Source organism: Nicotiana tomentosiformis, chromosome 5, assembly GCF_000390325.3.
Source record: "Nicotiana tomentosiformis chromosome 5, ASM39032v3, whole genome shotgun sequence".
Lineage (NCBI taxonomy): Eukaryota > Viridiplantae > Streptophyta > Magnoliopsida > Solanales > Solanaceae > Nicotiana > Nicotiana tomentosiformis.
The window spans coordinates 79858050-79927756 of record NC_090816.1 but is presented as its reverse complement, the minus strand read 5'-3'; the positions used below and the strand labels follow the sequence as shown (position 1 = coordinate 79927756).

Below are 69707 nucleotides of genomic sequence, written 5' to 3'. Positions count from 1 at the left end.
ATTCTCCACCTCTAAAAGAAACGTTCTTTCTGGAACAGACATAGAAATATACCTGGACTGGTTAAAAGGTGGGGGTATCTACTCCTCATATCGGACTCGGACTCCTACGTAGCATCCTTAATCAGCTGACCTCTCCATTGCACTTTCATAGAAGGAAAACTCTTAGACCTCAGCTTTCGAACCTGTAGGTCTAGAATAGCCACTGGCTCTTCCTTATAGGTCATATTCCCATCAAGTTGCACCGTGTTGAAGTCTAAAACATGTGACCTATCTTCATGGTACTTCTGAAGCATGAAAATGTGAAATACCATATGTACCCATGCTAGGCTAGGAGGGAAATCAAGCCTATAAGCAACCTTCCTGAGTCTCTCCAAAATCTCAAACGAGCCAATAAACCTCGGGCTCAACTTGCCTTTCTTCCCAAACCGCATCACTCCCTTCATAGGCGAAACTCAGAGAAGAACCATCTCACCCTCCATGTATGCCACATCTCGAACCTTCTGGTCCGCATAACTAATTTTCCTGGACTAAGCTGTACAAAGTCGCTCTTGAATCACCTTAACATTTTCCAAAGCATCACTGACCAAATTAGTGCCTAATAATCTAGCCTCACCAGGCTCAAACCAACCGGCTGGCGAGCGACATCGCCTCCCATATAAGGCCTTGGACGGAGCCATTTGGATGCCTCCAATATCTGAATAGGAGCTCGGACTGTCCGTACATCTCAAGATAAAACATGGTACTCAACTCGAACCACGTGCCCAACATACACTACCCGGCTCTCCAAAAATGTGATGTGAACTGCGTGCCCCTATTAGAAATAATGGAAATGTGCATGCCATGCAGGTGGATAATCTCCCGAATGTAAATCTGAGCCAACCGCTCTAAAGAATAGGAATTCACCGGAATGAAGTGTGCAGTATTAGTCAACCAGCCCACAATAACCCAATTTGCGTCATATTTCCACAAGGTCCATGGTAAGCCTACCACAAAATCCATAGTGACGCGCTCCCACTTCCACTCTGGTATCTATAATTTCTAAGTCAACCACCTAATTTTTGATGCTCGTACCTCACTTGTTAACAATTCAAACATCGAGAGACACAATCAATTATATCTTTTTTCATTCTCCGCCTCCAATAGTGTTGTTTCAAGTCACAACACATCTTTGTGACACATGGGTGAATAGAATAGCGCAAACTTTGAGCTTCCTCAAGGATCAGCTCTCTCAACCCATCAATATTTGGAACACAAATTCATCCTTGAGGCCGCATAACACCATCATCTCCAATCACAACCTCCTTGGCACCACCCCGCTGCACCATGTCCTTCAACACCAACAAGTGAGGATCATCAACAACGATGATTGTTCCACAATACAAGCTAGAACCCGGCTAGGATCCGAAACATCCAACCTCACGAACCGATTGGACAAAGCCTGAACATGCATTGATAATGGCCTCTCCACTGCTGGTAAATATGCCAAACTGCCCATGTTCTATGCCTTCATACCCAATGCATCGGCCACTATATTGGCCTTCCCCAAATAATATAATATGGTGATATGATAGTATTTCAACAACTCTAATCATCTCCGCCGCCGCAAATTAAGGTCCTTCTGCTTGAACGAGTACTAGAGGCTCTGATGGTCGATATAGACCTTGCATGGAACGCTGTATAGATAGTGCCTCCAAATATTCAGCGCGTGAACAATGGTTGCCAACTCTAAATCATACACGGGGTAATTCTTCTCATGAACCTTCTACTATCGAGATGCATAGTCAATCATCCTACCATCCTAAATCAATACCGCGCCAAGCCCAATATGTGATGCATCACAATACACAGTGTAAGATCCTGAGCCTGTAGGCAACACCAACATTGGGGTTGTAGTCAATGCAGTCTTGAGCTTCTGAAAGCTCGCCTCACACTCGTTGGACCATCTTAAAAGAGCACCCTTCTGGGTCAACATGGTCAATGGGGCTGAGATAAATGATAACCCCTCCACGAACTGACGATAATAACCCGCCAAACCCAAGAAGCTCCGAATCTCTGTAGTGAAGTAGGTCTAGGCTAGTTAAGAACTGCCTCAATCTTCTTTAGATCAACCTTGATACCCTCGAAAGATACAACATGCCCCCAAAAGGAAACCAAGCCTAACTAGAACTCACATTTCAATTGGCATATAATGACAATCCATCATAGTCTAAAGTATGATCCGTAGGTGCTGCTCATGCTTCTCTCGACTGCGGGAGTAAACCAAAATATTATCAATGAAGACGATCACGAAGGAATCCAGATAAGGCTTGAACATCCATATATCAAATCCATAAGGGTTGCTGGTGTATTAGTCAAGCCAAATGACATCACCAAGAACTCGTAATGACCATAACGAGTCTGAAAAACTGTCTTAAGGGACATCCGATGCTCTACGCTTCACCTGATGGAAGCCCAACCTCAAATCAATCTTGGAAAACACCTTGGAACCCTGAAGCTGGTCAAATAAGTCATCAATCCTTGGAAATAGATACTTGTTCTTGATAATGACCTTGTTCAACTGCCGATAATCTATGCACATCCTCATCGATCTATCCTTTTTCTTCACAAACAACACCGGTGCACCCCAGATGAGATACTAGGTCTAATAAATCCCTTGTCAAGCAAATCCTGTAATTGATCCTTTAATTCTTTTAACTCAACTGGGGCTTTACGATATGGTGGAATAGAAATGGGTTGAGTTCCCAAAACCAAGTCAATGCAAAAGTCATTATCCTTGTCGGATGGCATACCCGACAAATCTATAGGAAACACCTCTGGGACCTCATGCATAACTGGAACCGAATCCATGGAAGGAACCTTCGCACTAAAATCACGAATATAATCCAAATACGCCAAACACCCCTTCTCAATCATACGCCGAGCCTTCACATATGAAATGACCCTGCTAGTGGAGTGACCAAGAGTCCCTCTCCACTCTACCCTAGGCAACCCCGACATGGCTAATGTCATAGCCTTAGCGTGATAATACAAGATAGAATGATACGGGGACATCCAATCCATACCAAGAATAACCTCAAAATCCACCATATCCAACAATAAAAGATCAACCACGGTATCTTAGCCCCCAATCGTGACCAAATAAGAGCGATAAACATGGCCCACCATAATGGAATCCTCAATGGGCGTAGACATATAAATAAGAGAACTCAAAGAATCACAAGACATATCCAAATATGAAGCAAAATAGGATGTCACATACGAATAAGTTGAACCCGGATCAAATAAAACTGATGCATCTCTATGGCAAATTAAAACAATACCTGTGATGAATGCGTCAGACGACTCTACCTCAGGTCTAGCCGGAAATGCATAGCAACGGGGCTGAGCCCCACCAATCTGACCTCTACCTCAGACGGCCTCTCACCGATTGACTTCCACCTCTAACTATCTGACCTTCACCTCGGGCTACATGTCCCCTACCTCTAACTGGATAAGCAGGTAGTGGAGCAACTGGTGCTGGAATCATGGCACGAGTACCCGATTGTGGCTTGCAACTCCTCAATCTAGGACAGTACCTCCTGATATGACTTGCGTCACCATACTCGAAATAACCCCTCGGTTGGTGTAACTGGTGGGTCTAAGACTATCCCTGATGACTCGAATGACCACTGTAGTAACTTTGTAGTGGTGGTGCACTAATAGGAGTTGAAAGAGCACTGAATACTGGCTGCTCGGAACGAGATACATACATATCATTACCACTTGAAGGACCATGAGACACCTGAAGTGCTGACTGAACTAGCTTGATAGGATGGACTCTGCCAAATGAACCCCTTTCTCCAAACTAGGCACCACTAAAACCACCAAAATCACAAGGCCTCTTCTCAGATGTTGCCTCTCTACCCTATCCACGAATCTTCTTGATCCGCATAGCAATCTCCAAACCCCAAGTATAAGAAATATCATCCTCGGTTTCTCTTACCATCTATAGCCTGATGCCGTACGTAAGGCCATCTACAAACATCTGCACCCTCTCTCTGTAGGAATCAAGATAGCTGCATGGAAGGATAAATCTACGAATCTGGTCTCATATTAAGTAAATGTCATGCTGCCCTACTGAAGGCGCTCAAACTGACTGCGGAGGTCCTCTCTCTAAGTGAAGGGGATGAACTTTTCTAAGAACAACTGTGAGAACTGGGCCCAAGTGAGAGGAGGTGAACCTGCTGGCCTGCCCCAAACATACTCCTGCTACCACCTCTTGGCAGAGCCAATCATCCGAACACTGAGATATTAACTCTATTGGTCTCCACCATACCCATGTTGTGTAATATATCATGTCAATGGTCTAAGAAATTCTAGGGTCCTCAGAAGGAGAACCACTAAACTGAGGGGGAACAACTTGGTAAACTTGTCCAACCTATGCAGCCCCTTAATTGACATCGATGGCCTCTCCCCAAGCTGTGTAGCAACAGCAGGCTGAGCTTCCCCAACTGGTAGAACTGCTGGGGTTTAATACCCATGAGCCATCTACTCTAGAGTGTGAGTAGCAGGAGTCTGGGATCCTCCCCCAGATTGAGAGACGGCTGGTTCCATAGGGAACACACCGGCCTGGGCCACACTCTCCATAAGACCAACCAAGCGGACTGGGCATCCTGAAGTACGGGGGTAGCAATGAACCCCTCTAGGACATGAGCTAGTACAATTGGCGCAGTCGGGATAGGGATATCCTCATCCTACTCGATCTGAGGCTCGACAATAAGTGCTGCTGTATGTGCTCTAGGCTGAGCTCTGCCTCTCCCTCGGCTCCGGCCCCTACCCCTGGTAGTGGCTGCAACTTGGGGCTTCAACTCGTGCTTATCGGTGGATGTCGTACGTGTTCTCACCATCTGCGAGACATTATGAGAAGAATGATTCAAACTTCAGTGATAGACTAAAGCCGCACGATAGAGAAAGAAAGTGAAATTTCCTAAAGCCTTATAGCCTCTAAAAGTTAACTACAGACGTTTCCGTACCGATCCTCAAGACTTTACTAAGCTTCCTCACGTCTCGTAAGACCTAGGCAACCTAGTACTTTATTACCAACTTGTCACAGCCCGAAATCCCAACCATGAGGCCGTGATGGCGCCCAACATCCGCATGCTAGGCAAGCTAACACTAGCCAAAGAATTAACAATTTTAACAATTTCAAAGCAAGTTATTAAGAATGAAAGACTAAAATACTCTGAATACATATAACAAATCCATAAGTGACGATGTCTATGCTAATCCGAGAAATCCAGAGTTATAAGTATATGAGCGACTAGAATACTACAGATATAGTTTGAAATAAAATACATCTATTCGAAATAAGATAAACTGTACAAAAAGATAGGAAGGGTACTTCAGGGACCGCGAACGCCGTGCAACTCTACCTCAAGTCTCCTGGATAGATCTGATCCGAGCAATTTCCTCTATGCGCCGCTAGGACCAACACCGGGATCTGCACAAGAAGTGCAGAAGTGTAGTATGAGTAAAATGACCCCATGTACTCCGTAAGTAACGACCTTAACCTCGATGAAGTAGTGACGAGGCTATGACAAGATACTCATTATAAACCTGTATGAATAATAAATAAAATACAAAAGAAACATAGAGAAAAATGGATATACTCATAAGAACGGAATTAGAAGGTCAACTAACAGAGGGCCCCGGAATAGCATTATCTCAAAATTTCAAATCACATCACAGAAAATGGAACACCACAACTATAACAGTTACAACACATCATTTCCCTTTGCAGCGCACAAACCAATCCCAATATCATATCAATATATGTTGCGGCATGCAACCCGATCCCAATATCATATCAATATCTGTTGCAACGAGCAACCAATTTCCAATATTATTTCATTTTCATTCTGTTGTGGTGCGCAACCTAGTCCCAATATTATTTCATTATCATCAATAACTCAATACAAGAAATTCTGAAATCTCAATATAAAAAAGAAGCCAAAGCGTATAAAACAACAAGGAACCACGAGTACAAACAAAGAACGACCAACAACTCAATTCATGATATATCCTCACATCGTAAGCCAATACGAACATCGACAAGTCATTCACACAAGAATAGCCAAGGGCTCACATAATCGTAGGTAACTAAATAAAGTGCAATAAGTAAGACATAAGATAGATGTTAAATTAATACAGGTGAGAGCATATAGCAGGTAAGCAAATATTGATCAAGGAATGAATAAGCAGAAACATGTAACAAATAAGATAGATAACAAGTAAGGCATAAATAACACGTAATGACATATAGCAATCAAAACATAATACAATATGGAATAAATGATGACATAAAGATAAATAGCCCACCCCGTATGATTTAAACCATGACAGTGCATATGCACCCTTGACCTTGTATATACACCGTCCCACACATAATTCACATAGCAAATAGACCAAACAAGTCCTAGTTCCCTCAAGTCAAAGTTAGCCACAACACTTACTTCTTTCCAGAATCAAATCAACAATCAACCATAGCTTTTCCTTCAGAACAAGCCTCCAAATCAACCGAATCTAGCCAAATATAATTCAAACAATCCAAAACAAGTTTTAGAAACTACCCACGAATGAAAAACGTTCAATCTTTAACTAAATTAAAAAAGTCAATAAAAGTAAAGCCCGAGCCCACATGGTCAAAATCCGAGATTCTGACTAAATCCTGATTACCCATTCACCCAAGAGCCCGATTATGTGATTTGTTTTGAAATTCGATCTCAATTCGGGGTTTAAATCTCAATTTTATAAAATTCCTAAATTTTACCCAAAACCCCTAATTCTACTTTAAAATTCATCGATTTGATGTTAAAATTCATGGAAAAGTAGTTGAAATTTATTGAAAACTAGTTAAAGTTTCTTACCAATGAATTTGGGAAGAAAATCCTCTTCAAAAATTGCCCCTAGAAAGTTTAGGGTTGAAAAATGGTGTAAAATGAGCTAAGTCCATTTTTTTCTAACTTTTACACAACTGCAGGTGTCGCAATTGTGATGCCCACAAATGCAAATAACTCTCCGCGAATGCGAAAAGTTTCACAATCCTATAGAAGTCGCAAATGCGACATATTCCTTGCATTTGTGAAGTCCCCAGCCATCACAAATGCGGTGCAAGCTTCACATTTGTGAAGCTGTCCAAAAATTTGCGTCATCGCATAAGCGACAAAATGGTCGCAAATGCAGACTTTACCCAGATCGCTAATGCGATGAATTCTTCACAAAAGTGAAGACCAACCCCCAGCTCCCACTTCCCATTTGCGAGCATGAAATCACAGATGCCAGGCTCGCAATTGTGATCAGGTCTTCGCAAATGCGAGACCTGCTACTCACACCAACAACAAACTTGTATCAACAGTTCTAAAATCAACCAAAATTCATTCGAATCTCACCCGAGCCCCTTGGACTTTAATCCGAACATGCACACAAGTGTAATAACATCCTATAAACTCGCTCGCTCACTAAAATAATCAAAACAATATCAAATATCAAAAATCGATCATCAAAACTCAAGGATTATAAGTTTAAAACCTAATTTCCCAATCTTTCACATAATGCGCCGAATTGCCCTCGGGTCGCTCGGGACCCTACCCAAACATGCGTACAAGTCTAAAAGTGTCATACGAACCTACTTGAATCATCAATATATCGATCCAAGGTCGTTTACAAAAAATGTTGACCGTGGTCAACTTAATCACTTCATTTTTAGTCAAAAATCACATTTTTTAAAAAAATTTCACGTATAAACTTTCCAGAAAATTACACGGACCACATACGCAAATCATAAATAATCAAGTAAGGATATGGGAGGTATTAGAACATAGAAAAAGGAGCTAGTGCTCAAAATGACGTATTGAGTCGTCATAAAAAACAAAAAGTCCAATATCTCACAAGGTCTAGGGAGGGTAGTTTATATGCAGACCTTACCCCTACCTTGAGAAGGTAGAGAGGCTGTTTTTGATAGACCTTTGGCTCAAGAAAAGATTAAAAAAATTATAGCAATAAGTAGTAACAACAACAAGATAATAAAAATTGAAGTGAAAGAAACATCAGGTAGTAATAAAAATCTACGTGTAAGAAAATACAAGACTAATACTAATGCTACTGATACTTAAAAGAAAAGCGCTCAACTACCTATAGAGTTTCTATCCTAATTCTCGACCTTCATACCCTTCTATCAAGGGTCATGTCTTGGTAAGCTGAAGTACCATCATGCATTGCCTAATCAACTCTCCTCAATACTTGTTTGGCCTACCTCTACCCTTTCTCGGACCTACCAAGGCTAACCTCACACACCTCCTTGCTAGTGCATCTATGTCTCTCCGCTTCACATGTCCGAACCATCTAAGCCTTGCTTCCCACATCTTGTCCTCCACGGAGGCCACTCCTACCTTGTCCTAAATATCTTCGTTCCTAATCTTATCTATTATGGCATGCCTGTATATCTATCTTAGCATCCTCATTTCTACTACTTTTATCTTTTGGATATGGGAGTTCGTGATTGACCAATACTCCATCTCATACAATATAGTCGGTCTAACCACCACTTTGTATAACTTACTTTTAAGTTTTGGTGGGATATTTTTATCACACAAAATACGAATGCAAGCCTCTATTTCATCCACCACGCTTCAACATGATGTGTGACATCCTTTCCAATCTCTCCATTTCCTTATACGACTAACCCAAGATACTTGAGACTTTCTCTCGTAAGGATGACTTGTGTATCAAGCCTCCCGTCTACGTTTACTTCATGGGTCACATCACTGAACTTTCACTCCAAGAATTTTGTCTTGATACTGCTCAACTTGAAACCTTTAGACTCTAGGGTTTGTCTCCAAACCTCCCCCCTTGCATTGACACCCCCTCGCATCTCGTTAATTAGTATTATATTGTCTACAAATAACATGTACCATGGAACCTCCCCTTAGATGTGGCGTTTTAGTGTGTCTATCACCAAGGCAAATAAAAATAGGCTAAGAGATGATCCCGGCATAACCACATCACAACTGAAAAGTGTTTCAAGTCTCCCCTTACTTTCCTCACATGGGTTTTAGCTCCATTATACATATTCTTAATCACATGAGTGTAAGCTACAAGAATACCTCTAGCCTATAAATATCTCCATAGACCTCCCTTTGGAATTTATTGTATGCTTTTTCTAGATCAATAAACACCATATTCAAGTCCCCTTTCCTCTCCCTATACTACTCTACCAATCTCCTTATAAGGCGAATAGCTTCCGTATTCGGGCATCCCAATATGAATCCAAACTGATTCTCAGGATAAACACACTCCTCCTAATCCTTACTTCCACCACCCTCTCCCAAACTTTCATAGTATGGCTTAGCAGCTTGTTCTAGGAACATGACCAAACAAAAAGAAAATTTTCTCTCAATGATAACCTATCAAGGAAGGAGTTTGTGATTCAGTAATGGTATGAAACAAGATATTATTAGTATAGGTAATATTGGTAAGTCCCACTCTCATGCAATAAAAATGTGTACTATTTTAAAGGCCTTAAATATAACTTGCCAGTTATGTCTCAAATGTATGATAAAAGGAACAAGGTAAAATTTACTTCCGGTGCATGTACTGTTATAAATCTCTATTCTGGCAACCTGGTTCTTAAGAGAAAAAGCACAAGAATATTTACATAGCTGATATTATGTCTTTTCCTGAAATTGAACTAACATGTCTTGGTGCACTTGATAATTATTTATTGTTGTGGTACAAAAAGCTAGGATATATAAGCTTTTCATTATTGAATAAGCTAGTTCTAAAGGACCTGGTTGTTGGTCTTCCCAAATCTAAGTTCAAGGAAGATAAAATTTGTGATCCTTGTGAAAAGGTAAACATTTCAAGTCTTTCTTCAAGTCAAAGAAGGTTGTAAGTACCTCACGTCCTTTGGAACTACTACATATGGGTTTATGCGGACCTATGAGGGTTCAAAGTAGAGGAGGAAAGAGGTATATTTTTGGGATTGTTGATAACTATTCTAGGTTCACTTAGACCTTGTTTCTTGCATCTAAAGGTAAAACATATGATCTATTTATTCCATTCATTAAGAAACTACAAAGATAAAGTAAATTAGCGAGCATTAGATCTGATCATGGTACTGAATTTGAGAATGGTAAGTTTCTTGAATATTCAGTGAGTCATGGCATTAATCATAACTTTTCTGAGTTGAGGTTGTAACATTTCTTACTACATAATCAATAGGTACATGGTTAGACATTTTCTTGAGAAGACCCCCTACGAGTTACTTAAGGGTCTAAACCTAATATAACCCACCTAATAGCATTTGATAGTAAATATTTTGTGCATAATAATAGAAAATATGCTCTAGGAAAAAATGATGCAAAGAGTCATGAGGGTGCGTTCCTTGGTTATTCTTCATATAATAAGGCTTATAAAGTGTATAACAAAAGTAACTTAGTGTGTCGAAGAAAGTGTGCATGTGATTTTGATGAAACTAATCACTTGGCTGAGAAAAGCTCGCAGGATGATGATCATGACGATAAGATTGGGCTTACATAAGCATACGATGATAGACCAGATCAAGGTATTCCGAAGAATACTTTTGTACAAGAAAAATAACACAAGCACTTGATTCTCTAGAAACTGAGCATGATGTACAACAAATATGAAAAACTGAATAGGTTGATACTAGAACTATTGGTAACAGTGAACCTGGTTCCTCTGATGATTAGGAAGCAAATAGTGCTACTGAAAGCTTATGAGTAAGAAATTGGAAGCATAAAAGTTTTCATCCAATTGAGAATGTTCTCACCCCTGTGGATTTTGGGATGATAAGGAGATCTTAAGTGAGGAATATGTATGCCTTATCTGCCTACCTCTCCATGATTGAGACTAACAACATTGAAGAAGATCATAAAGATGCTGACTAGATTGTTGCTATGCAAGAAGATCTTTATCCGTTTGAGAGAAACAAAGTATGGCATTTGGAACCTTGATCGAAGGACAGAACAATCACAGGAACCAGGTGGGTTTTCAGAAATAAACTGGATGATCAAGGTATCATCACTAGGCATAAGTCAAGGTTGGTGGTACTACAATCAGGAAAAAGGCATAAACTATAATAAGACTTTTACACCAATTACTAGAATGAAGGCTATTCACATGCTCAATGTCTTTGCATCTTACATGGGATTCAAATGATATAAACTGGATGTTAAAAGTGCATTCCTAAATGGGTATATGAAGGAAGAAGTATTTCTATGTCAATGTCACGACCCAAAATCCCTTCAATATCGCGATGGCACCTAACCGCACGCTAGGTAAGCCAAACCATATAAGTTACTACTAAACTGAGAAAAACATCAATATATTAATAAAACAGTAACGTAATTCAATATACAACTACTCTAAGGACTGGTAGTACAAGTCATGAGCCACTATGATTTTGATTTACAAAGTTGGTGAAATGAATAAAATACAACATTTGTTTGGAAATTACTTAAACAGAAATGAAATCCTAAGCTACCATTGACAAAAGGTAGCATAAATCCAGTATGTTGGTACGCCTCCAATAAAGCTCCGTCTTCATAGCTACTCAACTCCATAATCTGCACGCAAGGTGTAGAAGTGTAGTATGAGTACAACCGGCCGCATGTACTCAGGAAGTATCTTGACTAACCTCAGAGAAGTAGTGACGAGGTTTTAAGTCAAAAGATACTCACTTGTCAAATAACCTATGCGATATATATAAAACTAGCAACAAGATGTATAGCAGAATTATAGTAACAAAAAATCCCGTTAGAACAAGAGGTAACAATTCAAATACAAGTAAAGGGCTCAGTTTCAATAACAAGTTATCAAATAAAGCCGCACACATATGGCACCTCGTGACCACTTATCAACCACTCTCTCGTCGGCAAGGACATCGTGCCATAAAATAATTCACACCCATACGGCAAGTACCTTGTGCCACAATATGAATCACACTTGCACGACAAAGACCTCGCACCACATAATAATCTGATTCCATATCATTTACCAAATAAATCAATTAAAGTAATACATGATAAATATTTCCTAATCTCATCAATCCGATATGCTACCAACAACTCAAAGAATATGAGATAACACTCTATGTAGGTAAAATACATCTTGGCAACCAAATCATCAAGTAGTAACAGAAGTATAGATGAGCATGTTAGAAACAACACAATAAATCATTTAAAAATGCATGATATATATAAATAAGTCATAAACACAACAAAAATGCCCCTTGTACCACCACACACGCAAAATTAATAAAAATTGCCCCCAAGCTTTCACATAACATCCCCACAATGCCACCCTTATTTTGCTGCATGAGCATCATAACAAATATTTCCCCTTATATTTCTACACACGCATAAGACACCTTTATCTCGCCGCGTGCGAATCAATAAACACCACCCTTATGCCGCCACACGCATATCTAGCCACCCTTATCTCGCCGCATGCGCATCACAAATGAAATGCCTCCCTTATGTTGCCGCATGCGCATCTACAATCAATCCGCACAACATGATCACATGTGACACAACAACACAACAATTCAAAATAACAAATTATCATCAAGAGGAACATTCTCATAACTCATCAATAAAGCGCACAAGGACATGATAACATAAAAAGTGCGGATAAAGCATAATCATGGTTACATCAAGTATATCAACTAAGTCCAAGTAGTCGTTCAAATAATAACATATGTATCATAGAGTGTACACATTCCAATCAAGGTACATTACAAGATCGAATCTGGATGTGTATTTATTATAGTTTACGTGTATCTATCCCCAAGGCAAATATAGCATAAGTCTCAATATTTGTTCACCATGTTCACGCAAGGTACCAATAGCCTCAACATTCCTGTAGCATGGTTTATAGTACTCATGAATTCGATTAATTTAATAACACATTGAATCAAGAAAGACACACAACCAAATAAGGCATAGAATAACCTAGAATCTTTCCCGAGCATGAATGTAACGACCCGACCGATCATTTTGAGTATTAGCATCCAGTTTGGTGGTTTGAGGGTATGTGTAGCTCCGTATGATGTATTATGACTTGTGTATATTGTTGGTTTTTGTTTTTGGGTGATTCAGAATTGATTTGGAGGAATGATTCTCATTGTAGAAGCTTTAAGTTGGGAGAGTTGACCAAGTTTGACTTTTGTGTAATTGACCTCAGAACGGAGTTTGATGGCAGGCGCAAGTTATGAATGGCGTTCGCGGTTTTGGAGTTGCGTTAGCGATGCTTGGGGGGCCTGATGGCCTTCGTTGTCGCAGGTTTTCAATCATGTTCGCGATGAGATTTTGAGGCAGGGTAGCTATTTCTTCGCGATCACGAAATTACTACCGCGATCACGTAGAGTACCACTGGGCAGTGCATATAAGTACTCTATTTCGGACACTTGAGTTATTTTATCACATTTTGAGTTGGGGAGCTCGAATTTGGCGATTGTTGAGAGGAGTTTCACTACATGGATTGAGGTAAGTATTCTCTACTCGGTTTTGATTATATTTCATGAATCCATCTTCAATTTTGGCATTTGATTGATGATTTTAAAAGAGAAATTGGGGGGTTTTGTCTAAACATTCCTAAAGTGAATATTTGAGATTTGAACATCGATTCAGAGTCGGATTTGAGTGAAATTAGTATGGTTGAACTCGTAAGAATGGGTTATCAGAATTTATGAGTTTTGTTGTGTTCTGAGGTGCAAGTCCGGGGTTGACTTTTATTATTTGATTAAAGATTCGACCTTTATCGATTGGGTTTATTTCGTATGGCATTATTTGATATTTTTGAGTTGCTTTTGGCTAGTTCCGTGCCGTTCGGATGTTGATTTGCACAGGATGACTTTTCTAGAGTATCGGGTGGCTTGCTCGATATTTGATTTGGCTTGCTTGAGGTTAGTATTTATCTAAAGTCTAAACTTGGATTTGAGGGTAAATATCGCTGAGAACTATGATAATTAAGATGGGTTGGGGTAACGCACGTGCTAGGTGACGGGTGCGGGTGCGTGCATCGAGGTATTCATCATACAAGTAGTTGTTGGGATATTATATGCCTTAGTTTGCTACCATGCTTCTTTGATATCATGTTTTATCCACTTATGTGATTACGTGGGATATTATTCATGCTAGAAATCATGCCTAGGCTATCTGTTCAATTGTTTGAGCCATGATAAGGCTAATTTTGCCATGTTGAACTATTTGCCTTAGCCGTAGTCATATTGTATAGTCAAAATAGTTACATCCGCATGTTATACCTCAGTCTATGTGCACTTTAGATATGCTATCTCACATGTTATTGGTGTCCTTGTATGTGGCACGATTTTGAACTGCATTTAAGACATATTGTGATATTCCATATTATATAACTGGATTGTGTTTCAATGAGATGTCTGCACATTGAGACCTGAGCGGATTGTTGACTGATATGGGCCATAGAGCCGTATTGATATGAATATTTGAATCGGGTTGCACGCCGCAATGGTTATATTAATATTGAGGTGATGCGTATGTCAGGCCCCATATTGGGCTAAGCTATACTGATTTGAGGCTACGCGTGCACCAGACACCACTATTTGGGCTAAGTGATTATAATTAGCGCTGGGTAGGATCCGCCCCTCCGGAGTTTGACATGCTAATAGTGGGAGCAGGCACAATGCTATATACACGTGCTCGATGTTGGACAGTTATGCCAGAAACCCGAACAGTGCTAAGTGTAATTATTTTGATGGATCCACGGTGATATTGTTTGGGGCATTTGAGCCAGGCACCTGGAGTGTGCTAAGATTGTGTGTACTTAATGAGTTCATTGTGAAACTGAGTTCTTGACATGTGTATCTGACATGTAGGCATAGAGATGTACCTTCCTCACGCTAGATAGTGACATGACATGCATATGATTACTTGACATGAATATTTGACATGCATGCATAAAAATGCATTTTTCCTCATGGTAACAGGTAAATAAAAGTCTTATTTGATGTTGTAAATTGGGAAAACACAGTTGTTTTGATAAACTCATGTTTAATTGATTTCAGTGATAAGATTTAGACTGGGACTATTATACTTGAAAAGCATGTCTACTTTTCCGTATCTGTAACGAACTGGGCATTACATTTCCTGAGTTCTATATCTTTACTGTCTTCACTATACTGTTATGAACTGTTATTGGCTATTGATGTTGGACATCGATTATCTTCCCAACTCATCATTGCATTAAACATAAGGTTAGGTTTGTTACTTATTGAGTACATGTGGTCGGTTGTACTCATACTACACTTCTACACTTTGCGTGCAGATCATGGATCTGATGTCGCTGTGTATGGCGGGAGCTGGCATTGGAGATGTACCTGTGTTCCAGTTATAGCTGCTACTTGTCCTTGGTAGCTCTATACTTTCAAATCTGTTTATGTATATTTCGGACATATGATACCTGCTTTGTAAATTTTAAGTCTTAGAAGCTCATGATTTGTATTACCAATCCTCGAGATTTTGTATAGAAGTTCAGTTATTTTATTTATTGACTCCTATGTTTCTTATTTAGATATGTTGACTGTTAATTGGCTTATCTAGCGGGTTGGGTTAGGTGCCACGACTAGATTGATTTTGGGTCGTGACAATGAATACCCATGGCATATATATATATATGCTCGTCACCTCATATATACATGACCCCTGCATGTAGCAAATAATATCAAATAGTAGTAAAAATTCCCTCAACCTTAGGCAAGACACTTACCTCAAACAAGCCAAATCAATACTCTAAAAGCGCTATCCTGCACGATTAGACCTCCAAATGGCTCAAACTATCCAAAGCAACTTAAAAACATCAAATAATGCCATAGGAATCAAACCCAAACGATAAAGGTCGAATCTTTAATCAAATACTCAAAGTAAACCGAAACGTCAACCAGGCCCGCATCCCGAAAACCGACAAAACTCACAAATTCTGGCAACTCATTCAAATACAAGTCCAATCATGCGATTTTCACTTAAATCCAACTCCGAATCGATATTCAAAAAAGTTTTGACAAAATCCCCCTATTTCTCTTTTGGATTCATCAATCAAATAACAAAATCAAAGATGGAATCATGTAGAATAATCAATTCCGAGTCAAAAATACTTATCCAGTCCATATAGTGAAAATCCCTTTAAAAATCGCCCAAATCTAAGATCCCAATCTCAAAATGTGATAAAATGACTCAAACCCTCAAAATAGAGTACTTAAAATATCTTCCCAGTGATACTCATCACGATTCCAGAATATCCACCGCGATCGCGAAGAACGAATTAGCACAACCAAAATATTTCCTACACAATCGCGTCTGAGCCCCACGATCATGAAAGGCAATGAACCAAAGAAGCACAACGCGAGCTTCTACCGTAAACGCGGAGGTCAACCAACCACTGCCTCCAGCAACACTCCGCGATCGCGAAAATCCAAGCACGAACGCGAAAGCCAGCTCCACCACCTTACGCGATCGCGAGACCTCTCCGCATACGTGAAGAACAAATCAGCCATCTTCCCCACAACCTTCTACGCGATCGCAAATCTCCTCCTACAATCACGATACACAACAGATGCACAAGATACTAGCAACACATAAAACCATCCGAATTGATCTGAAACCATCCTAAATCACACCCGAGGTCCCCAGGACCCCGTCCAATCATACCAAAAAAGTACATAAATATCATATAAACTCGCTCGCACGCTCGAATTATTAAAATAACATGAAAAACCATGAATCAAACACCAAAATGCATCAAAATTACAATGAAACTAAAAAACTTCTAACAATCACAACCAAGCATCTGATTCCCATCAAACCAACTCGGAATGAGACTTAACTTTGCACACAAGTTTTAAATTATATAACGAACCTATTCCAACTTTCAAAACAACAATGCAAATCCGATAACATTAAAGTCAACTCCCGGTCAAACCTATGAACTTTTCAATCCTTCAAGTTGCCAATTTTTGCCAATTCAAGCCAAAACATTCTAGAAACATCCAAATACAAATCCGGGCATACACCCAAGTCCAAAATTACCATCTGAACCTAACATAACCATCAAAACTTTGATCCAAGATCAAATACACAAAAGTCAAACTTGGTCAACTCTTCAACTTTAAGCCTTTAAATTGAAATTTCTCTTCCAAATCAATCCCGAACCTCTTGAACACCGAAACCAAAAATATACGCAAGTCATAATACATCATATGAATCTAGTTATGACCTCAAACCATAAGACTAAATTCAAATGCTCAAAACGACTGGTCGGGCTGTTACAGTCAACCTCTACGTTTTGAGAGCCATGAGTTTCTTGATCATGTTTACAAATTTGACAAGGCAGTGTATGAATTAAAGCAAGCACCTAGGGCATAGTATGAGAGGTTTTCAAAATTCCTTCTAGAGAATGGGTTCATAAGAGGTAAAAATAAAAATACTCTATTTTTGATGAAGACAGGTAAAAAATTGCTAATTATCCAAATATATGTTGATGATATCATTTTTGGTGCTACTAATGAATCTTTGTGTAAAGAGTTTGCAAAGTTAATGAGAAGTGAGTTTGAGATAAGCCTAATGGGAGAGATAAACTTCTTCCTTGGGTTACAAGTTATAAAAACTGAGAATGGGACATCAACAAAAGTACGTCAAAAAACTTCTCAAAAGGTCTGAGATGGACTATGCAAAGATAATTGATACTCCTATAGCCACTTCTACTAGATTGGATATGGATGAAACTGGTTCTTCGATTGATTAAAAATTGTATAGAGATATAATTGAATCTTTGTTTTATCTAACTACAAGTAGACCAAATATTGTATTCAGTGTTGGGCTTTGTGCTAGATTTCAATCAAATCCCAAAGAGTCACATTTGAAAGGTATGAAGATAATATTGAGGTATCTAAAAGGAACTCAAGACCTAGTTCTTTGGTATCAATCTGGTACTTTTGACTTGTTGGGATATGCAGATGATGATTATGATGGATACCTGGTTGATAAGAAGCACATATCTAGGATGGGTCACTTCTTAGGTTTATGTTTGATCTTTTAAGCTTCAAGTAAGTAAAATTATGTGATTTCATCAACTGCAGAGGATGAATTTGTTATTGCGGTATTGTGTCGCGCTCAGATATTATGGATCAAACATTAGTTAGAAGATTAAAGTGTGATGATTGAACGTGTTCACTATTATTTGACAATATAAATATAGTAAATATGATAAAGAACCCAATTCATCATAAGAGGCCAAAATATATTGATGTTAGGCATCACTTTTTAAGATATAATATAGAGAAATGATACATCTCTATAGAGTTTTGTAAGATCAAAGAGCAAATTCTGGATATCATCACCAAAATTTGAGCAGAGATTACTATGAAAAGAACCGCTTGGAGTTTGGTTTAATCAAGTTGAACTAAGTACATTTTTTATTTTCCCCCTGATTGGATGTTTAAATTAAAGTGTCTAGTGTGTCTAAGTGGTGAAAAATATCTAACTCGGTCTTATGTTGTAACAAGTATGCACGCCTGGCATGGTCAAGTAGCTTAGACGAGGTCTGATGATATTATCCTTATTCTTAGAGGAAACTCAGCCACATAGAGAAAATAAATCAAAGAAACTGGTTCTTTGCTATCATGTATGTACCTCCTCTCCAATATATAGTTGCATTAACATATTAAACTTGCCACGTCATGAAAACCTATTTTTTGTGTCAAATCTTGATCATATTCGTGTCATAAAAGAGTCATCGTGACTGCTGTCATTTTGCATGAGAAAGAAAATATGTTCCTAGAGTCTTTAACCATATGTCTCTGCTGCCTAAACTAAAGCCAGCTAGGATCACCAATTTTCAAAATTTTGAATCCCTGATTGATTTGGTTTGAAGCTGTCCAATCATGTCTCTCCTGTTTAAATCCCTTTCTCATGCCTAATCCTTCAAAATTTTCTCTCAAATCGTCTCAGGTTTGTGCTTAAACTATAAAAGTAACAAAATCTCCAAATTTTAAAAACCTTTAAACTCCCAAGAACCCAACAATGTCTAACACCCAAAATACTTCCCAATCTATTTTCCGAAATTGAGCATACCAAACTCATTGGTGATGCTTATCCTGTTAACCCCCAAACTGAGATCAAGCTAAATTTGAATCCTATTCAAGAATAATAAACCTATTTAGTCATCGGAGAAGAAACAATGAGAAAACTGTGGTGGTTGAAGAAGAAGGAGAAACAAAGAAGGAGGGTGGAGAGGCAATAAGTAAGGGGGATGGGCAAGAATGTTAGTGTTTCCCCAAAAGTCCCTGACCCACAACCAGGTTCTTTTGGTGCTGATAAAGGTATGGAGAAAGTACAAAAAAGCGAGGGAGAACACGAGGAAGGTGCTGAGGTAACTGGCACTAAAGGTGTTGGTAATTATGTGATGGTAGAAGAGGCTACCAAAAAACCTAGTTCATTGGGTGTCTGTCTGGCTGAGACTGAGGGGAAAAGTAGTAAAAAGGAAATACAGATGACAAACTGCCTCTGATTAAGAGGTTGAACATTGAGAAGAAAAGGCTACAGAAAAAGGGTGTTAAGTTCACTAGGAGGAGAACAAAAATAATTTTTAAGAAAGAACAACCACTCAAGAAAAAGAATCCTACCACTAAGAGCAAAAGAAAAGCACTTCTTGAGAAGGCTGTTGCGGCGAGTAAGGAAAATATAAAAGAGATAAAAGAACAAAGAGAGTTTGAATTTAGAGATGAGACTTTCAATGTTGAGGCTATGAATATTGATAATAAGGAAGAGTTCGAAGAGCATATTCCTCTAAAAAGAAAAGGAAAAGAAATGCCGGCTCGTCCAAAACCACCTCTGAGAAGAAGAAGAAGAAAACTTCAAGAATGTGAGTGAATCCGATCCTGAGAAGGTGGGGACCAGCTCCAAAAGGAGAAGAAAAATTGAAGAAAAAATTGCCAGTTTGAGCAAAGAGACTTGGTTCAGTGATCTGAACGTATTTAAGGGGAAATTGATTGTACCCAAGGTTATTGGTGAAGTGGTAAAAGAGTTGAAGGAGAAGCTAAATTTCCAGCAGTGGACCCATCTATTTCTCTGTCTACTTCCAGTAGTGCATGAGAAGGAAGTGTGTGAGTTCTACTCTAACCTCCAAACAAGTGAGTGATGAAACTGTGAGCACTGCTGTGAAGGCTGACTAGGTGACCTTCGATGCTGATCACTTGGGATAGATTCTTAGGATCCCAACTAATAGGTTTGACACCTATGTCAATTAGAAGTGGATTAAGGTTCACGAGGATTAATTAGAGAGATATTTAACTGAGAAGTTCTCCCAGGGAAGAAAGACTAGAGAAAAAAGTGTATAAAGGAGAAATGAAACATGTTCACAAGTTCCAATATGAGTTGGTAAACAAGTGTGTGTTGATAAGGGATTAAAGAAGGAATGAGGCTACTGCATTAGACATGGCAGTGATGAAGGTGATTGACAAAGATATGTTGTTGAACCTTCCAACAATGGTGATTAAGCACATGGCTAGGACAACCACTGTAACGACCTAATAGATTATTTTGAGTTCTAGCTTCTCATTTCAGGATTTGAGACCTTATCTTGCTTTAACTGATAATTTATGACTTGCGTGCATGGTCTGTTTTGATTTTCAAAAAGTTTAAATGTGTTTTTTTTTTAAAGAAAAACTTGATTTTTGAACTTGAAATGGTGGGAGTTGACCACAGTCAATATTGTTGATAAAGGACCTTGAATTGGTGTTTGGACAATTTCGGTAGGTTCGTATGATGATTTTGGACTTGTACGCATGTTTTATTAGGGTCCTAGATGACCAAAGGCCGTTTCAGTGCTTATTGTGAAAACTTGAATATTTGAACTTAAGAACTTTGAAATCTTTGAGTTTTGATGTGTGATTCTTGGTTCTTGATATTAAATTGATGTTTTTAGCTTACAACTGTGTTTGTGTGAGTTTTATATCATTGTGTGGAGGCTTGGAGCGGGCCCAGGGGACTTGGGTGAGTTTCAAATTATTTTTGGCCTTGTTGAGTAAGTTGATCGGCTGGTGTTTCACAGTGCTTCGCGATCGCAGAGCTTTCACCGTGCTCGCGTAGGAGGATTGGGGCTGTTGCAAGGTTGTTCTTCGCGATTGCGTAGTACCACGATCACGTAGTGACTTATTGCGCTAGGAGAAATGCTCTCTGCAATTGCTATGGTGATCTAGCGATCGCGTAGAAGGAGTTGGGCTAGGGGACATTTGTTCTTCGCGAATGCTTTGGTAGGATCGTGAACGCGAATTCTTTTAGGCCTTCTGGGGTAGTGAGGTTTTCCCTTCGCAAACGCGTGGGTGCACCACAAACGCGGATTGGCTGGGAGTTACCTTAAAGGAACGCGAGCTAGGCTTTGCAAACGTGGTGGTCACTGACCACTAGTCTCCGAAAACGCGAATGTCCCTTCGCGAACGCGAAATAGAAAGTTCACCCAGGTATAAATAATGCCAAAAATCAGGATTTAGCCACTTTTCACTATAGTCAGACCTCTCTATAACAACATTCCCATATAACAACACTTCACTATAAAAGCCAAGTTTTTTCGGAACCAATATTTATGTTATGTTATAATATATGTTCTCTATAACAGCACTTCGCTATAACATCCAAAAATATTGGGAACAAACGAGACTGTTATAGAGAGGTTTGACTGTATTTCTGAGACTTAGACCACGGATTTGGGAGATTTTTGAGAGGACTTTCATCCCAACTTTTAAGGTTAGTAAGTTTTACCTAGTTTTGATTTATTTTCATGAATTTCCATAGGTTTTTATCCCTAATAAATTGGGGTTTTGGAGAAAAACTTATGAGGGCTAATTTTGGGGATTTGGACCTTGATTTGAGGTTCAATCTTGATACAAATCACATATTTAGACTCGAGGGTGAATATGTAATCGAAATTTGATTGTGATTTCAGATTTCGACCAAGTGGGCCCAAGTTGAATTTTTGTTGACTTTTCCAAATATGATAAATATTGAACCTTTTTGACACTAGATTAGTTTCTAAAGTTTGATTTGACTTGTTTGAATATTATTTGACTAGATTTGAGTTGTTTTGAAGCTTGTGCTAAAGGCAAGGGAGTGTTAGATTGTGATTGTGTTCCGAAAAAAAGTAAGTATCGTGGTTAACCTTGATTTGAGAGAAGTAGGATGTGATTGGTTTTTTTGCTATGTGTTCTATGTGTTAGGGACGACGTATATGCATGATGACAAGTGTATATGAGCTGTGATGGGTTAAAGCATGTGTGTGGAACTACCTTAGCATGTCTTACTTATTTCATGCCTTTACTTGTTACGTGCATTTACTTGTCATATGCCTTTACTTGTTATATGTCTTAGTTGCTATATGTCTTTACTTGATACATGTCTTTACAAGCTACATGCTTTTACTTGTCTTATGCCGTTACTTGCTTCATGTCTTACTTGTTTCGTACCTTATTCTCTTATACTATGTGGTCTTGTGGGGTCATTTGGTTGTCCATGTGTTAAGTACTTGTTGGGTCCTTGTTAAGGTATCTGGGTGAGACTATCTCTTGGATTAGAGTTGCCTATAATTACTTGTTCGTATGCATTTTTCCTTGGTAGATTTCGCGTATTTGTTTCCTCTTACGTTATGTTATGAATTTTTTCGTGCTTGGTTATTGTTGGGTGATTTCATATTATTGATATTGTGATCGGGTTATACGCTGCAACGGTATTTATTATTGATATTGGGATTAGATTGCACGCCACAACGGTATTTATTATTGATATTGGGATTGGGTTGTATGCAGCAATAATATTTATTATTGACATTGGGATCGGTTGCACGCCACAACAATATTTATTATTGATATTAGGATCGGGTTGCGGGCCGCAACAGTAGTGATTATTGTTGGTATTGATAATGAGATCGGGTTGTATGCCGTAACAAATATGATGTCTTATCCTTATTTCTTAGTTGTTGATTCCGTGGACCTTGTTACTTTATTTCCTCATTTAAATCATATATTTTTATTCCTCTCGCTCAATCTTGATATTGCTTTTTTGCTTATTACTTCCACAGATATATAAGTAAGTATCTTGTTATAGCCTCATCACTATTTCGTCGAGGTTAGATGCGATACTTATTGAATACATGAGATCGGTTATACCCATACTATACTTCTTGTGCAAATCCCGATGTTAGTCTTGGTGTCACTTATAGAGGTGATTAGCTCGGACTATTCAGGAGACTTCAGGTATTGTTGCATGCCATTCACAAACCCTCGAGTCCCCTACCTATCCCTATTTACTGTTTATTATACCAAATGGTATTATATTTTCTTGCAGACTCTGTATTTAGTACTCTTAATGGCTCATGTACTTGTGACACCAAATCGTGGGAAGATGATTTGACAATGTTGTCTTTAGCCTTATGATATATCTATGAGTTTGCTTTCTTTTTTTTCTTTATTATAATGATGTTAACTATTAAACTTGCTTTATTTAATGTTGCTAAGTATTGGCTTGCCTAGCAAGCAGTGTTAGGCGCTATCACGACCCTTGGTTGGGTTTTTGAGTCATGACAAGTTGGTATCAGAGCTCTAGGTTGCATAGGTCTTATGAGTCATGACTAACGCATATAAGTGCAAGGCGAAAACTTTTAGACACAATTATGTAACCAAAATATCTACCCCGTCTCAACACAATCATAACATCAAGAAGGACACCCCGAAATATCACATAAAATCATTAACAATGCCACCCTTATTCCGTCGCATGTACACATAATAATGAAATGCCTCCCTTATTTCGCCACATGCGCATATAGCCACCCTTATTTCGCCGCGTGGGTAGCCTGAGATAACGCCACCCTTTTTTCGCCCCACGCGTACAATAATAGACACAATCGCATGACAAAGACCTCGTGCTAACACCTCCAAATAAATCCTCTCAACATTTCCACAAGTGCCATAATACCACAAAACAATGATACCAAGTGCCACAACATCATAAAAAATGATACCAAAGTTTCACCAAGATATAAGCTCGCAACTATCAACAATAGTGCACAAGAACGTAACAATAATCATAAAAGCGGAGAGGTGTTCAACAATAAAGCATCACTATGGCTAAGTCAATGTAATGATCAAGATCAAGTAATCATAAAGTGGCCTCAACATGTTTCATATAATTTTCATTATCAAATTAAGGCATATTAATCGCCTACGGTCTAATCCGGTCAAAACCACACATTGCACCCGCATACATGCTCGTCACCTCATGTACACGTCACCTTTCACATCACATAAATAAACAAATTATGTCTTGAACATAAGGGATTTCTTCTCGCACAAGGTTAGGCAAGATACTTACCTCAAACAAGCCAAATCAGTACTATAAGTATCCCTTCCGGTGTGAATCAACTTCCCGTTGGCTTGAATCTAGATAAAATAACTTAATAATATCAATAGAAGCTATAGAATACAACCTCAAACAATAAACCTTCGATCTTGAACAAAAATACAAAAAGTCAACTCCATACTCGCACCTCGGAACTCGACAAAATTCACAAATTCCGAACACCCATTCCGATACGAGTCCAAATATATGTGTTTCATCCAAATCCAACCTCAATTCGACCCTCGAATCATCAACTTTTTCTTTATAAATATTTTTACTAAAATATCCAATTTCTTTACTTAGATTTATCAATCACTAAAATCAAGGTTGAAATCATAAATAATAAATAAATTCGACTAAAAAATACTTACCCCAATACAAATCGTGAAAATTCCCTCCAAAATCGCCCAAATCCGAGCCCCCAATCTCAAAATGTGATAAATGAATTTAAACCCTCGTTCAAGATATATTCTGCCCAGCGTTTCCGCTTTTGCGTCTCTCAGTCGCATCTGCGACACTGCATCTGTGGAAAAACCATCGCATATGCGGAAACAACTTAAATCCCAAAGATCCGTTTTGCGGGCCAACTTACATACCTGCGGAGCCGCTTCTGCTGACAAAACATGTACTTGCGATCGCATTTCTACGCAAACTTTGTTGCATCTTAGGAAAATTTTGAGCTCAGCCAACTCTGCATCTGTGGTCCTAGGTCCTCTTTTGCGGACTCACATCTGTAGCCCATCCTTCACAGGTGCAAAAGCACCAAACTCAGAACTTCAACAATGCCTACAATATCCAAAATGATTTGAAATCAATCCGAAACACACCCGAGGCCCCCCAGACCCTATCCAAATATAACAACCAATCCCAAAACATAACACGGACCTACTCGAGGCCTCAAACCACACAAAACAACATCAAAACGACGAATTGCACCTCAATTCAAGCTTAAGGAACTAATCAAATAAATTCAAAACTTACGTCGAACATGCCTAAACAACTCGGAAAGACCTGAAATTTTGCATGCAAGTCATAAATCACCATACGAACCTATTCCAAGGCTCAAAATCATAAACAAACATCGATAACCACAAAGTCAACTATGGATCAAACCTATGAACTTCTAACCCTCACAACTTCTAACTTTCACCAATTAAAATCAAATCAACCTAGGGACCTCCAATTCCAAATTCGGACATACGTCTAGGTCCAACATTATGATCCGAACCTAACAGAAGCATCAAAACTCCAATCCATCGTCAAGTACACAAAAGTAAAACTCTAGTCATACTTCCCAACTTAAGCGTCTAACCTTGGATTAAGTGTCCCAATTCAATCCAAAACTTCTTCGAAATCAAACCAACCAACCCGTCAAGTCACGTAACCACATTTACACATATGTAAAGCATAAAATAGGGGGAATAAGGCCAAAATACTCAAAATGATCAGCCGGGTCATAACACGTCGGTACTTATCTTTTAGAGGCTATAAGGCTTTAGGAAACTTCACTTTCTTTCTTTCTTTATTTCTCTATCGTGCGACTTTATTTTGTCCTAAAGTTTGAATCTTTCTTATCTTATTCTCTCACAGATAGTGAGGACACGTGCTTCACCGCAGCTAATCAGGAGCTGGAGCCCCAGGTCTTAGCTGCTATGAGGGGTAGAGGCCGAGGTATAGGCCAGATGAGGGGTAGAGCTAGAGCCCAACCCAGGGCATGTGTAACAGCACCCACAGCCACTCACGCTCGTGCTAGAGAAGCATCAATTGGGCATCGAATATATCCAGAGGATGAAATAACGGTTCAGGTTGAGCTAGTAGGACCAACACAGGTCCTAAAGGAGTTCATTGCTACTCTAGTGCTTCAGGACGCTTTGGTCCATATGGTGGGCCTTACGGAGAGTATGTCTTAGGCCGTTGTATTTCCTATGGCACATGCCGCTTCTCAGGCCGGGGGAAGACTATAGACTGCTGCAACTTGCACCCAGAGCATATAGCCCATGGTTATCAAACTCCAGGAGTGCGACCAGTTGGGGTTGTTCAGCCTATTATTGCCGTACAACCCGAGGTTAGGCACGCGATGTTAGCTGATGAGCTGAAGAGGCTGGATAGGTTCACAAAGTTATCTTCTCCTCACTTCAACGGTACACCTTTAGAGGATTATATGAGTTCTTGGACCATTTCAATAAGAATTTGCACAATTTAGGACTAGTTATGTCCAATGGAGTTGACTTCACTGTCTTTCTGATGCATGGTTCAGCCAAGAGGTGGTGGCAGGTTTATGAGCTGTGCAGACCAGCAGGATCACCTCCTCTTACTTGGGCTCCATTTTCACAGTTGTTCATGCAGAAGTTTATCCCACTTACCCAGAGAGATGAGCTACACAACAAGTTTGAGCGTCTTTAGTAGGGTAGCATGATAGTTACCCGGTATGAGACAGGATTTGTTGATTTGTCTCGTCATGCAGCTATCCTGATCCCTATTAAGAGGGAGAAGGTGCAGAGATTTATAAGGCATTTTACATATGGTATCAGACTTCAGATGGCCAAAGAGGCCGATATTGAGACTTCTTTTAGTCAGGTGGTTGAGATTGTTAGGAGGATTGAGCGGATTCGTGGCAAGAGGTGGGAGGTGAAATCTGACAAGAGGCCTCGTCATTTTAGTGTTTTTACTTGTGCTTCTTCTGGAGGTAGGGGTTCTTTTGTTATAGGCCACGCTATTCGACCAGTGCATTCAACGCTCCAAGTTTCCCATGGTACTTCAGGTGGCCATGGTGTTTATGTTTCTCACCTAAGAAATCATCATACATCATATTGTGCACCTCCAGTGTCACGACCCGGAATTTTCAACTTCGGGACCGTGATGGCACCTAACATCTACTTGCTAGGCAAGCCGATGTTATTAAATCAATTAACCAGTTTTAACAATTATTACAATGTGATGATAATTAACGATAAATAAACTCAAAAATAGACACAGTATTAATATATTTAACACGATGCTAAACTACTCCTAGATATCCGGAGTCACAAGTACATGAGCAACTAGAATGCTACCAATACGATCTGAAATAAAGTACAACTGTTTGAAAATAAATAAACAGTAAAACATTATGGAAGGGGACTTCAAGGATTGCGAATGCCAACAGCTCAACCTCAAGTCTCCAAAAGCAGCTGAATCCGGGTAGCCTCGCTACACGCCACTGGAACCAACACCGGTATCTGCACAAGAAGTGGAGAAGTATGACATGAGTACAACCGACCCCATGTACTCTGTAAGTGCCGAGCCTAACCTCGACAAAGTAGTAACGAGGCTATGACAAGACACTCACAATAAACCTATACAAAATAATAATAATAGAAATAGGAATAGAATATAAACAGCAAAATCAAGTAATAGGACCTGTAGGTCAACTACCAAAGGCCCCAGAATAACATTTTTGCTCAACTTCTCAAAACAACACGGTACAACTACAACAGTCGAACACAATAAAATAAGTCTTCTCAGTTGCGGCATGTAACCCGATCCACACACAAACACACACACACATACACACACACACACATATATATATATATATCAACTCTTCTCTATTGCGTCACGCAACCCGATCATAAATATATATAAAGAAATATTATTGTTGTGTGCAACCCGATCCACAAATATATATAAAGAAATACCGTTGCGGCGTGCAACCCGATCCCACCATATCATCATATATTCATATCATATTCCATCCTTATCTCTTCATATCATATCATTTTAATATTGTTGCGACGTGCAACCTGATCCCAAACAATAATAATAAATGAAATGTATAACTACAACCAACTACGGCGTGTCCCAAAATAAAACGTAATAAAGGAGTTCATGGTTAAAGACATAAATGGGTAAATGTAGCTATCTAATAACACTCGAGGTAAAAAGGCAATTGAAGACAATAAATAAATAAATACACGGATACAAGGAAACAATTAGCAATTAAGGCATATAACAGATAAAATCATGAAATTAACATATAAATACAAGTAGCAATTAAAGCTTTTAACAAGTAACCACATGGATCAAATAAAGACATGAAATAATTGAAAACAATAAATAAATGTCCCAACCTGCATGCTTAACCCATGACTACGCATATACACTCATCACCTTGCATATACGTCGTCCCTACACATAAATGAAGTATCAAATAAACAAATCAAATCCTAATTCCCTCAAGTCAAGGTTAACCATGGCACTTACCTCTTTCCGCAATCAAATCAACACTCAACCACGACCTTTCCTTTAGAATTAGCCTCCAAACCGGTCAAATCTCGCCAAATATAGTTCAAATATTCAAAATAAGCTTTAGAAACTACGCATGAGTAAAACGATTTGAAGAAATGAAGAAATGTAAACATTTACATCAAATGAAGAAATGTATCCCCTCTTAAATGAAGAAATGTATCCCCACAGGGCTGCCTACGTATCCCCTCTTAAACGAGAATCAGGTCAAGCGTAGTTCAGTTACATCAAATGAAGAAATGTAAATAATCCTAAACATAGAATCTCTTGACTACGTATGAGTTGATAGGTTTTGGCCAAATCTCTCCGTCCATTTCTGCAAGTATAAGTGCTCCTCCTGTTAATATTTGATGAACCATGTAGGGACCTTGTCAATTGGGTGAAAATTTCCATTTAGCTTCATCTTGATGCGAGAAAATTCGCTTTAGAACCAATTGCCCCGGTGTGAATTGCCTTGGTCTGACCTTTTTGTTGAAAGCTCTTGCCATTCTATTCTGGTAGAGTTGACCGTGACATACTGCATTCATTCTCGTATGATTCATAGAGAAGGGATTTCTACTTCGGCAGGAATAACTGCTTCAGTACAATAGACTAGCAGGTAAGGAGTTGCCCCTGTTGATGTGCGAACCATGGTATGATATCCAAGCAAAGCAAATGGTAGCCTCTTGTGACATTGTTTGTAGTTATCTACCATTTTCCTCAATATCTTCTTAATGTTCTTATTGGCGGCTTCTACAGCTCCATTCATTTGTGTCCTGTATGTTGTGGAATTCTTAAGCTTGATCTTGAAGGTCTCACACATGGCCTTCATCAGATCACTGTTAAGGTTGGCGGCATTGTCGGTGATGATTGATTCTGGTAACCCGAATCGACCAACAATGGGATCCCGAACAAAATCTACAATGACCTTTTTAGTTACAGCCTTGTAAGATGTGACTTCAAGGCTGTGCCTATTTGAAGCAGCGAGTTTGATTGGACCGATGGCATCCATCCCCCAAGCGGAGAAAGTCTAGGGCGCACTTGTTGCATTGAGTTAATTGGGTGGCTCGTATCATATTAGCATGTATCTGGCATTGGTGACACTTCTGGACATACTTGACGCAGTCTGTTTCCATAATCATCCAGAAATATCATGCTCTTAGTATTTTTTTGGCTAAGACAAAGCCGTTCATGTGTGGTCCGCAAGTTCCGGCATGTATTTCCTCGAGCAATCTGGATGCTTCCTTGGCATCGACACATCGCAACAACCCTAGGTCTGGAGTCCTTTTGTACAGAATTCCTCCTCTTTAAAAGAAGTCATTTTCTAACCTTCAGGGTGTGCATTTCTGAGTGTGATTTGCATACTCCGGGTACTCTACTTTTGCCAAGTATTCTTTGATGTTGTGGAACCATGGATTTCCATCACTTTCTTCTTCAACACGAGCATAATAAGCTGGCTGCTTATGAATTCCTATTGGGTTAGGATCGATGAAATTCTTGTCTGGGTGTTGTATCGTGGAAGATAAAGTGGCCAATGCATCTGCGAACTCATTCTGGACCTTTGGAACATGTTTGAATTCTATCTTCGTGAACCCCTTGATCAGCTCTTGTACACAGTACAAATATGGCAATATTTTGGTATTCTTTGTAGCCCATTCTCCTAAAACTTGATGTACCAAAAGGTCGGAATTTCACATCACTAGTAATTCCTGAACATTCATGTCAATGGCTAACCTAAGTCCTAAGATGTAGGCCTCATATTCTGCCATATTGTTGTTACATGAAAACCTGATTTTTACGGATACCGGATAGTGTTGACCTGTTTCTGACACTAAGACAGCTCCGATACCCACTCCTTTGAAGTTTGCAGTTCCATCGAAGATCATTCTCCAACCCTCATATGCTTCAGTGATATCTTCTTCTATGAATGATACTTATTCATCAGGAAAATACGTTTTCAAGGGTTCGTATTTTCCGTCTACTGGATTTTCTGCCAAATGACCTGCCAACGCTTGTCCTTTGACCGTTTTCTGAGTTACATAGATGATGTCGAACTCACTCAGCAATATCTACCATTTTGCTAACTTTCCCGTAGGCATGGGTTTCTGGAAGATTTATTTTAGCGGACCCATCCTTAATATGAGATATAGGGTGTAGGCACAGAAGTAGTGCCTCAACCTTTGAGCTATCCATGTCAAAGCACAGCAGGTGCACTCCAGCAAAGAGTACCGTACTTCATAGGGCGTGAATTTCTTACTCAGCTAATATATGTCCTACTCCTTTCTTCCCGTCTCATCGTGTTGTCCCAAAACACAACCAAATGCCCTATCTAGTATGAATAAATAAAGAAGCAAAGGTCTCCCTGGTTCCGGTGGGACTAGAACAAGTGGTTTAGATAAATATTCCTTGATTTTGTTGAAGGCTTTCTGACATTCTTCAGTCCAACTTGTTGCAGCATCTTTCTTCAATATTTTGAAAATTGGTTCACAGATCACAGTTGATTGTGCTATGAAACGGCTGATGTAGTTGAGACGCCCTAAGAAAATTATCACATATTTCTTGTTCTTCGGAGGTGGCAAGTCCTGGATAGCTTTGACCTTTGACTGGTCCAATTCAATCCCTCGATAGCTGACGATGAATCCTAGTAATTTCTTGGCGGGGACTCTGAAGGCACACTTTGCGGGATTCAATTTCAGATTGTATCTACGAAGTCGATCGAAGAATATCTTTAAGTCTGCTATATGATCTATGCTTTTTCTGGATTTGATGATGACATCATCCACGTACACCTCTATTTTCTTGTGTATCATGTCGTGGAAAATAGTTTTCATAGCTCTCATGTAAGTGGCTCCAGCATTCTTCAGGACAAACAACATCATTTTATAGCAATAAACTCCCCATGGTGTGATAAAAGCTGTCTTTTTGGCATCCTCTTCATCCATCCAGATCTGATGATACCCTGCGAAGCAATCCACAAAAGACTGGAGTTCATGCTTGGCACAATTGTCGATCAGTATGTGTATATTGGGCAATGGGAAATCATCTTTAGGACTTGCTTTGTTTAAATCCCGATAGTCGACACACACTCTGACCTTCCCGTCTTTCTTTGGGACTGGCACGATGTTGGCCAGCCAAGTCGGATACTCAACTACCCTGAGAACCTTGGCTTTGAGTTTCTTAGTGAATTCCTCTTTAATTTTCAAATTCATATCTGGCTTGAATTTTCTGAGTTTCTGTTTTACAGGTAGACACTTGGGATCGGTAGGTAGCTTGTGAGCCACTATGGATGTGCTCAAACCAGTCATATCATCGTAGGACCATGCAAAAATATCTTCATACTCTTTTAGGAATCGGAAGTATTCTTCCTTCTCTGACGGTGATAGATGAATGCTTACACGTGTTTCCTTGACTCTTTCGGAATCTCCTAAGTCAACTGTCTCAGTCTCGTCCAAATTAGACTTGGCCTTGTTTTGAAAGTTTTCCACTTCTCTGACAATTTCCTCAGGTATTATATCATCTTCAAGTTCTTCTAAATCACTATCCTTATGTTGCGTTGTCTCATTACATGTCACAGTCGTAGGTTCATCCGGATAAGTAATAATAACACTTTAGAGAGAAAATGTAAAGAATAATAATAAATACTAAAAATAACAATGCATTAAATAAATCTTGAAAACGCCAAACAAGTACGGCTCGATGACTCGAGCAATTATTTTAAAACAAAATACGTTCAAAACAAAATACTGAAAATGTCTTAGATGCTCATAAAATTGCTTTAAAAATAAGTGATGCTAATTGCCTGGCTACCCAGGAACTCGACGGGCCCTCGATGGTGCAACAGTCCATTTCTTTGAGAACAACTCCTTTCTCCACAGTCTGAATAGTAAGGTGCTCCTCCTCCTCCTTCTCAACTATGGCACTGCAATCCATATCTTCATCATCCAGAAACAGCTTCCTCATGCCGGCTAAGACTTCACCTTCCTCAGACCCCATATCACGTCAGCTTGATGAAATGTCTGGTGCAAATATGGTACTGGTTGTTCCAGCGGATAATAAGGACCACGCCATGGCAGCGACCAATCCTGGTACTCTTGCCAAGTGTATTCATACCCAAACCCAAAAGTTGTACCGTGGCGCTTTAGCTGTACCAGTTTGGTGATCCCTTGGAGATTCTTGCCGAGACCCTTGCCAGGCTCATACTCTGTCCATAGCAATATGCTTTCTATCTTGTTGCTCCACCATTTGTCTTTTTCAATTGCGTTGACGCGCTCAATGCGATGGTATGTTTCTCCACCCAGCTTCCTTCTGTTCTCGATGACTGGAACAGTCTGATTGGAATAAATGGGATCACTCCCATCTCCATGGATGATCACTTCCTGATGATTCCATTCAAACTTCATAGCCTGATGTAGAGTAGAAGCTACAGCCCCAGCGGCATGTATCCATGGTCACCCCAATAATAGATTGTAGGTAGCAGATATATCCAGCACTTGAAACTCGACATCAAACCAGGTTGGGCCCATCTGTAGGCTAAGGTTGACCTCTCCAATTGTGGCCCTTTGAGATCCATCAAATGACTTCACATTCATACTTCCTGCTCATATCTCGTGCAGGACTTTACCCAGCCTCTTCAGAGTAGTTAATGGACATATATTGAGACTCGAGCCTTAATCTATCAGGACTCTGGAGATGGATTTGTCCTCAAATTGCACTGTGATATATAGTGCCCTGTTGTGACTTAGTCCTTCCGGTGGTAGCTCGTCTTCATGAAATGTGATTTTGTGGCTTTGCAATACCTGCCCCACCATGTTAGCCATTTCCCCATTGGTGATGTTGGTGGGTACATAGGCTTCACTCAGCACCTTCATCAGGGCATTCCTATGTGTCTCGAGTTTTGTAGCAGTGATAAAATGGATATCTGAGTAGGAGTTTTGTTTAGATGGTCAACCACAGAGTATTCTCTCGCTTGCACCTTTCTCCAAAGGTCGTCCGGGCCGATCTCAATAACATGCAGCTTAGATACAGCTTCTTTGCTTGTTCCTCCCAAGTGCTCGGGTGTGTAAACCCTACCGGTTCTAGTCATGCCTTCTGCTGCACCTGTTTCTTCCATTTTCGCTTTTTCCTTCCTTCTTGCTTACACAATATAATCCCATGGTATGACATTAGACTTGTAAGATGGCGTAGGTGTTACCATTACAGTGAAGGGTGTGGTCGCCTCGACTTCAAATGGCGTTGGTGCGGGTACCTCAACTTCAATCGGTGCCTGGGTTTGGACTACAATGGGCATGACTGGAGATGTTTTAGGATCATCCCTCTTCCGAATGAGTCCAATTGACCCTTCTGGATCCCATTCTTCATCGGTCTCTATCACATTTACTCCCTCACCTCTGTGATGTGGGAGAGGATTGTTACGAACATTGGGTGTAGTCTCCTTTGCCTGTATGACTTTGGTGTCAATTAACATCTGAATCTTGTCCTTCAAAGTGCAACATTCATCAATGGTATGACCCTTCATGCTTGAGTGATAGGCACATGTCTTGTTTTGGTTAACCCACTGAGAAGAGTTTTCCATAGCAACAATGGGAATGGGAGTGACATAACCAGCAACCTTCAGTATCTCATATTGTTGGTCTATGGGTTCAGCAATCGGAGTGTATTGTCTAGGTGGTCTGCGGTCAAAATTTGGTCTTGGTTTTTGGTAATTTTGGAGGGCTGGTGGTGAGTAGTAATATGCGGGTTAGGTGTTATAAGTGTGGTAGGTGCCAGCAGGTTGTTGGTATCTGGGGGTGAAGGCTGGTATGTGGGTAGAGGTGTTTGGTATGTGAGAGGAGACTTTGGACCCTTGGCTACCATTACTGTACCTACTTCTTTCTTCTTGTAGATACCTTTTTACTGCAAAGCTTTCTTTATGGCTTGGAGTGCTTCGAAATTTGTCACCATTACGCTTTTGATCCCTTCTTCTATTCTTTCTCCCAGCTTGATGATGTCAGAAAATTTATGGTTTTCAATAACCATCAACCTTTCGTAGTATTGTGGGTCTTGAGATCTGACAAAGAACTTATTCATCTGTTCATCTTCAAGTGCCGGCCTTACTTTCACGGCTTCAGACCTCCATCGAGTAGCATACTCGCAGAAGGTTTTCGTTGGTTTCTTCTTGAGATTTTGAATGTAGAAAACGTCTGGTGCATTTTTTGTGTTGAACCTGAACCGATCCATGAAATCTGACGCCATGTTCACCCAATTAACCCACTTCTTTGGGTTCTGACTGTTGTACCAAGACAAAACATCTCCAGCGAGGCTCCTCATGAAAAACTTCATAAGAATTCGTTCATCTTTGCCAACCCCCACAAGTTTGCCACAGTATGTTCTTAGATGCACTTTTGGATCACCAGTTTCGTCGAACATTTCGAATTTGGGAGGTTTGTAACCCTCCGACAGTTCTACATCTGGTTGAATGCACAAGTCCTGATAATTCAAACCTTTGATGCCCTTGCCACCTTCGACACTCTGAACTCTGCCAGTGAGCTTCTTGAGTTCTTCTGCCATATTCTTGATGAGAAGGTCCTTCTCGGCGAATTCCGGTATATATAGGGTTTGTTGTGGGGTGTGGGGTAAAGTTTCAACATATATGGGATTGCTTTGGTGGACTCCAGGAATTTGGGCATAATGGTGGTCATTGGTTGAGTTTTGGGGATCAAGAGTAAGTTGTGGTGCATTTTGAAGAGTATGGTAAGTGGTGGTTTGTGGGTATTGAGTTGGATGGTGATGGTGTTGTGGAGGAGTAGGTAGTGGTGGAGGGTTATGGTTTTGAGGAGGTGTGGCATATTAATGTGGCGCGGGAGGGTTTGGCGGTGGATTTTGGTTCTGTGTGTTTTGGGGAGGTGCTGTGTTTTGGGCGTTTGTGTTTTGTTGGTTAATACCAGGGATGTTTAGGGTGAGGGAAAGTTTTGCCAAGTTCCAGACCTGCTCAAGTTCTCCTTGTAGCTCCAGTATTTTCTGTTCAAGGCGTAGGACCAATTCATTTTGTGCTGGAGTACTCCGACCATCCGAAGTTTCAACGTTCTCTGTATTGTCCTTTCTGATACTACTTAAATCGTCCATCTTTCCTTTCCCTTTGATTATGCCTTTAGGATCACTTGGTGGAGAGGGGAGGTGGAGGACCTCTGGATCTAGTGTGATATGCGGATGATGCCAGTATGCACGAACCAACCTTGGGGAATAGGAATAATCAAAAGAAAGAAAAACAAAAGGTAACCAAGTCAGTAAGGGATATTGAAAGAATGCTTGCAATATTGAACATGCTTTGCAAGATTAATAAATTCACGTCCTAATTTTAGGGACCTCGTTGTGCCCGAGGTAGGCCTAAGTGACACATAGACTTGGAGAAAATTGATGCCAATAATTGCATCATCTCATTAATGCAAAAATGAATCAAATCCTTACTAAATCGGTACTAATAAGAGAGTTACTAATGGTATTTTCCTTATTACAATCGAAAACTAAAACGAATCTAGAAAGTAGTAAAGAACATTATTTCCTAATCTACTTGGCCCCAGAAGGACCTTCCCCATGCCTGGCTCTTTTAGATCCATCAATCAGGTTTCCCAAGTTGCGCATATCCAACAGTAGGTAAGCCTTTGCTAGATGCCCTCCTTTATTGCCATCCGTGTTTTGACAATTTGCGAGTCTCTTCCTTATCTTTCCCTGAAGCTCCATCAACCCTTGCTCCAAATATTCCAATCTCTCTGTTGACTTAGTAGCAATTTTTCTCCATTCATTGATTGCTTCCATATCCACTTTGTGTTGTTTCAAATGCCTAGCTTCAGACTCGAAAACCCTTTTGCGCAACATCCTATACTTGACTTGTGCTTCGGCAGCGCCATCTATGATCCTATTTTTCAGATTAATTCCCGATTTGACGTCTCCTGCTATGTTGTCTACCAACCGTGATGAGTAGAAGTACACATGGCTAGCATGATACCTGTCTGGCTCGACAGTATCATTTTCCACAATGACCTTCTGGTTCCACATGTGTTGTTCCTCGAACTTGAATAGGATGATGCCCCCTTTAAAATCTTCTTTGTACTGGACCACGTTGGAAACCCGAGGTATTACCTATTTTCTTCCCGCTTGGCTCATTACCCTTATAAGAGCATAAGGATAAATTCCCCTCAACCCGATCAATACTAGATGAGTAGTCTCTCTTGACCTGATGATGAAATTCACTGCTAGGGAACCATTCAAACATCCAATGTACCTTCTCGTCTATCAGATTGCTGAAGAAACGCACCCAGCTCACAACATTTCCCGATTGTGCAAACCTGTTTGGGATAAATGTCATTCTCTTTGGGTGATGGTAAGCTATGTAGTCGTTTAATGGTCGTCATAGAAGTTCCTGACGATATTCTCCCCTCTAAAAATATTCCAATAACCAAACTTGCAGTAACAGATTACAACCCTTGAAGTGTCCAAACCCATGCTTGCATCGATCCAAAAGTGATACATTTTAGCTAGGATCATGGGTATGATGGTATATGTCTGTCCCTCGATTCCTTCCATTAGAGTCCTGGCGACCATGGCTAAGCGAGTGTGGATCCTTCCCCCTTTCATCGGAAATATTAGCAACCCCAAGAAGCAGACGATGAATACATAAACTCGACAGTGCGTCCAAGCCAAGGAAGTAATGGTCAGTTCATCATGATGAAGGCGATATGACTTGCTGTGCCCATAACACTCATAAAGGAATTCAAATGGGATGTATGACTTCTTCAAACAAAGCAACTCATCATTTTTCTTGAAACCCAGCATTTTCAGAAAACTACGGGGAGTGCGATTCTCTGTCACTAATAAACCTGGACAATCCCATGGCAGCTTAGCGAAGCCTCCTATATCTTCTAAGAGAGGAGTCATTTCCATGTCACCAAAGCGGAAGACGACCCTTTTCTCATCCCAAAATATAGTGGCGGCCTAAATTAATGTTCTATTTGGTCGGATGTCTAGCAAAGACGGTAAATTACCAAGGACGCTTCTCACGTGATTCTTGTCGCTAGGCGCGAGATTTTTCCACCAGTCAAGCAACAGAGGTGGGATGTTTTGGACCATGCCGAACCTAGGGAGTTCGCGCTTCATTCTCTGCAAACAAATAAAATTAGCCCTTTCCCCCTCCGGATTCAACTATTTACACACTAAAGATCAATATATTGGCATATTTTCTCCAAGTAATGCACATAATATGATGGTGTCCATTGGCATTGTTGAAATCCCGTCGCACTTTGGACAAGGCTTATCGTAGCGGGATATTAACAACGTTTTAACCCGTACTAGGTTTAACATGATGCATGTGCATTTGATATTGGAGTAAGGTTTCTAGGATGGCCTAGACCGGTACTCTCAAGTGGAAAACTTGAGAGGGAAAGGCACGGGACCATCGACTGCACCACTAATTGACTAGTCTACCGCAAATAAGCCTTTCCAATTTAAAAGGGGTAATTTTAGAAGAGCGCGGACACTCATCAAGCGTCGCTATGTTGATAATTGGCACGAGTGGAGTATGATGTGGAGCATGCTTTATGTAGAGATAATAACACGTTGTCAAGTATTTGCATGGTAAATATGTAAAAGCAGTAAATATAATATTAAGGTAAAACATGAAAGGCATAAAAGAAAGACAAAGGAAGAAGTTAGTTTGTGGAATATCTGAAAATATAATAATGCAAGCAAGGGAGTAGGGACGGGAGAGGCATGATATAGCAGTCTTTAAACAAATGAAGAGCAGTTAGAGCAAACAAGGGCGAATCGGGAAAGAGATGTGCATGTTATTACCAATTTAAGCAAATAAAGGTGGAGAAGGGAAGGGATGTGCATGTAATAGGAAAATTTAACAAATAAAGATGGAAAAGGAATGTGCATTTTATAACAAAGAAAACTAATCCACATAAGACAATTTCATTATGGTAAGAGCCTAAGTGTAAATCCCCAGCAGAGTCGCCATGCTGTCGCGCCCCATTTTCTCGCGAAAGTGGGCCTCGACATGATGACAACTCTTTTTTAGAGTGGGAGATAGAGTGCTAAAAGAAGAGTCACCACCCAACGATTTTTAAGGCGCGTTAGGGTACCTATTTTGCATATAACTCTATTTGACTCGTTAGTGTCACCAAAGATAGGGTAAGGGCTCAAATTACCTCAAAAAAATATGTTAGGCACTCTTCGAGGTTCACAACTGTGGGTCCCAGCCGAACTTAAAATTATGTGGATTAGGCTAAGTGTTCAAATAAGAAAAGAGAATATAAAGGTCAGAGAATTGTATTACAAAAAAGCTTAATACGAATATAGAGATACAACTATTCTAATTCTAATAGCAAACATAGAAAAGAATGGGGGGGGGGGGGGGGTCCTAAGTTTTTTAGCCTAAAGGATCACCCCGTGCAACATAAATAATATTTTGCAACTCCCTTGGGGTAGGGAGTTACTCATATTATTCAGTGGGCATAGACTATCATCTCCTGCTACCCGATTACTATGTTAAAGTTGTTTACCTAAAAGTGCTCTAATTCAATTATAAGTCGTGCCCTATGCGTGCATTATCCGTTGGTCCAGGAGGTTTTGGACCTCTATTTAGGTAGTTCTAGGCTTTAACTAGGCTGCTCAAAATATTAAAACTAGGTGACATACAAAACACATTGGACTTCAAATATGGGCCGTTAAGGGCTCAAGTTAGCCTCCACACTTAAGCAACAAATGCACGCAAAACAAATGTTCAGTTTAGGAAGTTCAGAATTAAGAACCTCACAGGCAGATATGATTTCTAGGTGACTTTGAATCAAAACATACAGGCAGTTTCAGATGCAAGGTGCTGCTCATAGACAGGATTATACAGTTGTTACAAGCTGATTATTGAGATCGCAGGTTTCAAGTTATTAAACCTATAGGGGCTATGCCAAGGTGATTTACGTAGTAAAGGACAGTAAAATCTATTAGAGAAAAAGCCCCAGAATTAATTATGCTTTCTAACAATAGCATGAATAAGCAATAAACAATGTTTGAGTAGTTCAATATTAACAAATTAGGGCGAGTAATTATACCATATAGGCAGGATCTCTAACGATTAGCACTTAGAGCCGATTTTATTGCCATAACTTAACCCTATAGGCATATTTTCAAGTTGAACAGTGGCAAACAGGATAATCAAAATCCTATATGCATGATTTCTAGTGAATGTGCTGATGCGAATTGAAATCAGTGACATTTATTCCTATAGGCAGATTTTCTAATAGCACGTAGCAGTGAGCATAATTGCAGCATTTTGAATTCACGTTTGCTAGCAGACAGTAGGTGTGTGTGTGCTTCCCCTAATGGCATGATTTTTATAGTGCACATAGTGATTGAATAGCATATATAGCAAGTAAATCACTGAGTCCTATAGGTATATCGTCTACCCTTTTGTACGCAAATATTAAGAATCTACCCATTCCCCATTTTTACTAACACCACAACTGTTTATACAAAGTTATTATAGGCCCAATAATGAATATAATTACAAATATATACAAATAATGACAGTAGGCCCATATCAGGCCCAAAAGGAATACCCAGCACTGTTTGGGCCTTCAGCAATTTTCATGCAGCATACTCAGTCTTCCAACAAGGAGCCCTATTCATCAACACAACCCAGAATCCATAGAAGAGCCCAAAGCCAAATCATATAACCATATTGCCAAGCATGGAATCACTTAAACCAACCAACTTAGATATTCAGCAGATAATAAGGAGAAAGGGTTGAGCGGGGTAGTTCAAGTTTCAGAGAGTGACTAAAGACCTAAATCCTCGTGTGTCAGAGTTTACAAGGGTCTCAAATGGTCCACGAGCAGTGCTCACACTAGGGAGGTAAGTAGTAAGAGCCTTGGTAGCCTTGGCTTTCAGCCGGCTAAGAATGAGAAGTTCAAGATAGCATAGGTAACAAGTGAGGGAGAGTGGACAATGGTTAAGGGACAAAATTGTACTAGTTTTAGGAAGCAGACATAACAAATTTTAAAACACAGAACAGTTAATCCAAAGGCCAACAAGGCTTAGAAACAGGTTCATCACTTAGCAAAACAACACATAGGCAGAATCATATTGAAAGAGTTAAGGGAGAAACAAGTTTGCTGGATTACAAAAAATTATCATACGCATGTGCATGATACCAAACAAGTTGAAACATGGTTGGAAAGTATGCTAAGCATACATCCTAATGTTACAAGATGAACATGTTAACTCATATTAAGAAACAGCATCAGACAAGGCAGGGAAGCACGGATTAGGGCAATTACTGCTGAAGGGATAATGAATCAAATGAGCCAAAAACATGTTGATGGACATATTAACAAGGGAGCCAATCATGGTTGATAGAAAAGGGTCTTAACACAGATTAGAACACACTACATATGCAAGATTACCATTACAGAGATTCATGTCAGATAGTAAATGTAGGCATTCAGGTGTTGACACAATAGACTAATTAACTAAAGAAAGTCCAAATTATTCTGATGAAGCACATTCAAATAATAGAATTGACAGTTTTAGGTAAACTTAAATATTAAAGAGGTTCAAACAAGCGTAAAGGTCACACACAAAAATAGCTCAGAACACATTGGCTAAAAGGACTTAAGAGAATCTAAATTACTCAAATTAGGCATAAGCATGTTTCAGAGCTAGTAGCATTATGTGAAATTGAATGCTAAAGAGACTTAAAACTACTGTAAAGCTAGCAGAGTTGCACACAAGAGTAGCCCAGAAACACATTAAGCTATGAATTTCAGAAGTGAGAACATATACAAATCATAGACACATAAAAATGAAATTGCGAAAGGTCAAGTGACTTACCAGTTAAACGGATAATAATAAAGAACAAAATTCCACAAGAACCCAGAATCTTAATGCGTCAAAGTTCCCAAGAGCTTCAAAGGAACCCCGGGCAATGCTCGCACCAAGAGAAGGTTGAATAACAAAATCTTAGTGGCTTTGGCTTTCAGCCGGCCAAAAACAGAATACAAAACAAGAGAATGAGGGAATAGCAGAACAAAGCTCTAATTTTTAGTGAAAAAATAACGATTCCAGTCTAAATCAAAGGGGAATGAGGATGGGTTTAAATAGTGACAAAAATTGAACAAGTAAACAAGGAAAACTGTAAAATCAAACACAAATAAGGAAGTAATAACATACAGAATCAATAAAAAATCGGATTGGGGAAACAAATAGGTAAACCCTAGTTGATAGAAATCGAAGATTGGTCGGAAATCTTGGCTAATCGGACCCATATAGCCATGGTCGTGATGTATATGGACTAAATACTGTCCAGATTCAAGCGATTGAAGTTGAATGGCCGAATTATGAGAGAGAGTACTTGCCACGTTTAGGCAAGTACTAAGTGATATCATAGCTTTGCAAGTAGTACCGAGATAACATATAAAAGGTGAGGAAATCATGGAAAACATCCATGATTGAGACAGATTTGGAGAAAATTGAGAGGTCGGCTAGGGTTTCTGAGGAGAGGAGAAGAGAGGATTCAAAGGCGGCGTCTCAGGGATAATGGGGTTAGGGTTTCAGGTCTAGGGTAATTAAAAGGAAGGGTTGATTGTGGGCGGCCAAGATAAAAAAAAAGGCTTGGGCGGGTTGTTGGACTCAGTCAGGGATAAAGGGTCGTTTGGATTGGGCTTAGGGGGGTCGGGCTAGAGATTTGGGTGTTTGGGCCATTGAATTGGTCCGGAATTGGCCTTACACCACTCGGCTATAAATTAAATACACAAAAACATTATTTTAAAAAGTAATTTATAAAAATAATTAATAGATAATAAAATACTACTTGTGTAATAAAATGATTAAAAAAATAATAACCTAACATTATGAAAATATAAAAATGTGATTTTAGCCAAAATAATGTAAAAAATGTAATTACGCATAGCGCATTGGCTATTATTGTAAATAGCCTAAAAATACAAAAATATAATTATGTAAAACAAAGTAAAATATCATGAAGCATATATATGGGTGAAAAATAATAAATTAGATGATTCAGTCATCACAAAATAATTTAAAGGGTAATTAATAAATATTCGTACAATTTAAATGCAAGAAAATTAATTTTAAAACTTTAAAATAATGAAAATTTATAGAAAATGCTTGCATAAATCTTGTACATTAAATAATGATGCAAAATATTATTTTTGAAAGTATATACACTTATTTGAACAATATGAGGGCAAAATTGGGTATCAACAATGCATATCATGGCCCTCAGTGGAACTTTAGCGGTTCAGGTTGATTCTTATATCTCTCTCATTGATGTTGACATATTGTTATATTTCAGTTCTGCCTTACATACTCGTTACATTATTCCTACTAACGTCCTTTTTGGTATGGATGCTGCATTCATGCCTGCAGGTGTAGATAATCAGTTTGACGACCCTCATAGTAGACGAGAGGTCTAGTTACGAGAGAAATGAAGAATTAGAGGCAATATGATGTCTCTCTTGAGGTTCCAGAATAACATAAGGAAATATATGGTGCTAGCAAGTTAAAGGAAGGTTGCGAGTAGTATAATTTGATATGTGTAAGTCGCAAGCTAAAGTTTGGTAGAGCGACAAGGTTTTAGGTAGATAGGAGTAAGGATAAGAAAATGTGAGTGAGAAGGTGACGAGAATAGGTAAGGCCTCGGGATTAAGCCCATCAAAACAAGAGTGCTTTTGGTTTCCGTAAGTTATAGAAAGCTCAGTATAGCTTGAATAAACTCGGAAGAGTTTAAGACTAGGAGAATTTAGAAGAGTTGGAACACTTCCCTTGTAGTAGAATATGAGTGTGAGTGTGATAAATGATAAGAGGATGATGTTTAGGAATATAGACTTCGATTGAAGTAATGATTCAACAAGAAGGGATTTCATGAATTGCACGGGACTTAGAATACCTCCCACAAGATGAATCACATTAACATGCTATGAAATATAATTATTGAAGTATAGTATCGTCCCTAAGGTAGATCAGGCAAATAACTTTAGATGTTCACCCGAAGCTGATCAAATAATTCATGAATCTGGTCTCATATTGGGTAACGATCATGCTACCCTACTGAAGGCGCTGAAACTGCCCACGGTACTCCTCTCTCATAGTGAAAGGAATGAACTTCTCCAAAAATAGCTGTGAAACCTAATCCCAAGTGAATGGCAGTGAACCTGTTGGTCTTCCTCGCTCATAATCCTACCACCACCTCTTGGCAGAACCGGTCATCTGAAATATTTCAAAGTCAACTCCATTGGAGTCCACAATACCCATGTTGCGCAACACATCGTGGCAACGGTCCAAATAATCATGTGGGTCCTCAGAAGGTGTACCACAAAATGAATAGGAAAGAGCTTGGTGAAATTATCCAACATTATCAATCCCTCAGAAGACATCATAGGCCTCTCCCCGGTCTGCATAGCAATAATGGGCTAAACTACTCCAAAAGCTGGGACCGCCGGAGTATGGTACAAGGGAGCCATCTACTCCGGAGTGTGAGTGATGGGAGTCTGGGCTCCTCCCCCATCCTGAGAGACAGTTGGTGCCATAGGAAATACTCTGGTCTGGGCAACACTCTCCATAAGGCCCACTAAGAGGACTATGGCATCTGAAAGTACGAGAGTAGCAATAAAACCCTCTGGGACCTGAGCGGGTCCGACTGGTGCTGTTTGAAAAAGGATCTCCTCCTCATGCTCCATATGAGGCTCTATAATTGGTGCTGATGCACGTGCTCTAGGCTGAGCTATGCCTCTGCCTCTACCCCTACCTCGGCCTGGCCCCTACACCTGGTAGTGGCTGCAATAGGGGGCTCTAGCTCCTGCTCGGCTGTAAATATTGTGCGTGTTCTCACCATCTATGAGAGAACAAGAATAGAATGAAATCCAACGCTATTAAATTAATTAACATATTTTAACAATTATTATAGGGTGATAATAATTAACAATAAATAAACTCAGAAATGAACAGTTACACCCCATGTTTTCGTACGTAAAGTACGTCGTAAGTCAATTGATGTATGCTCAGAAATGACATCCTCTTTGAGAGTATATAGACTAAGTTAATCATGTTAACTTGGAGGTTACAAATATTTAAGATCATTAATAACAAGTACCAAGAGGGTTGGAAGGCTTAGAATCTAAATGAAGAAGAAAATAAGTTTCGCCGAAAGTCGACAAGTTGGCAATGTTATAATATGTACTTTTGGGGTGAGACTATGGTACTTAACATAATAAGGAAGTTATATTCTGATTTATTTTATTCATATGATATTCGTGTATTATGTTTTGAAGTCAAGCGAGTTGTGGAACAAAAGTTGGCAAAGGTCATCACAAGTTACATTCATAAACGTGCTGAAACTTATGTCAAATGTAGCAGAGCTTTTCTCTAAATATGATGAAAATTATTGGGTGATCCATCTATAAAATTGAAGGTCTATGAGTCTAGTTTCCAACTCATTAAACTATTTGTCGATATGATATTGGAGTAGAGAGATATTTGCATTTTTGTGAGACTGCGCAAGAAGCTCCCTTGGGACCCACAAAGTCGGTGGAAAAGTCCATCTCCTATTTAAGTCAATTTTAACTCGTTTAAACTCATTTTTCTCGACAAAAACAGTTCCTAAACCCTCATAGGTTCACTCCAATAGTTCCTCCATGATTCTAGAGTGAAAACCAAAGATAAAAACATGTATCCTACGCTAGAAATCCCGTGGTGCTTGATAGATCATAGTTCTTCATCTTGTAGTTGTTTTGGAGGATTCTTCCAAGTGAAGTGACTTCAAACTTGGACGGATTCTTGTTTTTTAAGGTAATATTATAGCTCTCACATGGTTCTAGAGCAAAACAAAAGGAAAACAACACAAAACAAGTGTCGGAAATCTTGCGGAACTAGTGCAACCAAGTCCTTCCTAGCTATTGATGGTTTGAGGGTTTCTTCAACGTGAGGTAAGTTAAAGAACGGAAGGTTCTTGGTATATTTGAGGTAAGTTTAATCTTTCCTAACCTAATATTAAGTTTGTACAAATGTTGGGTTGAATATTGTTAGAGGATTCTTGAAGAAACTTGTAACTATGAAACTTGAAGTTGAGCTAAGTTGTGTGGGCTGTTTTTACATGAATTAAGATACAAAAGGGAATTGTAAGGGTACGGATAGCATGGTGGGGATGAGGAGGAGTGAAGATGATGATTATTGTGCTAAAACATATTGAATTCGAACTAGAAACAATCCTATGAAGTTATGCACATAAGTTATTTGATAAAATGACAAAATGAACTTCCCTATAGAATGTGAGTCGATGTTGATACCAATCCTTTGTACGATATCAATTACCATATGTAAGAGGTGCGAGGACCTGTGCAACAGTTGTAGCTATGTCTACGTTATTCATTCCTATGAAATGTATTCAAAGCATGTGTAAGTATGTTCCTAAGTCACTATTGAGGCATACAATAAAGATGTTAATGTTTATAATGTAATGTTATATGCATCGTCATTTACCATCGAGCTATAGTCGATTGGGCAGTTATGCATCTTCACTTACCACCGAGCTGTGGTCGGTCGGGCAGTCATGCATTTACCACCGAGCTACGGCCAGTTGGACAGTTACATATTTACCACCGAGCTATGGCCGGTAGAGTAGTTTCCTACGGTTGGGCAGTTATATATCGTTATTTAACACCGGTCGAGAAGACATGTATTTACCACAGAGCTACGACCGGTCAGGCAGTTACCACTGATCAGTTGGGTAGTCATGTTACGATATGGATAATAGTCCCAAAGAGAGGCATTAAATATATAAGTATAACTAGTATGCATATCATGGCCCTCAATGGCACTTTAGCGGTTCAGGTTGATTCTTATATCTCTCTCATTGATGTTGACATATTGTTATGTTTAAGTTCTACCTTACATACTTGTTACATTATTCATGCTAACGTCCTTTTTGGTGTGGACGCTGCATTCATGCATGCGGGTGTAGATAATCAGTTTGATGACCCTCATTGTAGACGAGGTTAGCAATCAGCGAAGAATCGGTAATACTCCACTTCATTCAGAGTGTAGTAGAGTCTATAAGCTATCGTGTCAGAGTACTGCTATAGACTTATGGGTAGGCTGGGGCTATGTCCCGACTATGTTTTGATTTTAGATACACTTAGAGGCTTTGTAGACATAGGTTCATTATGTACAATATATCGAAGGCCTTGACGGCCTATGTGTATTCATGTTTTGATTATGATGGTCCGCTAATACAACATTTGCCACATACAGTTATACATTGCGAGTTGTGGCTATGTTGGCCCATGATAGATACATAAATAATGAGTTCATCCAAGTCAGCCTGTGTACGTTCTACTTATCGTCAGACAATCATGAATTAAAGAGTGGTTCGCTCGGGCCAGTAGGGCACTAGGTGCCAGCCATGCCTCCCCAGGTTGGGGCGTGACAAATTGGATTCAGAGCAGGTCATGTCCTAGGGAGTTTACAAAGTCGTGTCTAGTAGAGTCTCACTTATGGGTGTGTTGAGCGCGACACTTATAATTGAAAGGCTACATGGCATTTAGGAAATGTTACCCTTCTTTCATTTCCAGATTGTGCCATAGCGCTGCGTCATAAGAAGTCAGTATGAAGCTTCCGCCAGATTGTGTATGCACCAGAGGTGCAAGTATTATAGTGGAGATTTAAGGTGTGGATGTAAATTCCACCTTTGTGGAAAGGCGATTATGAAAGAGATAGAAGATACAATGCGAGAGTTACAGGTAAGTAAGGTAAAGGTGAAGAAGGTACAAGATATTCATGTACAGAAGATTATGAATAGTCCAGACTTCAGATAGAGGGCTAGAAGTGCCGCGATTCAGTATCCAGAAAATATAGTGGTGTCATCAGTAGCACATCTTCTAGCCTATGATTTTCAGGTACCGAGAGGCCTAGTTATGAGAGAAAAGAAGAATTAGAGGCAACATGATGTCTCGCTTGAGGTTCCAGAATAACATAAGGAAATCTATGGTGCTAGCAAGTTAAAGGAAGGTTGCGAGTAGTGAAAATAGATATGTGAAGGTTGCAAGCTAAAGTATGGTAGAGCGACAAGGTTTTAGGTAGATAGGAGTAAGGATAAGAAAATGTGAGTGAGAAGATGACGAGAATATGTAAGGCCTCGGGATTAAGCCCATCAAAACAAGAGAGCTTTTGGTTTCCGTAAGTTATAGAAAGCTCAGTATAGCCTGAATGAACTCGGAAGAGTTTAAGACTAGGAGTATTTAGAAGAGTTGGAATACTGCCCTTGTAGTAGAATAGGAGTGTGAGTGTGATAAACGATAAGAGGATGATGTTTAGGAATATAGACTTCGATTGAAGTAATGATTCAACAAGAAGGGATTTCATGAATTGCACGGGACTAGAATACCTCCCACAAGATGAATCACATTAACATGCTATGAAATACAATTATTGAAGTATAGTATCGTCCCTAAGGTAGATCAGGCAAATAACTTTAGATGTTCACCCGAAGCTGATCAAATAATTCATCAATCCTCGGTAAAGGATACTTGTTCTTAATAGTGACTTTGTTCAAATGCCGATAGTCTATGTACATCCTCATTGTTCAATCCTTCTTCTTCTTCTTCACAAACAACCCCAATGGGAAACACTAGGTCTAATGAATTCCTTATCAAGGAAATCCTGCAACTGCTCCTTCAATTCCTTCAACTCAACTGGGTCCATACGATATGGTGGAATGAAAATGGGCTGAGTGCCTGGAGCCAAGTCAAAACCAAAGTTGATATCTCTATCGGGTGGCATCCCCGGCAAATCCGTAGGTAACATCTCTAGAAACTCGTGTACAACTGGTACTGAATCCATGGATGGAACCTTTGTACTATGATCACAGATATAGGCGAAATATGCTAGACATCCCTTCTCAACCATACGTCGAGCCTTCACATAAGAAATAACCCTACTAGTAGAATGTCCACGAGTCCCTCTCCACTCTATTTGAGGAAACCCCGGGATAGTTAATGTCACAGTCTTGGCGTGATAATCCAAAATAGCGTGATAAGGTGATAGTTAATCCATGCCCAAGATAACATTGAAGTCCACCATATCATGAAGTAGGAGGTCTACCATAGTCTCATAGCTCCCGATAAAAACCACACACGAGCGATAAACACGATATACCACAATAGAATCTCCTATAGGCATGGACACATAAACAAGGGCACTCAAGGAATCACGAGGCATAACCAGATATGAAGAAAAATAGGATGACACATATGAATATGTAGAGTCCGTATCAAATAAAACCGAGGCTTCTCTTTGACAAACCGAAACACCACCTATTTTGACGGCATCATATGACTCTACCTCAGGTCAAGCAAGAAATGCATAGAAACGGGGTTAGGCACCACCACTCTAACCTTCGCCTTTTGGACAGCTTCTCTCTAGTTGGTCTCCACCTCTAACGGCCTGACCACTACCTCTAGCTGCCTGACCCCCGACTCTTGCTGGCTGAGCAGGCGATGGAGCAACTGCCTGAATTACGGCACTAGAACCCTACCGAGGCATACTACTCTAATGTTTGGGACAATACTTCTTGATATGACCCGTACCTCCACACTCAAAGCACGCTCTTGATTGTTGAGGCTACTGAAGCTGAGACTGACCCTGACAGCCCAGATAACTACTGTGATAGCTCTAAATCGGTGGGGCACTGATAGGAGCTGAAGGTATACTGAGTGCTGGTTGCTCAGGATGATACCCAATTAACCATGACTACCCGCGACACCGTGTGCTACCAAAAGTACTGACTGAATCAGCCTGTGATGATGGCCTCTACCCAATGAACCTCTGCCTCCGGATGAGGCACCGCTGAAGCCACCAAAATGACGAAGCCTCTTCTCAGATACCGCCTCTCTACTCTGACCATGAATAATCTCGATCCATCTAGAAATATCTACTGCCCGCTGGAATGAAATATCATCCCCAGTTTCCTTGGCCATCTGTAGCATTGTACTGAAAGTAAGACCATCAACGAATCTCCTCACTCTCTCCCTCTAAGTAAGAAGTAAGACAACTGCATGGTGAGCTAAATCCATGAATCTGGTCTCATATTGGGTAACAATCATGCTACCCTATTGAAGGCGCTCAAACTGCCTGCCGTACGCCTCTCTCAGAGTGAAAGGAATGAACTTCTCCAAAAATAGATGCGAAACCTAATCCCAAGTGAATGGCGGTGAACCTACTGGTCTGCCTCGCTCATAATCCTGCCACCACCTCTTGGCAGAACCGGTCATCTGAAATATTGCAAAGTCGACAATACCCATGTTGCACAACAACTCCTGGCAACGGTTCAAATAATCTTGTGGGTCCTCAGAAGGTGTACCACAAAAATAAATAGGAAAGAGCTTGGTGAACTTAGCCAACCTTATCAATCCCTCAGAAGACATCGCGGGCCTCTCCCCAGTCTGCGTAGCAACAATGGGCTAAACTACTCCAAAAGCTGGTACCGTCGGAGTATGGTACAAGGGATCCATCTACTCCGGAGTGTGAGTGATGGGAGTCTAAGCTCATCCCCATCCTGAGAGATAGTTGGTGCCATAGGAAATACTCCGGCCTGGGCAACACTCTCCATAAAGTCTAATAAGAGGACTATGGTACACTGAAGTACGAGAGTAGCAATAAATCCCTCCAGGATCTGAGCGGGTCCGACTGGTGCAGTCTGAACAAGGATCTCCTCCTCATGCTCGATCTGAGGCTCTACAACTTGTGTTGCTGCACGTGCTCTAGGTTGAGCTCTACCTCGACCCCTACCTCGGCCCGGCCCCTACCCCTGGTAGTGGCTGCAATAGGGGGCTCTGGCTCCTACTCAGCTGTTGATGCTATGCGTGTCCCCAGCATCTGCGGGATAACAAGAATAGAATCGTTCAAACTTCAGTAATAGATTAAAGTTACATGACAGAGAGAGAAAGAAGTGAAATTTTTCTAAAGCTTTATATCTCTAGAAGATAAGTACATATGTCTCCGTACCAATCCTATAGACTCTACTAAGCTTGCTCATGACTCGTGACACCTAGGCAATCTGGCTCTGATACCAACTTGTCACGACCCGAAACTCCCAACCTTGGGACACTAATGGCGTCAAATCTCTTCTTACTAAGAAAGTCGACGTTATTAAATTAATTAACCTATTTTAACAATTATTATAGGGTGATGATAATTAACAATAAATAAACTCAGAAATGAACAGTTACACAGCATATTTGCATACGTAAAGTATGCCGTAAGTCAATTGATGTATGCTCGGAAATGACATCCTCTTTGAAAGTATACAGATTAAGTTAATCATGTTACATTGGAGGTTACAAATATTTGATATCATGAATAACAAGTACCAAGAGGGTTGGAAGGCTTAGAAGCAAAACTAATTGAAGAAAATAAGTTTCGCCGAAAATCGACAAGTTGGGAATGTTATAACATGTACTTTTGGGGTGAGACTAGGGCAATTAACATAATAAGGAGGTTATGTTATGATTTTTATTTGTATGATAGTCGTGTATTATGTTTTGAAGTCAAGCGAGTTGTGGAACAAAAGTTGGCAAAGGTCATCACAAGTAACATTCATAAACGTGCTGAACATTAGGTCAAATATAGCAGAGCTTTTCTCTCAATATGATAATAACTATGGGGTGATCCATCTTTAAAATTGAAGGTATATGAGTCTAGTTTCCAAATCATTGAACTGTTTGTCGATATGATATTGGAGTAGAGAGATATTCGCATTTTCGTGAGACTGTGGAAGCAGCTCCCTTGTGACCCACAAAGTCGGTGAAAAAGTCCATCTCCTATTTAAGTAAATTTTAACTTGTTTAAACTCATTTGTCTCGACCAAAACAGTTCCTAAACCCTCCTGGATTCTCTCCATGAGTTCCTCCATGATTCTAGAATGAAAATCGAAGATAAAAACATGTATCCAATGCTAGATATCCCGTGGTGCTTGATCGATCATAGTTCTTCATCTTGTGGCTATTTTGGAGGATTCTTCCAAGTGAAGTTACTTCAAACTTGGACTGATTCTTGTTGTTTAAGGTAATATTATAGCTCTCACATGGTTCTAGAAAAAAACAAAAGGGAAACAACACAAAATAAGTGTCGGAAATCTTGCGGAACTAGTGCAACCAAGTCCTTCCTAGGTATTGATGCTTTGAGGGTTTCTTCAAAGTGAAGTAAGTTAACGAACAGAAATTTCTAGGTATATTTGAGGTAAGTTTCATCTTCCCTAACCTAATATTAAGTTTTTACAAGTGTTGAGTTGAATGTTGTTGGAGGATTCTTGAAGAAACTTGTAACTATCAAACTTGAAGTTGAGCTATGTTGTATGGGTTGTTTTTACATGATTTAAGATACAAAATGGAATTGTATGGGTATGGATAGCATGGTGGGGATGAGGAGGAGTGAAGATCAAAATTATTGTGCTAAAACATATTGAATTTGAACTAGAAATAATCCTATGAAGTTATGCACATAAGTTATTTGATATAATGACTAAATGAACCTCCCTTTAGAATATGAGTCGATATTGATACCAATCCTTTTTATGATATCGATTACCATCTGTAAGAGGTGCGAGGACTTGTGCAACAGTTGTAGCTTCATGGTTAAGGTATGTTAAGGCTAATCCTTCCTTCTTTTGGCATTATCCAAGCAACGAAACGTAAACATAATGTTATTCCATAATGGTTCTACTCTTAGTAGTTAAGGATGTCTAAGTTATTCATTCCTATGAAATGTAATTCAAAGCATGTCTAAGTATGTTCCTAAGTCCCTATTAAGGCATACAATAAAGAAGTTAATGTTTATAATGTAATTTTATATGCATCCTCATTTACCACCGAGCTATGGCCAGTTGGGCAGTTATGCATCTTCACTTACCATCGAGCTATGGCCGGTTGGGCGGTCATGCATTTACCACCGAGCTACGACCAGTTGGATAATTATACATTTACCACCGAGCTACGGACGGTAGGGTAGTTACTACCGGTTGGGTAGTTATGTATCGTTATTTACCACCGGTTGAGAAGACACGTATTTAACTTCGAGCTACGGCTGGTCGGGTAGTTACCACTGATAAGTTGTGCAGTCATGTTACGATATGGATAATAGTCCCAAAGAGAGGCATTAAATATATATGTATAATTAGTATGCATATCATGGCCCTTAGTGCCACTTTAGCGGTTCAAGTTGATTCTTATATCTCTCTTATTGATGTTGGCATATTGTTATGTCAGTTCTGCCTTACATACCCATTACATTATTCCTACAGAAGTCCTTTTTGGTGTGGACGCTACATTCATGCCTGCAAGTGTAGATAATCAGTTTGGCGACCCTCATAGTAGACGAGGTAAACATTCATCAAAGAATCGGTAAGAGTCCACTTCATTCGGAGTGCAGCCGAGTCTATAAGTTATCATGTTAGAGTTTTTCTACAAACTTATGGGTAGGCTGGGGCCATGTACTGGCCATGTTTCGATTTCAGATACTCTTAGAGGCTTTGTAGACATAGGTTCATTATGTACATCATATCAGAGGCATTGACGACCCATGTGTATTCATGTTTTTCATTACGATGGTTCGATAATACAATGTTTACCCACTTAAAATTATACATTATGAGTTGTGATCATGTTGGCCCATGATAGCTACATAAAGAATGAGTTTAGCCAAGTCAGCCTATGTATGTTCTAGTTTTCGTCGAACGATCATGAGTTATAGAGTGGTTCGGTTAGGCCAGTAGGGCACCGGGTGCCAGCAACGCCTCCCCAGGTTGGGGGTGACAAATTGGCATCAGAGGAGGTCTTGTCCTAGGGAGTCTATAAAGCCCATCAAAACAAGAGAGCTTATGGTTTTCATAAGTTATAGAAAGCCAGTATAGCCTGAATGAACTCGGAGGAGTTTAAGACTAGGAGCATTTTGAAGAGATGGAATGTTGCCCTTGTAGTAGAATAAGAGTGTGAGTGTGATAAACTATAAGAGGATGATTTTTAACAATATATACTTCGATTGACGTAATGATTCAACAAGAAGGGATTTCCTGAATTGCACGGGACTAGAATACCTCCCATAAGATGAATCACATTGAGATGCTATGAAATACGATTATTGGAGTATAGTATCGCCCCTAAGGTAGATCAGACAAATAACTTCAGATGTTCACCCAATGTTACGTGAGCCCTGGTGACAATGTATTACATAAGAGGTTTCAAGTTATCGGTGGTGAATTATGGATCAACATTAAGGTGAATAACTAATAGATGGATTAAAGTTCCAAAGTGTGAGATGAGATTAGGATATCATTCTTAAGATGAACAGTAATGAGGAAGCATTAAAGGACTTAGATTTATACGTATAATATAAGCAACAAGAGAGTAACCTGTAGTTGGGTAGCATACCTCGATAATAATAAACCGAAGTAAGTGTTATGGTATAGCATGATCTATCTAGATACAGTAAAGCTATAAGGATATATAACCGAGGCTATGAAATAAGATATAGCAATAGTTTTAGGTTTGACAAAGTACCAAGTGAAGTACTTTAGTACACCTATAAATGCCCAGAGAGTCAGCTTGTAATAGTTTTGTATATATTCACAAAGTGAGACCTAGAGATTAGCTAAAAGCTGAAGGAAAAAAAGATAGAAGAGTCACATGCGCGCGCGTACAAGGGTAGATTCATACAGGCTGCATGACAGAAGGTAGAAATAGTTATGATATTGGATGAATTACGACCACAGGTCGTGGTGTGAGAAAGATGCCTAAGGGGGGAATGCCTTGGCCTTTGTATTTATTCATAGAACAGATACCTAGATGGCAAGAAAAGTATTAAAGTATTCGTAAGAGCTGTAGGTTATGAGACTTATAAGCACATCAGTCAACATTCGAGGACGAATGTTCCAAAATGGGGAATGATGTTACACCCCATGTTTTTGTACGTATAGTACGTCGTACGTCAGTTGATGTAAGCTTGAAAATGAGATCATCTTCAAAATTATATAGAACAAGTTAATCGTGTTACCTTGGAGGTTACAAATATTTAATATCATGAATAACAAGTACCAAGAGGGTTGGAAGGGTTAGAAGCTAAATTAGTTGAAGAAAATAAGTTTCGTCGAAAGTCGACAAGTTGGAAATGTTATAACATGTACTTTTGGGGTGAGACTACGGTGCTTAAAATGATAAGGAGGTTATGTTATGAGTTATTTTAGTCGTATAATAGTCGTGTATTATGTTTTGAAGTCAAGCGAGTTGTGGAACAAAAGTTGGTAAGGGTCATCACAAGTTACATTCATAAACATGCTAAACATTAAGTCACATGTAGCAAAACCTTTCTCTCAATATGATTATACTTACGGGCTGATCCACCTATAAAATTTAATGTCTATGAGTCTAGTTTCTAACTCATTAAACTATTTGTTGATATGATAATGGAGTAGAGAGATATTCACATTTTTGTGAGACTGCGCAAGCAGCTCTCTTGGGACGCACAAAGTCGGTGGAAAAGTCCATCTCCTATTTAAGTAAATTTTAACTCATTTAAACTCATTTTTCTCGACCAAAACAGTTCCAAAATGCTCCTAGATGCTCTCCAAGAGTTCCTCCGTGATTCTAGAGTGAAAACCAAAGATAAAAACATTAATCCAACACTAGAAATCCCGTTGTGCTTGCTAGATCGTAGTTCTTCATCTTATGGTTATTTTGGAGGATTCTTCCAAGTGAAGTGACTTCGAATTTGGACTGATTCTTGTTGTTTAAGGTATGATTATAGCTCTCACATGGTTCTAAAGCAAAAAAAAAGGGGAAACAACACAAAACAGAGGGTTTCTTCAAGGCGAAGTAAGTTAAAGAACATAGGGTTCTTGGTATATTTGAGGTAAGTTTCATCTTCCCTAACCTAATCTTAAGTTAGTACAAGTGTTGGGTTGAATTTTGTTGGAGGATTCTTGAAGAAACTAGTAACTGTGAAACTTGAAGTTGAGCTATGTTGTGTGGGCCGTTTTTACATGATCTAAGATACCAAATGGAATTGTAAAGGTATGGATAGCATGGTGGGGATGAGGAGGAGTGAAGATGAAGATTATTGTGATAAAACATGTTCAATTCAAATTATAAACGATCCTATGAAGTTATGCACATATGTTGTTCGATAAAATAAGTAAATTAACTTCCCTATAGAATATGAGTCGATATTGATACCAATCCTTTATATGATATAGATTACCATCCGTAAGAGGTGCGAGGACTTGTGAAACAGTTGTAGCTTCGTGGATAACATATGTTAACGCTAATCCTTCCTTCTTTTGGTATGATCCAAGTAACAAAACGTAAACGTAATGTTATTCCATAATGGTTCTACTCTAAGTATCTAAGATATTCATTCTTATGAAATGTAATTCAAAGCATGTCTAAGTATGTTCCTAAGACCCTATTGAGGTATACGATAAAGATGTTAATGTTCATAATGTAATGTTATATGCATCTTTATTTACCACCGAGCCACGAATGGTTGGGCAGTTATGCATCTTTATTTATGATCGAGCTATGGCTAGTCGAGCAGTCATGCATTTACCACCGAGCTACAGTCGGTTGGACAGTTATACATTTACCATCAAGCGATGGCCGATAGGGCAGTTACCACCGATTGGGCAGTTATTTATCGTTATTTACCACCTCTTGGGAAGATATATATTTACCACTGAGCTACGATCGGTCAGGTAGTTGCCACCGATCAATTGGGAAGTCATGTTATGATATGGATAATAGTCCCAAAGAGAGGCATTAAATATATAAGTATAACTAGTATGCATATCATGTCTCTCAGTAGCACTTCAGCGGTTCAGGTTGATTCTTATATCTCTCTCATTGATGTTGACATATTGTTATGTTTCAGTTCTACCTTACATACTCGGTACATTATTCATACTGATGTCCTTTTTATTGTGGATGTTGCATTCATGCCTGCAGGTGTAGGTAATAAGTTTGATGAGTCTCATAGTAGATGTGGTTAATGATCAGGGAAGAATCGGTTAGACTCCACTTCATTCGGAGTGCAGCTGAGTCTATAAGTCATCATGTCATAGTTTTCCTACAGACTTATGGATAGGCTGGAGTCATGTCCCAACCATGTTTCGATGTCAGATACTCTTAGAAGCTTTGTAGACACATGTTCATTATGTTCAACACGTCAGAGGCCTTGATAGCCCTTGTGTATTCATGTTTTGATTATGATGGTTTGCTAATACAATGTTTGCCCACTTAGAGTTTTACATTACGAGTTGTGGCAATGTTGGCCCATGATAGTTATAGAAAGAATGAGTTTAGCCAAGTCAACCTATGTATGTTCTAGTATTTGCCGAACGTGGATAAGTTATAGAGTGGTTCGCTTGGGCCAGTACGACACCGAGTGCCAGCCATGCCTCCCCATGTTGGGGCATGACATAAACACAGTATTAATATAAATAACACGGTGCTAAACTACTCCCAGAAATCCAGAGTCACAAGTACATGAGAAACTAGTATACTACAAATATAGTCTGAAATAAAGTACAATTGTTTGAAACTATATAAACAATAAAACATGATGGAAGGAGACTTCAGAGACTGCGAACGCCAGCAGCTCTACCTCAAGTCTCCAAATATAGCTGAATCTGAGAAGTCTCGCTATGCGCCGCTGGGACCAACACCGGTATCTGCACAAGAAGTGCAGAAGTGTAGCATGAGTTCAACCAACCCCATGTACTCTGTATGTGCCGAGCCTAACCTCGACGAAGTAGTGACGAGGCTATGACAAGACAATCACAATAAACCTGTACGAAACAATAATAACAGAAATAGGAATAGAATATAAACAGTAAATTTAAGTAGCTGGACCCGTAGGTAAACTACCAGAGGGCCCCAGAATAACACTTTTGCTCAACTTCTAAAAACAACACGCTACAGCTATAACAGTCGAACACAATAAAATAAGTCTTCTCTGTTGCGGCGTGCAATCCCATCCACAATATATATAAATATCAATTCTTCTCTATTGTGGCGCGCAACCCGATCCACAAATATATACAAAGAAATATCGTTGTGATGTGCAACCCGATCCACAAATATATATAAAGATATACCGTTGCGGCGTGCAACCCGATCCCACCATATCATCATCTGTTCATATCATATTCCGTCCTTATCTCTTCATATCATATCATTTCAATACCATTGCGGCGTGCAACCCGATCCCAAAATATAATAATAAATAAAATATATAATTACAACCAACTACGGTGTGTCCCAAAATAAAACGTAATAAAGGAGCTCATGGTTAAAGACATAAGTGGGTAAATGTCGCTATCTAATAACACTCGAGGTAAAAAGGCAAGTAAAGACAGTCAATAAATAAATATACGAATACAAGGAAACAATTAGCAATTAAGGTACGTAGAGGATAAACGCATTAAATTAACACATAAAGGCAAGTAGCAATTAAAGCTTTTAACAAGTAATAACATGGATCAAATAAAGACATAAAATAATTGAAAAACAATAAACAAATGTCCCAACCCTCATGATTAACCCGTGACTATGCATATACACTCGTCACCTTGCATATACATCATCCCCACACATATATCAAGTAGCAAATAAGCCAATCAAATCCTAATTCCCTCAAGTCAAGGTTAACCACGACACTTACCTCTTTCCGCAATCAAATCAACACTCAACCATGGCATTTCCTTTATAATTAGCCTCCAAACAGGTCAAATCTAGCGAAATATTTTTCAAATAATTCAAATAAGCTTTAGAAACTACCCATAAATGAAAATGATTCGATCTTTAATAAATTTGAAAAAAGTCAACAAAAGTCAACCCCAGGATCGCTTGGTCAAAACCCAAGATTCTGACTAAAATCCAATTACCCATTCACCCCCGAGACCGGTTATGTGATTTGTATTGAAATCCGGCCTCAATTTTAGGTCTAAATCTCAATTTTGCAAAATCCCTAATTTCGACCCAAATCACTAATTTTTATTATGGAACTCCTAGATTAAAGGATGGAAATCAATATGTGATAATGGAAATACATCAAAACTAGTTGAAAATCACTAACCAATGAAGTGGGGATGAAACATCTCTTCAAAAGCGCCTCTAGGCCGAACTCTAGCTTAAAATATTGTTCTACCCCGAGTTTCAGCACTTTAAATATCTGGGCGTCAGGTGTTCTTCGCCTTCTCACAAAGGCTAAGTTCCCAGCCAGCCAACGCGTTTGCGAACATTGGCCTGCGTTCGCGAAGAGAAACCATCACCTGCCTCCCCAGCCATCCCAACTCTACGCATTCACGAGTGGTCCATCGCGTTCGCGAAAGGTAGTCCCCCAAGCCATCATATTTTATTCAAATGTTTACATAAAACTTTTCGAAAAAATGACACAAATCACGCACCCAAATCAAGAATCACCAAATGAAGCTAGTGGAGGTCTCAGAACAAGAAAATAAGGGCTAGAACTCAAAACGACCTATTAGGTCATCACATCTAGCTTAAGGTCCTATTAGAGCACCTCCGATTCAGAGTTTACTATGGTGGTTATGTGGGTATTCAAGAACAGCTTCAGATTCAGTTGCGACACCACCGAATAGTTGCTTTGAGTGCGGAGATGCATGTCATATTAGGAAGTTTTTCTCGAGATTTTAAAGTAGCATGTTGCATCAGGGTACTCATTCCATGATTCATGCACCAGTTGCTAGACCACCCGTCCAGCCAGCTAGGGATACGGGTTAACCAGCTAGGGGTAGAGGCCAGTCAGTGAGAGGTCGTCCTTGTGGTGAAGGACAGGTTGGTAGGGCGTATCCCCATTGTTATGCATTTCCTGGTAGACCTGGGGCAGAGTTGTCTGATGCAATCATCACAAGTATTATCTCAGTGATTCATAGAGATGATTCGATGTTGTTTGTTCTGGGTTTTGATTATTCATATGTGTCTTCATATTTTGTATCGCATTTGAGTATGTTTCATGATTCTATTGATATTCTTGTTTTTATGTCTACACCGATTCGGGATTCTATAGTAGTTGATCGAGTGTACCTGTCTGGTATTGTTACTATCAATGGCTTTGATACTATAGTTGACCTATTATTGTTGGATATGGTGGATTTTGAGGTTATTCTTGGTATGGACTGGTTGTCCCCAAATCATGCTATCTTGGATTGTCATGCCAAGATTGTGACTTTAGCTATGCTGGAGTTGCCTAGACTGGAGTGGAGAGGGGCCCTTGACCATTCCACAGTAGAATGATTTTATTTTTGAAGGCTCGATGTATGATTGAGAAGTGATGTTTATTATATTTGGCTTACATTCGAGATTCTAGTGCGGAGGTTCCTTCTATAGATTAAGTACCGGCTGTGAGGGAGTTCCCAAAGGTGCTTACTATAGATTTGCAGGGCATGCCGCCTAATAGGGTCATTGAACTTTTCATTGACGTGGTTCCAGGCACCCAACCTATTTCTTTTCCATCATACCGTATGGCTCCAGCTGAGTTGAAGGAATTAAAGGAGCAGTTAAAAGATTTTCTTGACAAGAGATCCATTAGACTGAGTGTTTCTCCTTTGGGTGCATCGATGTTGTTTGTGAAGAAGAAGGATGGTTCTATGAGGATGTGCATTAAATATCGACAATTGAACAAGGTTACCATCAAGAACAAGTATCCATTTCCTTAGGATTGATGATTTGCTTGATCAACTTCAGGGTGCCAAAGCGTTTTCCGAGATTGATTTGAGATATGGCTACCATCACGTGGAGATTAGGGCTTGGAATGTCCCTAAGAAAACTTTTAGGACTCGTTGTGGTCAATATGAGTTCTTGGAGATGTCTTTTGGGCTGTCTAATACCCCAGCAACTATCATGGATTTAATGAACCGAGTATTCAAGCCTTATATGGATTCCTTCATGATTGTGTTCTTTGATGATATTCTAGTTTACCCTCATAGTAGAGAGAAGTATGAACAGTACTTGAGAGTGGTACTTTAGACTTTGAAGGATCGTCAGCTTTATGCCAAGTTTTCGAAGTGTGAGTCTTGGATGGACTCAGTTGCATTTGGTTCATGTTGTGTCTTGTGATGGTATCAAGTTTGATCTTAAGAAGATTGAGGCAACTCAGAATTGGCCTAGACCTACTTTAGCTACAGAGATTCGGACTCAGTTGCTGAGTTCACCACCACGGTACTCAATAAGTGTCATAGACTCTCTCTAACTCAAGTTTTTGGGACAAGACTTTACAAAAATAATCCATCCAATGTATGATATAAAACGGTAACAATTATATCAATTCACGTTATTTATCATTTTAAATGAAAGGATTAGAAAAGTATAAATCATGATATAAACTTTTAAAATTTTATATCAACCCACGATTCTAATAAGAATCATGCAAAACCATTTCAACTTCATTAAGTCATTGAAATCACTTTCGGCTCCTTAGGCCTAAACATAATAAGATTATCATTTACCTTTTTATCGGGAGTACTATACCGACACCGACATAATAAACAACCACTATGTGATCAACTTAGCAACAAGTATTTGACCCTACTTGTCTGGGCGGCTTGCTGTAGTGCCTTACGAGTCGACTTAACCTCATTACTTTAAGTAATGATCATTTGCCCTCACAATGGAAGACTTTATCCCACAAACCTCGATTTATCCTTTGAATGTGTCCCTACACCGGCACATGTAGTTCCATAGTAACGAACTCAACATTCGAACCAATCTCGGTGGTCTCCACTATTAACTCCTAAAATATTTGATATTTCAAAAATAGATTCATAGCATAGTAGTCTCAAAGGATCTATTTTTATCATATCATTGCTCATGGCCAACTAAACCATTTAAATAAAAATAATCAAACATATGATCCTCTTCATGTTAAAGCCTTTAACAATTTAACATCCATCCTTCAAAGATACAAACAAGTGCTATTCATTAATCAAGTTTCAAACGAAATACTTTTCATAAAAATACATCTTTAGCACTCAAATATTTTATATTCTTTCTAATACATAAGTTTAAGTAAAACTTGTAACATTTTCCTCAAGCATCATTTGACATCAAATTTTTAGAAATAAGATTTCAATTATAAAACAACTAGACCTTCTTTATGCAACACAACTCAAAATACATGGCAACATCCTTTCCCGCCTGTCCCCACAAGTACGGATACACATTTACAAACAAACTCACGTAATAACTCACATATGATTTTAGAGAATATCTCTCAAGAAGAGTAAGTTTTAATCAACATACCTCAAGTCCAAGCTCCATAAAAATATTATGATGCTCCAATTTATTTAAAACTCTCAAACATCGCCAACAAGACAATATCCACATAACGAACTCATATTCATCAATGACGCATTATGACAATACCAACTAAGTCAACTAAGTATTTAACACTTAGGTCCAATTTCACAAGTCTAGTAAAATCCATATCTTACCATAGAAGTCGATACTTGAGTTTTTAACTCTGATTCTCTCTTTTGAACTCAACAACATTATTCTAGAGTGAATTGCTCACAAGATTATAAATAATAGTATTCAACTCATTTTCACCAAATCAACACTATTCATCGTCTTCTTCGCTTAACTCAATAATGGTGAAGAATTATATACATTTTAGATCTTGTTCAATCCATGAAATACTTTAGTGTTTCTAACTAGAGAACATGCCAAACAACTTAAAAATATTTACAATTTCATTATTCTTCATCTTCCTCTTTTAAAAACCATAACTCACAATACCCATTTTCAAGACTAATGTAATACTCCAAACAAATAACATTTCCTAAACAACAATCTCGTCCACATACTTAATTCATAATTATATGCAAGATAGAATAGAAAAATTACCTCTTGAAGTCAAAACCCTAACTAGATGTTAATACTAGCATTAATCAATGTTAATCAATCATAACAATATCATGAAACTCACCTTTAAAGTGTATTTGGGTTGGGGATGCTCCACCTTCTCTTTAGAACACAAAACTTAGCCAAAAATGACATATCTTTCTCTCTCCCAGAACTCCCCCTATTTTAAACTAAAGAGGTTTGCGTGGCTGGCCTACGTGGGCCACACATCCTCGTCATGCAGCCTGGATGGGCCACGTAACCTGACCATGCATCTTGAACCACCCTTTCTTCTTCTCTTCCTCCCTTCTTCTGGAATGGGCGACGTAGCCTGCATGGGCCACGCATCTTGGCCCAGCAGGGCTTCAATGATTTTTCTAATCTTCTTTATTCAAATTTCTAAAGTTATTTCCTGAGACACTTAACTTAGGGACCTCCGGCCCTCATGACCATCATATTCCAGTCCCAATGAACTTTTTCCACTCGTGCTAGTCTCGCGTTATATCTTAATTATATTCTTTAAGCTTGAAATCAACCCGAATTATTTGAAAAATCTTACAGGGCTTTACACCTTATACTATGTTTTGTGATGCTTCGTGCATTGGGCTTGCACAATATTGATAGAGGATGGTAGGGTGATTGCCTACTCGTCTCGTCAGTTGAAGACCCATGAGAAGAACTATCATGTACATGATTTGGAGTTGGCAGCCATTGTTCACGCGTTCAAGATTTGGAGGCATTATTTGTACGACGTGTCATGTGAGGGTTACTCTTATCATCGGAGACTCCAACATTTGTTCAAGCAAAATGATTTGAATTTGAGGTAGCGGAGGTGGTTGGAAATGTTGAAAGATTATGATATCACAATATTGTATCATCCGGGCAAGGCAAATGTAGTAGCTGATTCCTTGAGTAGAAAGGCGGAGAGTATGGATAGTTTGAAATATATACCAGAAGTGGAGAGGCCATTGGCTATGGATGTTTAGGCCTTGACTAACAGATTTGTGAGATTGTATATTTCCGATCCTAGTAGGATCCTTGCTTATGTTGTGGCGCAGTCGTCTTTGTTGGAGCGAATCAAGGCTCTCCAGTTTGATGATCCTCATTTGTTGGTGTTGAAGGACATAATATAGAGAGGTGGTGCAATGAAGGTTATGATTGGAGATGATAGTGCTATGCGGCTTCAAGGTCGTATTTGTGTTCTGAATGTAAATGATTTGACGAAACTGATTCTTGAGGTGGCTCATAGCTTAAAGTATTCTATTCATCCAGGTGTCACGAAGATGTATCGTGACTTGAAGTAGCATTACTGGTGGCGAAAGATGAAGAAGGACATTGTTGGGCATGTTTCACGATGTTTCAATTACTAGCAAGTGAAGTATAAACATCAGAAACTAGGTGGGTTGACCAAGAGGTTAGTGATATTAGAGTGGAAGTGGGAGCACATTACTATGGACTTTGAGGTGGGGTTACCACAAACTTTGAAGAAGTTTGATGTTGTTTGGGTCTGTTATGACCCAAAATCTCACTAGGTCGTGATGGCACCTAACCCAACCCGCTAGTTAAGCCCAACTATATAAGTCACTACTATGATAAGAAACCAACAAAGATAATAAATAAAATATCCAAAAGAATATAATACAATTATCCCAGGACTGGTAGTACAAGTCACGAGCGACTATTAATAAGAGTACAATTTCAGTTTGAGGAAACATGCATCATTTGTTTGAAATTTACATAAACAGAGTTATAACTCCTAATCTACCACAAACAAATGGTAGCTTGTATCAGGAGTACTAGACGTCTTAAATGATAAACTCTCGAACTCCGTAGCATCTCCTCTCCAAACATCCACACGCAAGGTGCAGAAGTGTAATATGAGTACACTCGACCCCATGTACTCAGTAAGTATCTTGACTAACCTCGGTGAAATGGCGACGAGTTTTTTAAGTCAAAATATAATTACTAATATAAGCTATTCCGTTAAATTTACAATAGAAACAACACTAGCAATAACAAAATAAATTGCAAGAACAAATATGAGAAGTAGAAAATGATTAACTAGAAGAAATAACGATCAGTTTTCCTCAATATCACAATCAATCCCCTTCTAACAGCTAAAGTCACGAGGATAAAGCACAAATTACTAAAACAATATAGTAACCTACAAATCTTCATAATATGAGGAATGTGTTCAAGATATCGAATCAAATGGCATGACAACACCCTTCGTACATTTACCTCATCCTCACATGATAATGTAACAATTGGCATGGCAATACTCTTCGTGCATTTATCTCATCCTCACCAAGCATATGTATAATGGTAAAAGAAATACTAGAAACAGTAACAATAAAGTAGAATGTATACAGATAACAGTGACAATTAAGGCAGAAGCATATGGATAATGGTAACAGACGAGGTAGGAGGCACAGAAGTAACGATGTCAAATAAGGTACAAGAACATAGATTTCAATAACAAATAAGGTAGATGGTTTAGATAAAACAATGACAAGCGAGCGGAGACATAGATGTAAATATAGCAAACAAGAAAGAAAGCATGAATGTAAAACAATAAATTGTTATAAGGCATTGATAGAACAATAACAAATAAAGTAAAAGGCAAAGACGTGATAAAAACAAGCAACATAGAAAGCATAGGTGCAACAATAGCAACTCAGGATAAAGGCACAAATTTATTTGCAAGGGAAAGATAACACAATATAATACATGTCTCTCGTCCTCGTTTGGACGGAAACACCTTTCGTGCCATGAACTCTCATCCTCACATTTTAATATAAAAATAATTGCACGGCATCTCCATTCGTGCTTTTACTCTCGTTCTCACATGATAATGTAAAAATAATGGCACGGCATCACTCTTCGTGCTTTTAGTCTCATCCTCACATGATAATGTAACAATAATGGGACGACATCACCCATCATGCTTTTACTCTCATTCTCACATGATAATGTAAGAATAATGGTACAACATCGCACTTCATGCTTTTCACTCTTCCTCGCCAAGTACATATACATCAACAACAAGCAAGGTAGGAAGCATGGATAACATCAAGAAGAATGGTTAAGCAAAATACACCACGTGAACAACAATCACAGTTTCTGTACCAATAATAAATCGATAAACTTCAAGAACCCCATTGTTCAAGTATCTCAACAAAGCTCAAACATGACCTTCAACATAAGTATGGAACCCAACTATCTCAAGAGTAACAGACATAGACATGTATTCATGATTTAGGTATAATTATGACCTAATTTAGCACATCAACAGTTTCACAATGAATCTATCATATTTAATTGAGTTGTAGTAAGCTGAAGCATAGTCTATAGCATTGAGTGTGACATGTTGTTTTAAAGATTTAAAGGAAGTCTTGAAAATTTCAGGGACAACTGGTATTTTCATAATTATTTACACCAGAAAAATCAGCAATAAATCTTTTTTTATTTTAGCACCTAAAACTCATTGGGAACCTCCATGATACAAACCATATATGAATTTCAATCATAAAACATGCTATGAACCTGCTCGCACACTCAAAACACCGAAAAAAGGTCATCTTGACCCGATACTGACCATGGTCAAACTCCAAATCATTAATTTAACTAATCTCTCAACCAATGATCCAAAACACATCCGAGCCCCTCATGACCATATCCAATCATACCAAAAAGTACAAATACATCATCCAAAATTATTCAAAGCCTCAAAACACCCACAGGAATATCACAAGAAAGAATCGAGGCTCAAGGCGAATAGAATTTCTCTTAAGTTGTTAAGTCTTCATTCCTTCAAAAGAGTGTCTGAATAACACTTACACAGTTCAGATTACTTCCAAACTTTGCATACAAGTTCTATTCAACTATATATACCAATCCAAAGTCTTAGAATGCCAATTGGAGTCCAATAATATCAAAGTCAACTCTTGGTCAAACTTATGAACTCTTAAGTTCTTCAAATTATAAACTTTCGACAAAAAGAGCCAAATCATCCTAGGAACTTCCAAAACCAAATCCAAACATATGTACAAGTCAAAAATCATTATATAAACTTATTGGAACTATCAAAACCCGATTCCGAGTCCGTTTACCCAAAAGTCAAACTTTGGATAACTTTTCCAACTTAAAGCTTCCAAATCGAGTCATTCTTCCAAATCAATCCCGAACCACTCGAAAACTAAAATTGACCATTCACACAAGTTATAATACATAATATGAAGCTACTCAAAATCTCAAACTACCGAATAGAATGCAAAAACTCAAAATGACTGGTCGAGATGTTATAGGGTCATTGTGGACAGATTGACTAAATCCTTGCATTTCATTTCGGTGATGCTTCCTATACAACAGAGAGGTTGGAGCATACCTACATCAGGGAGATTGTACGTTTGCATGGTGTGCCCATTTCTACAATCTCGGATCATGACACTAAGTTCACTTTGCACTTTTGGAGAGCTATTCAGCGAGAGTTGGGCACGTTGGTGGAGCTCAACACTGTATTTCACCCATAGACGGATGGCCAGTCCGAGTAGCCTATCCAAATCCTTAAGGATATATTGAGCGCCTGTGTTATTGATTTTGGAGGCCAATGGGACTAGTTTCTACCATTGGTAGAATTTTCCTACAATAATAGCTACCACTCCAGCATTCAAATAGTGTTGTACGAGGCTTTATATGGTAGGCAGCGCCGTTCTTGTAACGACCCGGCCGGTCATTTTCTAAATTGTTGCCTCGTTACCCCATTTATCACTACTTTTATAATCATTTGGGGTTATGTGACTTTCCGGAGTGATTAGTTTGGTTGCGGGGATGTTTCGAAGTGAATTGGGATACTTAGTTCCAAGGTTGGAGCTTAAGTTGAAAGAGTTGAACGGAGTTTTAATTTTGTGTAGACGACTCTAAAATTGAGTTTTGATAGTTCTGATAGCTTCGTATGGTAATGTTGGACTTAGAAGTATGTCTGGATAGTGATTTGGAGGTATGTAGGTCGTTTTTTCTTGAATTGGCAAAAGTTGGAAAGTTGAAGGTTTGGAAGGTTGAAAGGTTTCACCGAGAGTTGACTTTGTTGATACTGGGCTCGGATTTGGTTCTAGTAATTGGAATAGGTCTGTAGTATCATTTATGACTCGTGTGCAAAATTTGAGGTCATTCGAAATTGGTTTGGTATGATTTGGCATTAGTTTTAGAAGTTTGAAATTCATTAGAGCTCGGTTTTTGAAATTCATTGGCATTAGTTTCATATTTTGAGTTGTAGAGCTCGGTTTTGGGCGATTTTGGAGGGAATTCTCAAGATTTGAATCGGGGCAAGTGTTTTTGTATCGGATTTGTTATTATTTCATGATTTCATCTTTGTTTTTAGAATTTAATTAGAAAAGTAAAGTGAAGAAATGGGGAATTATTTGGAAACTTTTCAAAAATGAAAAATGGAGGTTTGAAGGTCGATTTGAGGTCGGTTTTAGATGATTTTGGTATGGTTGGACTCGTAATCGAATGGGTGTCCGGAATTTATGAATTTTGTCAGGTTTCGAGGTGTGGGCTCGGGGTTGACCTTTTGGGTTGACTTTTGATTTTTGATTAAAGATCTTAACTTTATCATTTGGAATCAATTCTTATGGGTTTTGTTGATTATATTTAGTTGGTTGGTTAGATTTGGTTCGCTCAGAGGCCGACTCGCATGGCAAGGGTTTGTTGGAGCATTGAGTTGCACACTTTGAGGTAAGTAATATTTCTAAACTTGAAATTGAAGGTATTTATCCCTAGAAAACGTGTTATTTGTGTTGTGTTAGGGTGACACACATACTAGGTGATGGGCATGTGGGAGTGAACCGTGGTAACCATTAGGAAACTTTGCTTTCTTTCATTCTCATCGTACGGGTTTGTAATTCTGGCATCTGAACTTCTACTCTTCTATTTTCTCATAGATGGTCAGGACACGTACGTTAAGATCAGGCGGACGACCACTAGTACCACCAGTTAGGGTTGCAAGAGGTTGGGTCGTGATAGAGGCCGAGGTGCGGCTCGTACTACAGCTAGAGCAGCACCTGTGGAGCCACTAGTTACTCTAGCTGAGGAGCAGATACCATATGTTGTTGAGCCGGTGGGACTAGCCTAAGCAACAGTTGTGCCCATTGTGATCCCAGGCTTTCAAGAGGCCTTAGCCCAGATTTTGACTATGTGCACGAGCCTGGCTCAGGCAGTCTTAGTTCCAGCTACACCAGCCACTTATCAGGATGGGGGAGGTACTCAGACTCCCGCCGCCCGTACTACAAAGTAGGTAGCTCAGGGACTCCAGACACTGGGGGTTACTACCAGCCCATCCGGTTGCTGCTGCTCAGGCCCAGGGTGGGCCACCTATGAGTGATGAGGAGTAGAAGAGACTGGAGCAGTTTGGGAGGCTTAAGCCTCCAGATTTCAGTGGGGCAGAGCCAGAGGATGCTCAGGATTTTATAGACAGGTGCCAGCGGATCCTTCGCACAACAGGTATTTTGGAGATCAGTGGAGTTTCATTTACTACTTTTCAGCTAAAAGGGGCAGCCTACATATATTGGGAGGCCTAAGAGTTGAGCAGGTCAGCCGATGTAGCACCGCTTACATGGCATGAGTTCTCAGTTCTCTTCTTAGAGAAGTTTGTCCCACAGACTCGCAGAGAGGAGTTACGTAGGTTGTTTGAGTAACTATGCCAGGATGGTATGACCGTGACTCAGTATGAGATAAAGTTTATAGAGTTGGCTCATCACGCAGTATGGTTGGTTCCCACTGAGAAGGAGAAGATTAGGAGGTTTATTGATGGCCTTAACTATGGATTACGCTACATTATGGCTCGGGACGTGGCGACGGGTGCGAGGTTTGACCAGGTGGTCGATATTGCTAGACACTTAGAGATTGTTCACAGTCACGGGCGTGAGGAGTGGGAGGCCAAGAGGCCTCGTAGTTTAGGTGGTTTCAGTAGTGCCTCATCTGGAGGACAGTCCCATCACAGTAGGGGTCGTCCTTA

At 39.4% G+C, this 69707-nt stretch overlaps 3 protein-coding genes across 3 annotated transcripts; all 3 read right to left on the bottom strand.

Annotated features, from left to right (window-relative positions):
• Positions 1–29301: 29301 nt before the first annotated feature.
• Positions 29302–29754, bottom strand: LOC138892640 (uncharacterized). Its single transcript, XM_070176375.1, has 2 exons — positions 29564–29754; positions 29302–29518 (listed from the first exon to the last, which is right to left on the bottom strand). Exons 1-2 carry the CDS (start codon positions 29752–29754, stop codon positions 29302–29304), a joined length of 408 nt encoding a protein of 135 aa, XP_070032476.1.
• Positions 29755–31015: 1261 nt separating this feature from the next.
• Positions 31016–32702, bottom strand: LOC138892639 (uncharacterized). Its single transcript, XM_070176374.1, has 3 exons — positions 32542–32702; positions 31835–32348; positions 31016–31600 (listed from the first exon to the last, which is right to left on the bottom strand). Exons 1-3 carry the CDS (start codon positions 32700–32702, stop codon positions 31016–31018), a joined length of 1260 nt encoding a protein of 419 aa, XP_070032475.1.
• Positions 32703–34631: 1929 nt separating this feature from the next.
• LOC138892638 (uncharacterized) lies at positions 34632–35288 on the bottom strand. The gene has a single exon (XM_070176373.1). It carries the CDS (start codon positions 35286–35288, stop codon positions 34632–34634), a length of 657 nt encoding a protein of 218 aa, XP_070032474.1.
• Positions 35289–69707: the final 34419 nt, after the last annotated feature.

Coding starts and splice junctions, on each gene's coding strand:
- LOC138892640 (XM_070176375.1), bottom strand. CDS start 29,754: ATGGATGCCATCGGTCCAATCAAACTCGCTGCTTCAAATAGGCACAGC. Junction 29,519..29,563: donor AGTGATCTGATGAAGGCCAT/GTGTGAGACCTT, acceptor CACAACATACAG/GACACAAATGAATGGAGCTG.
- LOC138892639 (XM_070176374.1), bottom strand. CDS start 32,702: ATGAGGAAGCTGTTTCTGGATGATGAAGATATGGATTGCAGTGCCATA. Junction 32,349..32,541: donor TCGAGTTCCTGGGTAGCCAG/GCAATTAGCATC, acceptor TTCTCTCTAAAG/TGTTATTATTACTTATCCGG. Junction 31,601..31,834: donor TCCCAAAGAAAGACGGGAAG/GTCAGAGTGTGT, acceptor TTTGTCCTGAAG/AATGCTGGAGCCACTTACAT.
- LOC138892638 (XM_070176373.1), bottom strand. CDS start 35,288: ATGGCAGAAGAACTCAAGAAGCTCACTGGCAGAGTTCAGAGTGTCGAA.